This window comes from Chenopodium quinoa, unplaced genomic scaffold (assembly GCF_001683475.1).
Source record: "Chenopodium quinoa cultivar QQ74 unplaced genomic scaffold, ASM168347v1, whole genome shotgun sequence".
Lineage (NCBI taxonomy): Eukaryota > Viridiplantae > Streptophyta > Magnoliopsida > Caryophyllales > Amaranthaceae > Chenopodium > Chenopodium quinoa.
The window spans coordinates 618042-689366 of NW_018745403.1; the positions used below are offsets into that span (position 1 = coordinate 618042).

The 71325-nt window shown below is 32.9% G+C and overlaps 2 protein-coding genes across 3 annotated transcripts; one reads left to right on the forward strand and one right to left on the reverse strand.

The window, feature by feature from the left end:
- Positions 1 to 47840: 47840 nt before the first annotated feature.
- LOC110713034 lies at positions 47841 to 51223 on the forward strand. 2 transcript variants are annotated; one of them, XM_021891503.1, is made up of 4 exons: positions 47841 to 48115; positions 48656 to 48903; positions 50383 to 50770; positions 50882 to 51223. In XM_021891503.1, the coding sequence occupies exons 2-3, from the start codon at positions 48658 to 48660 to the stop codon at positions 50764 to 50766; spliced, it is 630 nt and encodes a 209-aa protein (XP_021747195.1). In that variant the 5' UTR covers positions 47841 to 48115; positions 48656 to 48657; the 3' UTR covers positions 50767 to 50770; positions 50882 to 51223. The 2 variants fall into 2 exon arrangements, with proteins under 2 accessions (XP_021747195.1, XP_021747193.1); XM_021891501.1 differs by having other exon boundaries at positions 50383 to 51223.
- A 7876-nt stretch (positions 51224 to 59099) lies between these two features.
- On the reverse strand, positions 59100 to 60595 carry LOC110713049 (protein JINGUBANG-like). The gene has a single exon (XM_021891515.1). It carries the CDS (start codon positions 60436 to 60438, stop codon positions 59185 to 59187), a length of 1254 nt encoding a protein of 417 aa, XP_021747207.1. The 5' UTR covers positions 60439 to 60595; the 3' UTR covers positions 59100 to 59184.
- Positions 60596 to 71325: the final 10730 nt, after the last annotated feature.

Below are 71325 nucleotides of genomic sequence, written 5' to 3' on the forward strand. Positions count from 1 at the left end.
ATTATCTTCCTCAATTCTATTATTTTTCTTAATTCTTATTTTCCATCTCCTAAATATTTGATCATCTTATTTCCCTACCTTAAATCGTTCTTGATTATTCCCCAATCAAAGCCATTTACCATTTAATATTCCATGACTACATACTTACCGTATTTCTTCATTACTTAATCACCATAACCTAGACTTTCCATAATTCTTTAGCTCTCTTCTCCAAGTAATTTTTCTTAAACCAATTTACCATAATTCTTCCTACATTCTCCTACCATAATTCTTGCATGAGCTTGTCTATAAATACCCCCTCATACCTATCATATTCTTCACACCAAAAACTCAATTCTCTTCTACTCTCTTACTCTTCTTTTCCCTCAACCTTTTCCTACTTTTCTTCTCCTCTTTTCTAAAAGAAAATCAGCCCGTATATCTTTGGATCCAATTTTCGGGCACTTTTGGTCAGTTTTGGGGTTTTTCTATTTCATAGAAAATTGTTCCTCTCAAAAAATCCTTGAGGTTAGGCTCAAGAATCACCCAATTCAGAGTTATGGCCTTTGCAAGTTCTGCCTATTCTTTCCAACGCAAATCCAATTCTCCTTAATCCTATTCCTTTATTTTCTTCATGGTTAGTTTTCTAAAATATAAATACCTATTTCAAAGCTATAATTTTATATTAAAAGTATTATTTTTAAAAAAGAGTTTTATAGTCCATGCACATTAGATTTGGGTTTATGTCAAAAGATGTTGTGATAACCTTATGGTTATGTTAATTGCAAGGTGTATTCGTGATTGAACTTTGAAAGTGTGAAGTGTTGATTGATATTCGGAACCAAGGTACGTTTAGGTGGCTAGATACCTTTAAAAGTGATTGGTTTGAATAACATATTTTATATGATTTTATTGGTGATTGAATTAAATTGATTTGAATTATGATTTATGAAATAAAGCATGGTTGGAGGAATTGATTTTAATATTTGCTTTAATAAGTGTCTTTTTGAAGGATTGATTTTAATATCATGTTTTGAATGGTTTGAAATTATTTATTATGTTTAAGGGAACTTGCTTATAAAAAGTATGTTGGATTGTTTTAAAGAGTTTTTGAAAGGGTTTGATTTTAAAAACTTATATAATTATTGAATTAAATACAAAAGGAGTTTTTGAGTTATTCTATTATAAAGGTTGATTTTATTCAAAGAGGAGTTTCATGAGAATGATTGAATTATTTATAAAAAATTTATAAGCATGATTATTATATTAATCCCACTATGCGGATTCATTGAAGACTATGGACTTTGTATGACCTAGTCTTTCTCCAAGAATAGCCTTGAAATAGTAGGAGACTAGCTTGGGGGGTGTGCACACTTAGACAGGAGGTTGAGTTTTCGAAAATAATTAATTTGACTAATCATTATTATTGAGTTATTGGAATTATTCTGAGAATATTTGAGAATTGGTTTTCAAGAGAGGAGTTGGTTTTCAAAAGAGGAAATTGGTTTTATAAATCATTTCATCGAATTATTGGGAATTGATTTGAAATCATGAGTTTTGGAGTTCATTGGATTAATTATTGGAATTGGTTTTAAAAGCATGTTTGCAAATAAATTGAATTTACTTATCTTACACTTATCGTACTTAGCATATTTTGCTAATCCGTATTTCTTATTTGTTTTGGTTCGCCCTGTTTACCATAATGGTAAGCAGTGTTGACTAATTTCAGGTGGAGTCAAGAATTGAGCATATAGGAGGCCTGGGAATGTTCTTCGCCTAGATTAGGATTGTTGGTCTTGGTTTAATTATGAGTACTCATGACGATGATTTCTATTTATAGTTATTGTTAATAAAGATAGAGGTTATATTTCCGCTGCAAAGTATTGATTTTGGTTAGTAGTTGAGTAGCCTTGCGCAATCACACGACGGTAATACGCCTAAGTCCTATCTCTACGGTATAATTATACGTATTATACTATTATTTCCGTAGAAGGAGATTTAGGGGTGTTACAGATACATGCAAAGTTAAGGGAAAAGGAACAATGATGGCTATTTTTTTTTATCATAATTGAGAATACTGAGATAAGAGATGTTGGATGTAGAAGGAGATGGGGATGGGGATGAAGATGAATAGATTACCAGTACAAGAAGGAGTAGTGAGAAGGAATGGGGGCTACAAGGAGAGTAATAAGGGCTTTTGATGTTTAAGAAGGCCCAACGTCAAGTTAACCTAGCTATTTCAGGAAAAAAAAAAAAGCTATCAAGCGGGTCAGCGGGTACCCGACCGTGACCTGAACATTTTTGCGGGTCGGGTACCCGACCCGAAAATTTCAAAAAAATTATCTAAATACCTGTCGGGTATTTTGCGGGTCATCAAGTAATCAGGTCGGGTTTTTTTTAACACCCCTACTCTTAAATGTAAAAATAGGGTTCCTAATAAAGTTGAAATTCTGAACAAAACTCATATGAACTTATTACCTCTAAAAAACATACTCCCTCCGTTTTGTAGTAATCGCAACAGTTTGACTTTTGCACTATTTATGACTATACTTTTTACAATATATAAATAACATATATTGTCATGTAAAATATTTTTGTATAAGTCTTTATGTAAATTTTCATTAGATCAAGCTTTTATAGTTCTTAATAATATATAAATACAAATATTAATGATCAAAATTGTACATTGGCATGTGTGTCGGTCAAAGTGTTGCGATTATTATGAAACGGAGGGAGTACGTAGTAATATATTTAGATGGACTTAATAACCCTGAATTTTGGTTTTATCTCTTTTTATGAAAAAATGATAAAATAAAGTAAAGAGAACATAATCTTATACTTCCTCGGCTTATTTATTATCGCACCATATAAAGGTTGGGCACAATTGGAAAAAAGAAGAGAGAGAAAAGTAAAAATACAAAATTGTCCATGTGATATAACTAAAAGATAAGGGTGAAAAAAGTAAGGGTATGTTGGATATTTGCAGTGTGAATACTGGTAATATTTGTCTTAAAATAGAAATGGTGCAATATTTGTGAAACTTGTTTAAAAGCCAAGTGGTGCAATATTAAAAGAACGGAGGAAGTAGTATCTTTTAATTAAGTAGCTACCTAAAAGTTGTCACCGAGCATGCACCTAACTGTGCACCACATCATATAAGTAGACTAGATTAGGTCATGTGCCATACACGGTAATTTTATTATAGTTAATCAGTAAAAAAATTAAAAATAACATAGATAAAATACAACTATAACATATTTATTATCTTCTTATTTTGATTGTGTATATAATGAAATGAAATATGAAATATAGCGAAAGAGTCTGTTAAACAAATAATTATATTAAAACTACATGTTAGACCATATGAGTGTTTTAAAAATTCAATGATAAAAATAGAATCAATTTTCTTTTTATTAACCAAATAAGTATTTAATATTATGTATTACACTTAATGGGCATGAATAATAATAACCCAAATTTAATGATATTTGGTCAATTTTTTTTATGAAATATGATAATATATGAAGTATTGGAGATACAAATAAAAAAAAAATCAAATTTTGATTAATCAAATTTTCTTACATGATTACATGCATAGATAAAGTGTTTATAATGTAATGTTCTGTTGTTAAACTCCTTTAATTTTGTTATATTATTTGTATTAAAATTAGGCGAGAAACCAATTAAAGTGTTAAAAAAACAAAATTCCCGTTTTATTATTGTTGTTGTTGATGTTGTTGTGGGAAACAAAGTAATAGCTATAAAGGAATACATTTAAAAGATACATATAAAAGATTTGGAATAATATTGTATTAGTTATATTATACTAAAATTCTCAAAGAAGATTTTAGCAAAAAGGAAAGGGGTGTTTTTGGAGGGAAAAAAACTACACTAAGAATTGACACGTATTATTCATGGTGGTTGTTTTAGTATTATGATATTACTAGTAAAGAATCCGTGCAATAACGGCTTTAAAAGTTCAAATATTAAATCTCACAATATTTAAGCTATAGTTTGCTTGATGCACAATAGTGAAAGACATAATCAACTTAATGTGTACCCATAATATGCAATTCAATGTTTGAAAAAGTAGATAGAAACAGGTTTATGCTATTTGTTGTAAATTTTACATTTTAGATCAAAATGATTTATGCCCATTCATATATCTCATGCAATATCTTTCATATGTAATTTTGTTTTAATCAAGCTAATAAAAATATCTCAGTCCCATAATCTTGTCATAGAACGTAAAAAATCGAGTTTATAATCGTCCAAATCGTATATCTTTATAGACTTCATCCTTCAATGATCAAAAGTTGTACTAATATAAATAAAAGTTACGAATATATATCTATTTAGGGGGCGTTTGGTTCATGAAATATATGAATAAGGTATATGTTTCAAATGGTCTAAACCCATACCATATGTTTGGTTGATGATTAAATAAATTATACGGAGTATAAATTTTAAACCCATACTTGAATCTTCTAAGGTATTGGGTTTGAAAATCCGAAAAAGGATAGATGGCTTTGACATTTGACCCATACCAATACTTCAAGTATCAAATAAATGAAGGAAAAACCCATTCTAGAATTGAACCAAACATACACTTGGTATTAAGAAAAATATAGTTAACATCTGAGGGTATTTAGGAACTAAATAGAGGTCTTTAGTTTCCAAACTTGCATTTGCCTTATATATAATTTAGAACTCAAATATGTTTCTCATCACTTGATATAGTAAGTAATTATTGATAATACCTACATTATCATGAGTTGGGGCTAGTAAAATTGCTCTTTTTAAAGTATTTTATATCCCATAATACAAATTCTGGAAAATAGAAGGATAAGTACTTTATACAATAGCTTCAGCTAAATTAGATGCTTTCAAAATTGTTCTTTCATCAGGTATTACCGAAACTCCTTCATCGACCGTCATTTGGCTCCCCTAACTTACCATCTCCAACTAAATATATTTTAAATATTCTATGGATTTTCTTCCAAGGGTAAAGCGGCGGTATGTAGCTGGCTACTATACGAATGAACTCCAAATAATGTCATTTTGTTTTTAAGATTCAAGTCTTGTCCATCCAGTTATGAAAAGTTAATTTATTATATCCATTAGTAATAATAATACTATTATCATAAATACATATACACTAAAACAAATTTATTGTATCTCAATTTATTATTAATAATATCATATTGTTATCATTTTTGTATATATTCTCTTGCCATAATCATCTAATCTCTAGCTTGACAAAACATTTTGGCAGTCATTTATAGCTAACGAAATTTCATTAGTTATTTAATTTATCATGATCCATTAATAATAGGAAAATTTGTCAAAAATAAAACGAGCTTTGGGCAGTCTTCCAAAAATAAAACGATCTTTTAATTATTCCATAATAAAACGATCTTTGACATATATTTGCTCAAAATAGAACAAAAATCTGGTAACCGGCTTAAAAAGTTATACCCAAACACGCATCGAACTACGATTGGCTAGGATTATTTTATCAATTTTCTTTTAAAAGAATTGATTTTTAATTAAAAAAAAAACAATTAAAAAAATTCTCTCTCATCCCCTCCCCCTCCCAGTCAGCTTACCGCCACCACCATAGCCCATCCCCCTTTGAACATTCCATCCTTTCTGGCCCTCCCTTTCCCCCCAACCACCGCTCAACCATCTACGACACTGAAAACCATCAATGCTCACCCATTCCACACACCCCGAAACCGACCCTTTAGCCACCCCTTAACCACCCAACCCCCTTGAAACCATCCTCAAAACCCCCTCACCCATCCCACACACCCCGAAACAACCCCACTAACCAACCCAAACCCCCAGTCGTTGAATCCCACGCAAACAAGTGTAGGGATTGGAGTGCGATTCGTTATTTATATAAGGGTTGGACTGGATTTTCGCTGATGGCGACAGGTATGGGGGGCTGGGTTAGGTTCGCGACGGCGGTAGGGTGGAGAGGCTGGGGCTAGGGCTGGGTTCACTAACCGTGGCAAGGTCTGGGGGTTTGGGTTCATGGTAGGGTGCGGGGACTTGGGTTCACGGCAGGGGTGGTGATTTTCTAAATTAAAATCATTTTTCTTAAAAATAGAAAATTGTATGAAAAAAAATAATAATAAACCAACCTATTGCAATGCGGCATGTGTCACATTAACCTATCCAATAGGTTGTCAACCGGTAGCATTCTATTTTTGGCAGATGGTTATCAAAGGTCTTTTTATTATGGAATAAATAAAAGGTCGTTTTATTTTTGGAAAACCGATGAAAGTTCATTTTATTCTTGACAATTTTTCCTTAATAACATGCTATTTTTAAAATAAAATCTTTTATTAAAGGTGGAAAAGAAGTGAAATTTTTTTAACGTTAAGGCAACAACTGTTAGTTTTGGTTTTAAATAATGCTTGTGTTTTTGTATATTTATAGGCTAATTATAATGCTCATGCAATTGCCCATGTTAAAAGGTTTAAACATAAACATATTTTTAATAAATCTGAACAAATATTTGTCAAAAAGAATTGTAAATTTATTGAAATAAAAAGATGTCTAGAATCTCAAGATCAAATATTATATTCAAGATTATAAAATTAATTTGATGTATAATTTTATAAGGAAGTATAATCAGAGATTTCATATGCATTATCATATTAAGGAAGTAGGTATATTATGGTAACTGGTAAATAATAAGGAGTATAATATATATATATATATATATACATATATATATATATATATATATATATATATGATTTAGTTGATATATTCAGGAATGGAAAATAAAGTAGGAAAATTTTTAACCGTATATTATTTTATCACATATAATATTTAATTTAGTTGATATATCTAGAGGTGGAAAATAAAGTGGGAATTTTTTTACAATAGAGCAACACGTGTCAAAGTATAGTTCGAGTGCCCTCTGTTTTAGTATATATATATACACTAGTTTTGTGCCCGGGCGATGCCCAGATTGATGATAAAATTTTAGGATAAACTTTTTACTTGAATGTGAAATATGGTCATCTAATCCCTTTTGATAATGCAAGATATTTAGATTTACAATATCATATAATAGTGTAATTTTTATAATTTTGTTTGTAAGTAGATATCTATGTTGATGTCCGAATTGTTGATAAAATTTTAGGATAAACTTTTTGGCTTGAATGTTCAATAATACGATCATGTAATCTCTTTTGATAATACAAGATATTTAGATATACGTATCATATCACTTATTTATAGAATAATGTACTTTTTGTAGTTTTGTTTGTAAATAGATATCTATGTTATTATGGACTTGAAATTGTTGTTATTGAATTTAAATTATTTTTACTGAACTGAAAGTATTTTTATCAAACCAAAATTATTTTTACTGATCAAAACTAATTTTACCGATTCTCTAATTTTTTTTAAATAAATTAAATAACAATGTATTTTGTATGCGGCTAACCACACCATCTAGCTGGACAAAGTAATCCCTATAAAACTGATCGAGTAACCCCTGTAAGACTAACTTAGTAACCTCTAACACTGACTAAGTAACCCTATCTATAACATGATTGAGTAACCACTATAACACTGACCAAGTAACCCTTATAGTACTAAAGAAGTAATTCGGATATTGTAATAGTAGGTGACACGGTTAGGCCAGCTATGTATAAAAGTTTGTGATTAAATATATTATAAATGGATCTTATTTAAAGAAAAATTTTAAAACGAATTTGATGATGAAAATAGAATTGAGTTATAGAATATTTATTAAAAGTTATTTAATTTTGTATATATAAAATATTAAAATTTTATCGATAATAAAACTCTAGTAATAATTTTATCTTAAAAAATTTATTCAAAAATCGCTTACTTAGCATCATAAGTGTCACAATAATACTTATTTATCTCCTACGTGGCGCGACACTTGGCGAAAAACTAAAATGTCAAGTGTCACTGTCTCGTGGACTGGCTACGAGACCGCTTTATTTATTAGTGATATGATATGATATAGATAGATAGATTGATTGATTGATAAAAGTTTAATATGTTCTAGACCTTCTAGTCAAAAACCATAAGGCAAGAATAAAAAAAATAGCCTAAACATACAAAAATAGGACTAAAAAAGTCAGCCCAAATCCTTGACAAAGGGCCCATCGTTAATAATGGCCCATTTGATCGACCATCTCTACAAAAACCCACTGTTGAGGCCTTAAGGGAAGTCATGGGACCATCGTCTACGTATTAGCAACTTTAGGGTTATTTAACCAATTTAGGATAGAGCTTACCTAATACCTTATACCTACATACTCCGTAACATTTTATAATCCCCCAACTGCTTGGAATAGAACACTAGATTAAGTGAACACGTACCATACGAGATCGACTTCAGTTGGTTCATTCATCTTTACTTTATCTAAAAATTAGATATCTTAGCTACCTAAGCCTAAAGGAAGAAAAAACTAAACATACTGTTATAAAAATTGGGAAAATTTGCCAATTGTAACCATTTAAAGTTTGTATTTTGTAAATTGCGACCATTTAAAAAAAAAAATAAATAAAATTGCATTGCAATCTAAAAGTACTAATAAATTGAAAATTGCAACCCAATTCATTTTTTTATCGATTTGCGCATCGAAAAATATTCTGTTAAGGTTTTACGGGTCATTTTAGTTTTTAAGGAATCAAATTGAGCTCAGAATTGACAAAAAAATAACGTAAGTGCCTCGTTTTGCGTATAAAAATGTATTGATTTGTGGTTTGCCATGAAAACGAGGCCCTTACATTAATTTTTTGTCAATTTCAAACTCAATTTGGCTCCTTAAGAGCCAAAATGGCCCCTATAACCTTGATGAAGCATTTTTCGACACGTAAATCGATGAAAAAATTAAATTGAGTTTCAATTTACAATTCATTAGTACTTTTGGGCTGCAATTTGCAATTTTTTCTTAAATAACTGCAATTTATAAAATACATATTTTAAATGGCTGTAATTGATAAATTTTCCTAAAAATTGGCATTTTGAATTTGTGATATATGCTTGATTTAATTTAGTTTAGTTTGTGAAGGAATTGTTTCAACTTACTCGTAACTTATAGTCTTGAGTAACGGGCTTGCAACAAGAAAATGGCTATACTGTGCATCCCAGGCTCCCATCATATGTAAAGTCCTATCGGCTCAAATCAAAGTAAGTGAAGTCTTATTAGTCTCATACTCCGGCTCAAATAGAAGTACATATTTTTTAAATTTATTTATTTTATTTTTGTTTTGGACCAAATGAGCCACAAATTCATAAATTATGCAATTATGGATATTGATTGCCGAGTACTCGGTATAGAGATCGAGTATTGTTCAAAGAGGCCGATCATCAAGAACTATCATATCTCGTTTCATCAAAAAAAAAAAAAAAGAGCATATTTATTGACGTGATTGCTAGCCATTTCATGATATACTTAATGTGAAAATTCTATAATGGTCGTTTGAAATATGACTAGCATAATATTTTAATAATTATGTAGAAAAAACTTATGTAAATGATTCACAATAATACGATGTAGACCTAAGGTCTATATGCGTTCACAATTGATATTATATTGAACAGAATGACCCTAATTTTAACATAGTAACCTTAATTTTAATGTAATAACTTTTATTAATATTTGTGTGATCATTAATATTATTGTAAACCTGAATTACAACGTTGTTATGTTAACATAGTGGCCCTAATTTTAACAGTGACTTTTATTATTCATATCAACTAGTATATTAAATTTTTTAATAAAAAACATAAAAAAATAGAGAAATAATAAAATTTAATAATAAAATAAAATAAAATAAAAATAACCTCCTATGACTATTATATGTAATAACACAATGACTTTTATTTTAACATAATAACATTTATTTTAACATAGTGACCTTTTTTTTATTAATAAAACGACCATAGCAACTCTAATATTAGTCCACAGTAAATTAATGTGAAGTAGGTCTATTTAAGAATTTGTATGATTATGTAGTTCATAATTAACGTATTTTCTCCAAGTAATTAATTATGTTTCTTTATTTTTGCCATAAAATATTATTATCAACATTTTATAATTTATCAATATTTTAGTTTCATTTATGTAATTTTTATTTTATAATTTCTCAAAAAATAAATCGCTCATATTATTTATCATTAAAATAATATATTAGTCAAATTTCAAAGGACCACTGTAGAAATATCAAAATTTAATGGCTACTCCGTGATAAATAGTACTGCGTACTTGTATTAACTTTTTGAATAGTAGAATTAGCACGTAGTCAAGCGTGAAGAAAGAAAGAAGGAAGAATAGAAAGCAAATAAGATACCGTAGTAGGGTGTGTTCGTACATGAATCGGTGGATGTGATGAGTGATGAGTGATGAGTGATGGACTAGTGGTAAAATTTTGGTCTCAGAAAAGGGTCATGGCTCATACATGCATGGACTCATGGTGCAAGAAATCAAGAATGCAGGATCAAACTTCACCATGGTCTCTTTAAAATGAGGAAGCTCTCATTTATCACTTTGAAAAATAAATCAATAAAAAAAATTCCAATTAACATACATCTTTGTAATTATGGAATATATCAACAATTATAGAACCTTTTTTAAAAAAAAATAAAAAAATTGTTGATTTATTTACATTTTTTCTTACAAGAATTTATTTACATTTTGTCATTTGATAAACACTATGGGGTATACTTTTTATTTATCAAGCTGATAAAGTTTCTCCATTTCCCCTTTAAAAATATATATATATTTTTTTTTATCTTTTTATTTTTTTTCTCCATTCCCAGTGAATTTGACTTATAAGACCATAACAAGATATTGATTACGACAGTATGTATCTTATACTTCCTTCGTTCTTTTTTACTTGACCCGCTTTGACTTTTATATTATTTAATTTACCACCCCTTCTTTGACTGTCTTTTGTGAATATGTAAGGAAAAATATATTCATGTGGGATTTTTTTGAATTCGTCTCAATAAGTACTATCATAATATATAACTTTTATAATTTTTACTTGTCTATCAACAATGTATTATACCTGTCATTTACATGCATTATACCTCTAGCATTTACGTGCATGCAATTTTCCTTAATGAAAATATGAGCTTTATTTATTGTGAAATTTACTGAGGTAATATAAGGTTTGTGAAATATTTTATACATACCCGGGTGTACTGTGCACCCAACTAACCCAAAGTTAGTTTATGCTCTTCATTTGATGATTAAATAAAGAACAATCATTAAGATGAGAACAAAATGCTCATGGGTATACCGTACACCCGGGTGTATATAACAATCTCTCTAAGGTTTGCATTTCTTTCCTATAGAAGATTTTCGTCCAATATTATTACGTATAATTTGCAACGGATATTGTGTTGGTAAAATGTGCTAGTGTAATTGGGTAACACGTCTTCTTGTTGTGTAACTATTGTTCTCTAACTAATTACTCCCTCCGTCCCACATTATAGGAGACTCAAAATATTGTTTCTGTTTTCATTTTTAGATAATATGTAAAGACTATTATACCCTCATTTTTTAAATTTATTCATTGAATTTCCTAAAGTACTCTTGAATTTTCCACTTACCTTGTAGTACTTTTTTTCATTTTCTCTCTAACTTTTGACTATTACGGTACTTTTCACTTTTTTTTTTTTTTTTTCCATCCACTTTCTCCTCCCAATTCTATAAACTAAGATGGAAGGAGTACGGAGTTGTACTTTTCAAGCTATTGGAACTATTAATTATTTTCAGATATTTTGGCTTTTTGATTAATTTTATTTCGTACTTTCAATTGATCAGTGCCATCATTTACTCAGGTGTTTATATTTTGGCTAATGTTACTGTAGCACGAAAAAACTTTGTACGAACTAAAATCGAGAAATTGGGGTGGTGTACTAGAGAACATACATGTAACAGATCAGATAATCTGATTTTCCAATTTCCATGCTTGTACACTGGTAATATATGTACTTGTAGTCTGTGACATGACACAATGAATTTTCAATAATGTCTAGTTCCCTGATGTCCCAGTGCCCTCTATCCTGGTCTTCCTCGCAATTACAATGACAATTTTTTCCACCAGACCAAATATTTCTTATACAATTAAGTATATGTTTTTACCGTACATCCCAAGAACGAGATAAAGATAATAATCCGTATTTCTTAGTTTTCATATCTTATATCTTTGTATCATATCTAGCTAGATGTATCATATCTTGTATCTTTATATCATATCCGTATTTCATTCGAAGACACTACACACACCTAGCTAGATGTAGAATGATTGAATGCTAAATCATTGACAAAATTGCACCCATCTTAGTTAGATAGTCTAAGCATCTATGAAAGAGGAGTGATCAATGCATCCTTTATAGCTACTTAGCTAGAGTCCAGCCCAGTTAGCTTCGGAAGGATTTCATGGTTATATTACTTATATAAATAGCTTAACTAGGGTTCGATGTGTTTAGTAGAATCAAAAACTCGAGAGTAGACTTTTGAATTCACTCTCAAAGATAAGGTGATCGATTTTTCTAATCGAATGAAAGAAAGAGACTACAAAATATACTTAGAAGTATTAACATGGCAAAAAGCTAAAGTTATAGTCATAAGCAATAGGCAACTTAAAGTGAATTAATTCATCTAGCTCGTTCTTCCAAAACTAAGATACCAATTACCTAGATATATAGAAGTTAAAATTTTACTATAGCCTACACTATATGATGCATGAAAAGACAAGTATTACTACTAAAAGTGATCTTTTGAAACTTCCCTGAAATGTCAGCCATTAAATTGAAAGATAAAAACTTTAACCACGAGCTTATCTATGATATAGTACTACAAACATGCTACATATACTTTTATGCAACAAAAAAGGCAAGTTGCTAGATTCATGTGAAAAAAATTTGTCCTTTTTTCAACCTTTATTTTTTTCCTTTAATTACTTTGATCGATGACAGCTTCAGGGGACAATATACATGATGCTATGAAAAGCAATTTTCATGGTATAAAATAAATCATATCAAATCAAACAATAGTCAAATTTATCATATGATATAAAATATGCAAAACCCTAGCTACCCAACTAATTACATGATATAAACTATAAAGTAATTCTGTATACGGAGTATAATATTTGGAGTGTTATTTAATTTGCTACTACTCCTTTTAATTCGATTTGTTTTCGTACGGAGTACTTGATTGAACAGATAGAGACAGATCGGAGGGAGTAATCAATTAAGCATAAATTAAAACTCACTATATATATCGTATCGAAATTTCACAAAAATAGAAATACCTTTCATACAAAAAGAATTTCCTTGTTTACGAGAATAATTATTTATTGTCCTTGTCAATATATTTCATATATATAGTAACAAAATTCAATCTGCATGCATCCTACAAACTTACACCCAATATAGTAAATACATTAATACACCAACGTACGTAGTACTATTATAACAAACAGCAATCCTGAAATTAAAGTAACTAATTGAAAAAATCAAATAGAAAATAAAATTTACTTTTTGTCATAAAATATGCTTTAATTCATACAACATCTCATGACATACACATTAATTAAAATCTTATAAAGTCCAAAGAAAACAAACCCAAAATTTTAAGCAAATACTGTAATAAAATTACATATACTTTATATTACTCACTATATCATATAACTACTAGATCTATAACAAGAAATTAAAATGAATCGGACCGTGATGCTTCAATTCCCCAAGAGATATGGATCTATCTGAAAGAAGAGTAAAGAAAACCAATCAAGCTAATAAGCGCACTGTTAGGGCTTACCAGGATTAGCTAGCTAACTAAGTTGGCTTAGCTATCTAGCTAGGGTTTCTTCGTCTTCGTCGTCTTCTTCAATGAGAAGGATGCATATTTAGTGAATCTTCTCATGTTCTACATGAACTTCTTACACAATGATTTTTTTTCTTTTTCCTTCTAGTTTTAAAGTAAGTGAAGAAAGAGGTAAAAGAAGAAGAGAGTTGACAAAAGTAAAAATAAGGAGGGTGTAATAATGATGAGGTGAGGAAGAAAGAAGAGGACATGATGATTGTTAGGTGCAGGAAGTTGTAGTGGTGTTTGATGATGATGATGATAATGAAGGGTTTTGAAAGAGAGTGAGAGAGAGAAAGAGAGAGTTGAATTAAATCTAGAGAGAGAAAGAAATTAAAGTCATGGAAGAGAATAATATGAAAAATATCACAAAGAATTGCGTGCCTATATAGGTACATAAATATATTTCTCTCACTTAGTTTTAGAGAGAGATTGGAAAAAAGAAGAGTTGAAAATCCTCATTAGATGGGGCAAATTGGACATAATTATCATCTTGGGGGTACACCCAACCTTATTTTTCATTCTGACTAATTGCTCGCTTTTCCATGCATCTCTTTTAATTTTTTTTTTTAGTTGTTTCGGTCAAGTTCAGACCGGGTTATTGTTGGTTGGATTTATGTGAGCCCTATTTTTTTGAGTTTTTGGGCAAACAGAGCAGAGTAGGTGTTAGCAGAACAGAGCATATTGAGTCAACGGAGCAGAGTAGAGTAGGGTTTAGCAGAGGAGAGCAGAGCAAAGCAAAGCAGTTGAAAAGAACAGGACCTAAAATTATCCAAATAGCTATTTTAGTTCAGTTTTTATCAAGTCTATACCAAAATTAAATTATTATTACTCCTTTCGTTCTATAATAATTGACATGGTTGACTATTTTTTGTTATTTATATACTAATTTTGACCATAGTTTTTTATTAGCTTGTTAAAAACTAATTTTATCATAAATATGTTGTTACATATATACTAATATAAAGTTTCATTATACCAAAATTATTAGATTTTTTTACTAATATATATATGATAAGTCGTATATTGTACGTGTTTTTAGGGTCTTTTTAGGTAGTTTTCGAGTCTAGATTTGTTGTTCATAGCTCATTTTAGCTTAATTTGGTTTGGTCGTGATCATATGATGCTTTTATGGGTAGATTCGTTGTTTTTGATGCATTTTAGGATTTAACGAAGTTATTTGAAGGTTTTACGAAGCTGCAGATCTTGATCATAGCTTGCAATTCACTTAGAAAGCCAATGTTTGAAATTGAAGTCATTTAAAGCTAATCTCTAGCCAGACATGCCCATGTCACTCAGAGACATGGGTGTGTCATTGTGTTTTGAAGAGGCAGAAAGTTGAATTTGAAGTTTTATTTGAGGCATGCCCATGTCGAGTCGAGTGCTTCGAGCTAGAAGCTACGTCCTAAGGGAAGCATGACCGTGCTGAATGCGGGCATGCCCATGCCTCGTCGAGTGAAGTTGGCCTAGTGAGACACTCCCATGTTAGAATTTGACATGCCCATGTCTTGCTGGAAGTTGAAGAAAGATCGATTTTGACTTTGGGCACGGGCATGTCTTGTGTGACACGCCCATGCCTGGTCGATTTTAGGTCAGTTTAGCACGATTTCTTTCCTTAATCAATCCTATCTTTTAGCCTTATTATAAATACTCTTTAGCATTATAATTTCATTATCAATCATCTTAGAACCCTAGTTTTCTCTCTAGACTTTATTTTCATTGTAATTTAAGATTATGCACTCAAGATTCTTCATTTATCTATCGTAATTCAAGATTCAGTACTTTCTTATTCTCTTTAATTCCTTTGATTGTTATTGTTTTCATTACTATGTGTGAGTAGTTTCTTTATTCTAAGATCTAGCGGAACCCGAATATGATTAATGCATGATTTAATTCTTTAAATTCTTTAATGATAATTGCAATTGATATGCTTAATTGATTGTGCTCATGCCAATACTAGATTAGGGATAATTAGTATTGTTATTAATCCATTGTTTTAGTCGCAACGGGAGTTGGGTTTTAACAGGTTTTAATATATCAATTAAGGGTTTCAAGTTCATCACGGGAGTAGTTGAAAGGATGATTAGGTTACATGATTCCACAGAAGTAGGCTTGATTGTGATTAAAGAAGCCATTGATAACTCGGGAGAGACCATTGGTATTATTTAGGATTTACTTTTCCTCGTTAATCAATTGAATAATATATTAGGGGTAGAACGACTATTGCGTTAATTGTATTCGTGGTAATGCTTGATCTTGGACGTTTTTAGCATTCGGTTTATTATATTTTTTAGATTTATTCGTTTTAATTAGTCCTTTAGTTATTAATTCTCACTGTTGTTTTGATTACTTGCTTAGTGATAATTTGAGTCTGTTTAATTAGTTAAACCATAGTCTATTGGGATTCGATCCTTACTTGTCTATCTACATAGTAGTGGTCTTGTTAGGTACGCGACACGCCTATCAATACACACACACACACACACTCCCTCCCTTCCTAAAAGTTCGACTCACTTTGCATTTGCGCAGTCTCCAATAAACATCTTTGACTATGAATATTTTCGGTTATATATAAGTGAAAATTATAAAAAGTTGATATTTGAAAAATTTGTAATAAGGGGATTCTAATAAGATCCCATATGCTGATTTATATATATTGTATAAGTCATTAAATATGGTCAAAGTTATTTTATTGTGACCCCACGAATAGTAAGTGAATCGAACTTTCAAAAACGGAGCTAGCACGCACACACGCACACACGCGCGCGCACACACACTGACTGTGCATGTGTGTCAAAGTACATATTGCATTACATGTGTGTCAAAGTTTAACTGTGTCAAATTGTCAATTTTTTTGAGATGAATAAGAATACTCCATATGCATGGGAATTAAAAGAGTGTAGTCAACAACTAGTCATATATTTTTTTTTTTTTTTTTTTTGATGAACTAGTTATATATTTCGGCATATCATCATTGTATGTATATATGGAGGTTTTTTTTGTTTTTTGAAACAAATATATATGGAGGTTTAATTTGAATTCATAGTTTCATATATATATGTATTTCATTGTGTTTATAATTGACAGTTGAGGCAGTAAGGTATATAGTCAGTGCATACTGTATATAGGTTTTGAATTATTTAATTTATACGTTCATGGTTCATCAATCATGTACGAAGTACTTCGTATGTTTTTCTCTTCCTAAGAAAAGTATAAAAGGTATTGTAATTCATTCAAGCAATAATACTTTGAGTAATATTTTTAATCCTTCGTCTGTATTTGACTATTCAAGCTAAGTGACTTAAGTGAAGAACACAAAACTAAAAAGGAACTTGTTAAAGACAGTACATTACTAGCCAGATTTAAATCTGTTGTTATTTATAAATTTTTTTTATTAAGGAATGTTTTCTACTTCAACGTTTTAACCACTTTTTTAAAATTTTTTTGAATTTTATTTTGGTTCTCTTTAAAACTCCCTTAATTTTTTTCTTAAATGATCTTTCATTTACTCATTTTACTCACCTTTTTTCAAACTCTTTTAAATGATGATTTTGTTATATTTTTTCTTTATATCGTACAATTACTTATGACGATTCATGTTAGCCGACTCCAAATCATTTTGGGACTAAGACTTTATTATTATTGTTGTTGTTAAGGAATACATGGTAGAATTTTTTGAGAATAATCCTACAAGATTTATTCGTTTCTCTCTGGCTCTTGGACTAAGGGAAGAAGGTATCAAATCATTGTAATCTAGATAGAGTATTGTTTACTGTTATATTAATCCTTTTATTTCAAGGGTTGTTATATGGATATAAATAATATGTGTACACCCGAGATTACTTTTTGTTCATTGTGATAAATATTGTTTATTTATTTATCAAACGAGTAAGAAACACCTTTGGGTGTACTTGCATCCAAGTGAATACAATAATATTCATAAAACTAAAATTAGTAATATAATATGTTTTGTTAAATATTGTCAAATTGATTGAGAATAACTTTAACAATAACTGTGTATGGTATGGGATTTAAATTACTTAAATACGATGCATGTAACACTAGAGAACTACTAGGAGTACTATATACTCCTTCAGTCTCTATTATTAGCCCAATTTGTCTTTTTACGGTCTCGAAAAACGCGTCTTAAAACATACATGTTTTCATTTTCATATACGTAAAAATTATAAAGCATGATATTTTAAAACTATATACAATGAGACGAATCTAATAAGATCACACATGAATATATTATCTCTTATAGATTAGCAATAATTTATATTGTCAAAATTTTTAAAGTTTGACCCAAATATTAGCAATGGGGCAAAAATAAAGGAATGAAGGGAGTAATTTTTAGGGAGTGTTTGGTTCATTAATTGGAATGGATTGGTATGAAATCTCATACTAGAGAGGTATGGATTCTAAAACTCATCCTACGTACTCTAAAGTTGTTTGGTTTTATTGTTGGAATGGATTTTATACTTCACTTATAGATCAATGGATTGTGAATCTTAGGAGGAGAGGTGGGTATGGAATTCATTCTAGGGGTGTGAGGTAGAGTTAGAGTCCCTTGGGTATGAGATTACTTTGTACATTACTAAAAAGCTCAACCAAACAAAAAAATAGATGGAATAAATTCTAATTCCATTCCAACCCATTCCAAATAATCCAACCAAACGACCCCTAAACTTTTTGCAGGATTGAATATATATGGTTTGTGATCAAGGCTTTTTGTAGGATCGAATGAATAGGGAAAAGGCAAGGAAACTTTCATCCACCAAGCTTCTAGACTTCTAGAGGACTTAATCCCATAATTGTATGAATGTGAAACGTAAATTTTTTCACTAGGCAAAGGCCTTAGCTTGTTCAGTAACAGCCGAACGCTGGTGGAATGGACGGGATTTAATCGTGAGCCTTGATTTCTAGTTCAAGGAAACCTTATTCTCTTCATCTTATTTTTGTTGAATCTAAATTTTTTTTAGTAAATTAAAATTATATTGTTAAACTTGAACTATTAAATTGAATTGAAATTAATTTTATTGAATTGAAATTAATTTTTTTTTAAATCGAAATTACTTTTACTAATTGTCTATTATATTTCTTATTTAAAGTTACTCATTTTTACGCAAATTAAATTATATTTTCTAAACTGAAATTATTTTTACAAAATTGAACTTATTTTTACTAAACTAAATTATATATACTGATTTTTTTTAAGGTGATATATAATACGAATTACTAAGCCCTTGTTCACTTCAGTTAAAAAAAATTAGTAAAAATAATATCAATTTAGTAAAAATAAGTTTAGTTTAGTACAAATCAATTATATTCAGTACAAATAATTTAAACTCAGTAAAAATAATTTTAGTTCAATAAAAATCAGTAATTTAAAAGAAGAAAATTTAATAGAGAATCAGTGAAAATTATTTCATTTCAGCAAAAATAATTTCAGTTCAGTAAAATTAATTTTAATTTAGCAAAAACAAAATAAAATTAGTTTAGTAAAAAAAATTCTATTTCAACAAAAATAAAATAAAGTGAACAAGACTTGATTTGTAAGCTCTCACAAGTCACAATAATTTTGTATCCTCATCGTAACAATTATGGATGTCAACGTTCCTCCATTAAAGATTATTTGTTTTATGAATTTCATTCATTAGTCTTAGATAAAAAAAATAAAAAAATTCTCTGTCTTTCTAATAAAAAAAATAGTGCCGACAAAGCTAAAAGTTCACTAAAATTTACCAGTCAAAGTTAATTAGGAAATTGTTAGCTTTATTGATTGTTTTGTCTCTCCCTAACACACAGATCAGATTTATTTCTCATCGTACATAATAGTTATTGCAATCATTTCTAAGCAAAGTTTAACTTAAGGCTTTTATTTTCGTTACTATAATACCCCTCTTATATGTTACAATTTCTACCCAATTTGAGGCGCAAATTAGATAGTGTAGGCAAGTGATGAGTGTATTATATTCAACATGCACATACAGTTTAAAACAACAACCCAATAAACAAAACATGGGCGCCTCCCTCTTCATGCAAGGATAGCATGAAAAGAACATAACTTAATATAAATGAACACAACTTATTTCTCCCTTTGTTACATATTATGTGCAACTTTTGGGTATTATTTGTGAGAGATAAAAAAATTCTAAAGTTGTACATAGTATGTAATAAAGGTAGTATGAAAAAAATGATACTGTTAGAAAATTGAGGATAAAAAAAAAAAAAAAAAAAACATTACTCAATTTTCCTGGTTTCGTATTGTTTTGAATTAGCCATTTGTTGTGTTCTAATCTTTAAGAAAACTGGACGCTAGATGCTCGTTTCATGTTTTAAAAGTTGTTTATTTTAATTCAGGTGCATAGTGGTCACATCTAGGTGCAACATCTAACTATGGAAAAACTTTGAATATATTGATACATGATTACATAGTGAATTAAGGAAATATGTATTTGCACCTAATGCTACAAATGACAGTTGTTTAATAATTGAGATGTGCTACGGAGTATTTATTAGTGCACAATATTGCTTGAATTGGTCGTCGATGTCAACTCTTAGCACTGTCAAACGGTTTGACAGTTCGGGTTTGGTTCGGTTTGAAATCGGTTCGGTATTAAATCGGGTCGGTATTAAATCGGTTTAAGTGTCTCGCGGGTCGGTTTTAGTTCGGTTTAAATATTTATCGGTTCGATTCGGTTTCGGTTTAATCTTGATCGGTTTTAATTCGGTTCGGGTTGTAAACAGTCCGGGTAGTAAACGGTTCGATGCAAACGGGTTGCGGTTTGTTAATGGTTTAGTGTAAACAGTTTTTATCCCGGTTCAAACAGTTTCGGGTTGGAAGCGGTTTCGGGTTGGAAACAGTTCGGTTCTTTTATGGTTCGGTTTATAACTGGTTCGGTTTTTTTCGGTTCAGTTTATAATTGATCCGGTTCTTTTTTGGTTCAATTTATAACTAGTTCGGTTCTTCTGCGGTTTAACGTTATTCGGATCGGTTCCATTCCGAGTTTACTAAATTACGATTCGGGTCGGTTTTCGGTTTCAAAAAATCAATTGTTTATCGAGTCGTTTGGATTTGGGCAGTTAAATGGTTTTGGTTTGAAATTTGATAGTATTTGCTGGTTAACAAGTTTTATATAAAGTAAAGACTTCATCATTTCATATTTAGGCATCATATTATAAACAAATTCACATTGATTTTATAAATATATATCATGTTCTGTTTCAAGTTTAGTCATATTGATCTTACTAGTGTATTACGAAGTAGATTATAAAAGTTAGTGAATTAATGTATTATTGTTTTACAACTAGGTTGTTATATGTTTCTTATTTAATCATTTAAATACTAGTGTCAAAGTCATGATTTGATGAGTTCTTATTAAATGGAAATTTGCAATTTGGTAATTCGATACTTGATTAATCAACAAGACTGGTAATTATGGCTCGTTTATCTTTATATATTTTCATGAAATTATGAAGATATTACAAAGTAGTTTGATTTGTGTAATGAAAGAAAACATTAATGATTTATTAACAAGGTAATATTGATTAGTTCAATCGATCGTATGTACACATTAACGCATAGCATCTAACCATCTCATAGTTAAATACTTCGTATGTATTAGTACAAAGTTATAAATTAGTGAACATTATTTTGATTGGATCAATAACTTGAGCTGTTGTTTTAAATTAAATTAGGATCATTGTTCGTGTAGTTTAAGTATAATGATCTACACCATCTCTAACTATTATTTTAATACTCCACCCGTCCCTTTATTTTGTCCCTTTGTCATTTTTGGGGTCAAACTTTGAAAATATTGACCATAAATTACCACTAATCTATAAAACAGTAAAACTTAATTTTGTCACGAGACTCATGAGTCATGACTCATGACTTCATGAGTGATATTTTTAAATTTGTATCATTATATATTTTATTAATATAACGTTTTTATAATTTTTACTTGTATGAAAATAAAGATATACTACGTAGATGTTTTAATACGCGTCTTGGAGACTGATCCCGATCAAATGAATACACAACACACAAAACATCATCTAATCAGTCTCAACCATAGATCAAAAACAATCTACGGTTAATTTTTTTCTCCCACAACACACACGGATCACCACTCTCAACCATAGATTAAAAACAATCTACGGTTAGATTTTTTTCCCCACAACACACACGGAAAACCATTCTCAACCATAGATTAAAAAATCAATGGTTAGATTTACATCTCAACCATTTTGATACCCTAATTCCACTTTCACTTTCACGCCTCCTAGTTCTTTCTCTCCTCATCTCCTCTCAGATCTCACTCATTCATTCACGGCGCCTCTTCGTTTGTCGTCTCTCTCATTCATTTTCAATTCTCCCTAATTCATTCACGGCGCCTTTCGTTCGTTGTTGCTGCTCATCGGTGTTGTTGCTGCTCTAATCCTCGCTTATCAGTGTTGTTGCTGCTCTAAACCTCTCTTTTTTTGTCCAGGTATGATATCTCTCTTCCTCGTACTTCTTGCAACTGATTTAATCTGATTTATGAAGTAGAAGAATTAAAGTTGTAGTTATAATTCCCCTTAATGAGTATATAATTGTATAATTGTATAATTCCTTCACTGGTAATCAATCTTACTCTATTTCAGTGTTGTTTGATTCAAAGTTCCTTGCTTTCTGTGTACTTGTTATTGTGATTTCATTTTAACTGAAATTAGTTTTTTTGAGGGAAAATTGATCAATGAATTGCTTTTTCATTGATGTGCTAATTTTTTGTAACAAAAATCATGATAATCTGTGATTTTTTATTTATATCATGTATAGATAGTATCATTCATGGCATTGATTAATTTAATTTCAAAATAGTATGGATTCATAATTTCGCTATGATTTCCTTCTGTTCAATTCTGAGTTAAAATTTTATCTGGTTTTCATTTTATCATGCCAAATATGAAAACCCTTTTGAATATTGGTTTAATTGAGTTAATTTTGTGTTAAAAATTGGAATTGCATGTATATGTTTTTTTGGGCTAGAAATAGTAAATTAGGTTAAGCTTATACTATAATGTAGGTTTTAATAGAAAGGGGTTTTTTCTAATTTGTGAAATTAATTGTTTTTTTCTCACTTAAATCAGGAAAAATGAGAATGAAAAGAAAATCTCTAATTGAGGAAAGGTATTATGGGATCAAAAAGAGGCAGATGAATTTTATAAAGATGGTACAAGAAAGAGCTGTTAAAATGAAAACTTCTTGGGTGCCTTTTTTACCTAATGAGTATATAATTGTATAATTGTAAGTTAGGTTAAGCTTAATGAGTATTTAATTTTCTAGTAGTTAAAAATTAATGGGTTGCTACTGAAATTTGATTATATGAGTTTATTAGCGTTTATAGAAAAATAATATGGGATTAATGACTTTTCACTCTCTATTCTATTTGTTGGTTTCACTATTAAGTGTACATCTCAATGTAATGGGTTTTCGACTCTTAACTAGAGTGTAAAAAGTACCTAAATGTGTTAGCATTGATAGGGACAATTATTTGTTATAAGGCTGAAATGTGTTGTTTTGATCCTGTTTTTTCAGCAATGGATCAAGGGTATGAAAATTATGATGAGGACAGACAAGATTATTTAGAAACTTCAGATTCTCAAAACACTATTCAGAATCAAGATTCTTCTCAGCAACAAGTCACTACCACTAGTGGTAGTAAGCGTGGACGAACATCAGATGTGTGGAGGCATTACACCTTTTTTGATAAGATTGTTGGTCTTGCTCCGATAAGATATGCGCGATGCAATGTTTGCGGTAATGAATATAAAGCACCAGGTAAGGCTGGTACTTCCACTTGTAAAGCTCATACTAAGGCATGCATGGGTAAAAATATACATCATCCTGCAAATCTTGAAAGTGTTGTTGATCCTACGTTTAATCAAACTCGTCATTTACAATTGCTTGCTAGAGCTATAATTTTGCATTCCTATCCTTTAAATATTGTGGAGCATCATGGCCTTAGGGAAGTTTTTACGAATCTGAATCCTAATGTGAAGCATGTGTGTAGAAACACTATGTTGAAATATTGTATTGCTGAGCATGATAAGTTTAAGTCCTTGTTGTTGCAATCTTTTTCTGGAATTGAAGGTAGAGTTAGCTTCACTTGTGACTTGTGGACAGCATGCACTAATCGAGGTTATCTCACTTTAACTGCACATTATGTTGATAAAAATTGGTGTCTAAGGTCTAAAATTCTGAATTTTAGATATTGTGGTCCTCCTCATACTGGTGTTGAGATAGAAAAATTTGTGTTTAAACTTATTGGGGAGTGGAACCTTCAGGGTAAAGCTTTTGCAATTACTGTTGATAATGCTCGATCTATGGATGTTATGGTTAAACTTTTGAAGAAAGATTTAATGTTGACTTCTCCTCTTCCTTGTAATGGTAAATTTTTTCATATTCGATGTTCAGCTCATGTCTTGAACATTATTGTTCAAAGAGGTTTGAAAGAAGTTGATAGTAGTGTTCAAAAATTGCGTGAGGTTTGTAAATATATTGATTCTTCGGACTCTAGACTTACTCAATTTGAGCATGCTCTTTCTGAGGTTAACTGTCTATTTAACGGTAAGTTACGTCTTGATGTTGTGACTCGTTGGAATGCCACCTATACGATGCTCCGAAAAGCTTTAGAAGCAAAGGAAGCCTTGAAAGTGGTTATCGATAAGTATATGGGTTATGAATTCAAACTTTCGGATGATGAATGGGATACCCTTGCAAAAATATGTCATTTCCTAAAGCCATTTTATGAAATCACTATGTTATTTTCTGGTTCTGAATATCCTACCGCAAATTTGTATTTTGCTAGTGTTTTGAAAATTGAGCACACAATAACTAAAGCCCATATAGACCCTAAACTTGCACCCATGGCAAAAGTTATGCTTGAAAAGTTTGAGGGCTATTGGGATGACTATAGTTTGATCCTTTCAATAGCTATTGTTCTTGATCCTCGCTATAAGCTATTTCGATTGACGAATATGTTGAAAGTGCTTTATGTTGAGGAGGCATGTGTTGAAAAGGCGAAGGTGATTAAAGATGCTCTTTTGGAGTTGTATAACTTTTATTCTTCTATGTGTTCCGGTTTTAAGTCAAGTACAATTGTTTCCCCCTCCATCCCTATTGGGGTTGATAAATCAAATAGTCTCTTGGATGATGATGATATATTCAAGGTAATTATTTTCTGTTTATTGTGGTTTACTAAAATAATAATTATATGTCTTAATTTTTATTATTTAATAAAAGCATATTTTTTGCACTTTTCTAGGATGTTGATGTTGATGATAGCCTAAATCGACCATCGATGGAGATTGATAATTATTTGAATACTCCTCGTCAACCATCAATTGAAGGGCAGAATTATGATGTTCTCAAGTATTGGGAATCTCAAATTAATGTGTACCCCATATTAGCTATTATGGCTAGGGATGTTTTGGCCATTCCTATTACATCGGTAGCCTCTGAGTCTTCTTTTAGCATGGGTGGTCGTATTTTAAACAAGTATAGGAGTGCACTTTTGCCTAAGAATGTTGAGGCGTTGGTTACCACACAAAATTGGTTACGTGGTTATGATTGTGATATTGAAGAAGACGTCCTTGAAATTGGTAAAGAGGTGATAGATGAAAGTTTTGCATCTAATTAGAAAGGTATGGATGTTGCTATTTTACTGATGCTTAATTTATATTGTGTTGCTTAATTCAAGCTTTCTTGTTTTTTTTTTTTTTTGTGAGAAAAGTGTAGCTTCATTTCTTACACTAATGATAAGTATAGGGTGCTGCTACTGCTGACTGCTTCTTCTCCTTACTGTTGTTCTGCTGACTTGCTGTGCTGCTGACTTGCTGTTCTGCTGTTGTTCTTCCATTCTGCTGCTGCTCTTCTTCCATTTTGATGTTCTGCTGCTCTTCTTCCATCGCTGCAGTTCTGCCATTCTGCTGCTGCAGTCTGCAGTGCTGCTGATCTGCCATTCTGCTGTAGACTGTGGTGCTGGTGTTAATCTTGTTATGCTAAAAACTTGTACAATTCTGTTGTTAAAACTTGTTTGTATGGATTGGTTGGTTTGATTTTGTTACTTTGTTGTTAAAAATTGTTTAATTATGTGTATGGATTGGATTAGTTTGTTTTGGTTTTGAAAAGTTGAAACTTGTTGAATTAGAAGTTTTATAACTTGTTAATGCTATTAATCCTATTATGCTACTGGAATACTGCTATGTTGATGAATAAGGCCCAAAAGGCCAAAAAATTGTAGGTTATTGCCCAAAAAACCAAAATTGCAGATTATTCCCCAAAAACCAAATTAAAGTCAATACTCACGGATTAGCTAACGAAGTGCTATTTCTAAGGGAATTTAGTATTAACTAAGTTACTAAGATATATACAATTAATATGATAAGTATATGGTCTCAAGAAAAACTGATAAGTATGGAATATATGCTAAATATATATTCTAAGATTTCTAATACTTAATCCAAATAATTACATAAAAAAGTGCACCAAAAAAAATATTATTATTACATACAAAAAAAGCTTGTAAACGGTTCGATTTATAAGCGGTTTGGTTCATAAACGGTTCGGTTTATAAGCAGTTCGGTTCATAAACGGTTCGGTTTATAAGTAGTTCGGTTTACAATCAGTTCGGTTTTTAAATGGTTCGGTGCAAACGAGTAGCAGTTTGCTAACAGTTCGGTGTAAGCGGTTTTTATGCCAGTTTAAATGGTTTCGGGTTAGAAACGGTTCGGTTCATTTTCGGTTCGGTTTCCTTTTCAGTTCGGTTTAGATTTGGTTCGGTTCTTAATCGGTTTAACGTTTTCTCGGATCGGTTCGGTGTCGGTTTTACTAACATGCGGTTCGGGTTGGTTTTCGGTTTCAAAAAAATCGGTTTTTAATCGGTTCGGTTCTCATTCGGATCGGTTGAAACAGTTCGGTTTCACCGGTTCGGTTCGGTTTTTGAAACTATGCAACATAATATAATAAATTGATAAGTATAAGAAAAAGGCAAATCTGCTAACATCATTTCATGTTTGATTCGATTTAACGGAAATCATAGCTTTTATTTTGCAACAAAGTTAATTTGACATTGTCTTTTACGTCGAAATTTATTCCCTGAGAATCTCAATTTCTGTCAACTGGATGGCTAGATACATTACACTATTACAATAACAGCATTTTATACATTCATTGCTCTAATCAAATCATATTCATATATACTGTTCTTAGTCTAAGACTCGATCAATAACAGTACTCTCTGAATTTAAGCAAGTTCCTTATAATTGATTATTATTGTTTAATTTCGTAGTTATATTAATGTACAACGTACTAGTGTATTACTAAGTTTTACACTTTTTACAGGTTTGTACTTGATAAGTTGATATATATATATGCGTAATTCTTCAAAATCCTCGCAACTCCATTGTTAGATAAGGGTTTAGCAAAATCAAAATTCAAATAGGTGGCAAATGAAAATTCTCACCACGTCTTGCTAATCAATGTTAATTAGTAACTAACGTAAGTGCTATTTTTTAATAAAAATTAAAAAGAGCTGGTTGTAACTTGTTTACTTTTGTTTTGTATATAAGGTATAAAAAGAACTATCATATTTAGCTAGAGCCCATATATATGGGTCAAACTGGTTTGATATATATAGCGAGCTGAGAGATTTTTAATAGTTGGGGACAAAGGAGAAAGGTAAGAGATTTTCATCCTCAAGTAGCACTAAAGGGAATTAAATATGTAATTAAACGATGGAAGTACAATTGTTACCATTAGGTTAAATTTACCTCCACAATTCATATCTCGTCCAGCAAAGAGATAACCTATTAAAATTATAAGATATACTTATACGTGTGAACACGCATTATAGTCTTAATGGTGTACTATATAGTAGACGTTTAATTTGGTTGGGTATATTGTTCAAGGGAAAAATTAAAAGCATATGAAGGTATAAAACCATTGTTAACATGCATGGATAAATAAAACAGAACTTTAATTTTTTGAACAGAGACTATGTTAACTAGCTTGACTTTCTTTACTCGTCAAAAAAGCATCAAACATCCACTAATGCACGTGCTATAATAACGTCTCAAAACAGGCCAGGGTAAACAATCTTAATTGGTGAAACGTAACTTTTTAATTTATGGTTTATTTAATAATACAACAAAAAGCAATATAATTTAATTTAATTGGCCTGGTCCTCATGATGTAGCTAGGCCAACAACGTCTCACATAACCTTTACATTTTAATAATTACTACCCATAATTATTCGTACGTGCTAAAAGAAAAAATAGAGCCAATAAATCCAAATAAATGTGGTAATTTCATTACTGTTCAACCATAGTGTATGTAACTTCATTTACTAATTAACTTCATTTCTTAATAATTACGTAGTGTAATAAACAAATTTTTATGTGTCACGTACCCGTTGTTATAATTAACAAAAAACAAAAGTAGTAAAATAATCGTAAAATAAAAAATTATTGAACATTTTCACGATAAAGTGTATTTTCAGAAAACTATTTTGATGGCTAGAACTTAGAATGGCGAGTGTGCACCAAATGAATAAATGATATGCTCAAGGAGTCCAGGTACACAGCCGGGAGGCGGAATGCTTCAAGATGGGAACACACATGGTCGTGACTTGAAGGGCTAATATTGATGCATGGCCGTGTTCTTCTTTGTGAACAAAATGCACAAGCTAAGCTTAATTGCTCTAATTCATAGGTGTCTTATTATTATTATTATTATTGTTATTATTGTTGTTATTATTACCTTGACTTGACTACGTACAGAGATATTGACTCTATATTGAGATAATATTATAAATATATTTTAAGAGAATACTTCGTATTATTGTTGAGTTTATTACTCAATTAATAAGCTAAGAAGTTGATCATTAAATTAGCTCATGCAATGCCTCAAATAAGATATTGTGTTGTACTAATTTAAAAACGCATCTTCACATTCAAACTTACATATCTTAAAAAATTGGGATATGTGTAATGCACATAGTGTTGTTGAAACAACCACTCATCTTATGACAAACTTCATGCTTATATTACAATCTCACTTGTTTTATGCGGATGCTAGCTAGTTTAGTCTGTTAACGTCTTGGGATTAATGACCAAAATTTATTAGAGCAACTCTAATGGCAAGCTAGTTGTCAAATCAGCTTGTCATGCCACATAATTAGGCTTTTAGGCTAATTGTCATTTTTGCTACTTTGAGCTCTAATGGCTAGCTATTAGCTTACTATTTAATTGAAACCCACCTCCCTAATTAACTTTGTTAGGAAATAGACGAGAATCGATTGATTTAGGTTATGTGTTTGATATGCGCGGAACATAGACAACAATATATAAAACGTAAATTTGAGAAATAAAGTAGAAAATAGATAAGATAAACACACAGATTTACGTGGTTTAGTCAACATGACCTACATCCATAGGGTAAGGGATAATATTTTCTTATTAGCTTTCATGGAGGATAAACAAGAGAGATAACAAAGGAGATATAAGACTCTCCTTCTCACAAAATCTCTCAAGTGAAGTTATATATTTGCTTGAATTGGCTAGGCTAATCAATATGAGCACTTCTAATTGTCCGCCCAACGACTCCTTATACAACATAAAAAAACCCTAAATTATTCCCCAAGGAATATCATTAGTAGCCGTCATAACGTACCCAAAAAAGGAAGCAAAATCGCCTTCACTCGACTAGGCAAGGGCGTGCTATGTAGGGCACGTCCGTGTCCCTTCCCCGGCTTCAACAGTCCTTCGTAAAATGGCCATACTTTCTCGTTTCTTATTGGAATTGGGCATATGACCTATCGTTGTAAACCTCTTGAAACGAGCTATCACCTCCAATTTGAATCATCTTAAAATCAATTATGGATTGAGAGATATGTGCATTTGAAGTCGACCCTTTGCCATTGCACTAGATTTCAAGTCACAATTAACAATAAACTTTTAAATATTTTATTTTATTTATTCTATTATTTTTATTTTGGCAAGGTTTTTTCCCAGCTAGTAAATTAGGGTTAGCAAAGCAAATTTGCTGCTAAGCTAATTTGCTTGGTCAAGCTAATTTCATTTTCTAGCTCCAATGGTCAAGCTTTGTTGAGTCCCTTAGGTTTTGAATGATGGTTTTGAATGATGACAAACAGCTATGGGAAACAGGTTTTAATAAGTGTTGAAAACAGTTGGTTGGAACCAGCTATAATAGAACACTGTTTCCCTAGATAAGTTATTGACTATATGAGTTATCTATTGAACTAACTTATCTATATACAGGAAACAGTTAGATGATAAATGTGCTATGTACTGGTGGGGAACCAGTATGAACCGTTTCCTCGACTGCTATGCGGAAAAGCAGTCACTTACTTTATATTGTGCATTAACCTTGTTGAATGTGCAGTATATAAGTTGATTCCAAGTCTTGAAGCAGATAGGACTTTCGAAGAGATTGAAGAAAGATCCATTGGTTACAATTGAGGTTATTCAAAGAAGATTCAAGTCTTGAAGATTACATGAAGAAAAGACGATTTATGCTTTAATATGTTATCTAGGTTTTCATGTAATATGCTCCGTAGTATGCTTGCATGTTTGGGTTATATAAGTGCTTAAAATTATATTGAAGTATGATATGAAATCTGGTACAAAGTTGGAACAGGTTTCATAACATGTTTCAATTCAGGGAACCAGGTCGGGGAACCAGGTTCACTGTACGAAATATTCGAGCTGCCGTTTTGGAAAAAGATTTTACAAAAAGATTTTTTCGAAAAGATTATTTTGAAAATATTTTGTGCAGCTGGAAATAAGATGAAATATTCTTGGTTACCTAAAAACTAGGAGTATTTATCTTAATTGATTCTATCTTTGTGATTAAATCAAATAAGATAAATACTTTCCTAAAATTACAATATATCTTATTCTCTAAGATTGTGTGATTTAAGGAAACTAGGTTTTAGGAATCTAAGCTTATATAAACTCATCTTATTTCACATATTTCGTGTGCCTCTCCAGAAATTAAAAGAGCAATTATTTGAGAGCATATACTTAAGCACTAATCCCATTCATCAAGTTATATACAAGAGCATTCTAGTACTTAAACTTTTTCTCTTAATTAGCTTCGTAGAAGTGAGATCAAAGGAGAGTTCTTGATTCTTGTATTGAGTCTTTAACAAAGGGGTTAAAGGCTGGGTGAGTGTTTGTGAGTTCAAACACATTGGGCTTACGAGTGTAAGTCGAGAGCACACTCGGAGTAGAGTGTGGGGTTTGCTGGTTCCCGGAGTAGGGAAACAGCAGAGTGTTCTTTGTCTTTGTTTTTCGGAGTAGATTAATAAAGAACTTAGGATAGGAGGACGTAGGCCTGAGTTGGCTGAACCTCGTTAAATTTGTTGTCTTCTTTATTGCTTATTTATATTCCGCTGCGTACGGGAACCAGCACAACTGGTTCCTCACACATAATCCGAAAAGAAGCAAAATTAGCCAACGATTACTTAACACTCAATTCACCCCCCCTCTTGAGTGCCCATTGAACCTTCAATTGGTATCAGAGCCTAAGCTTCTCGAAAGAGTAACATCTAGAGGAGTTAAGAATGAGTACTCAAGAATTAAGTGCAATCGGTTATGACAACAAGTCACCCAAGTTTAATGGAAATAATTATGCTTGGTGGAAGAACAGGATCCAGAATGTTATCATGGGTATTGATTATGAATGCTGGCTCGTAGTTAAAAATGGTCCTAGTATCATTCTCAAGACAGATGTTGAGGGGAACCAGGTTCCCAAGAAAGATAGCGAATTGGTCACTGCTGATCACAAGTTGCTGGAGAAGAATGCTAAGGCAATGTCAATACTACAACAAGAAATAGGTGAGACCGAAACAAATCGTATATCTGGCTGCAGTAGTGCTAAGGAGATATGGGACACCCTTGAACTTGCGTTTGAGGGAACCAGTGAGGTAAAACGGTCTAAAATTGATTTAATCATGTCTAAATATGAATTGTTTGCCATGAATAAAAATGAAAAAATCAATGATTGCTTTCGTAGGTTTATGACTATTGTAAATGATCTTAGATCTCTTGGTAAAAATTTATCTGACGAGGATCTTGTGAGAAAACTATTGCGTAGTTTAACAGATGCATGGACAGCCAAGGTAACAGCAGTATACGAAGCAAAGGATCTGTCTACCTTGTCTCTGGAACAGCTGATTGGTTCCCTTATGACTCATGAGATGCTGATTGACTCTAAGTCTGAGAAGGAACCAGCAAGAGGCATGGCGCTTAAGGGAACAGTAGAAGATGATGAAGATGAAATTAGCATGATTGCAAAAAGATTTGAGAGATCTCTTCGAGATCAAAGAAAGAATTTCAAAGGTAAGCATTTTAAAAACTATAAAAAATCTAACTCTAATTCTTCTTCTACAGGATGTTTCAAGTGTGGAGAAAAAGGACATCTTATTCGAGATTGTCCTAAGTGGAATGACAAACAGTCTAGATCCGGAGATAAACAAGCATACAAGAATGCCATGATAGCTTCCATGTGGGGAGACTCTAACTCAGGGTCAGATGAAGAAGAAGGATCACCCAACTCAGATGTTTGCCTAACTGCCTTTACAAACATCAAGGAAAACAACACTGGTCCAGGAACCAGAGGGGGAACCAGTACATTCAACAAATGCTTTATGGCAAAGAAGGATGTACTACATGAACGCAAGGTAAGCTTAGAGCAAATTAGAGAAGATATGCATGAATATGATAGAGAAAATATGCTTGCTTGTATTGATTCCTTACTAGATGAATGCTATAAATTAAGTGAAACATACATAATTTGCAAAAGAGAATTAAAAGAAAAAAGTGGTGAATGTAATATTGCTATTGCTAGCTGTGATCATCTAGAAGGAGTCTGTTATGAACTAAAAAATCAAGTAGCAGAACTAGAGGTTGAATTGGACAAGTGTAAAGTGGAACTAGAAAAGGAAAGATCGTTTGAACCAATTGATGGTGAAGAGGATCTGACCTCCTGGTTCCCTAGAGACTTATCAACCACTAATGATACTCTTGATTTTTCAGTAGCTATAAGTAAAGCAAATTCATGTACTAGAACTTCCTTGTTGAAGGCCTTTGAAACATTGGCTTACAACCTGGAAAATTCTCACAAGGAAATTGCTTCACTTAAAGCTGCACAGTTCACTGTTTCCCCTACAGGTACCAGTGTAGATGTCAGTAATATGATTGATAAGTATGAAAGTAATATTTGTGATTTGCATGCGGAAATCAATCAACTGAAAAAGGACAAGCAACCAGTGGTTGTTGACATGTCTATTGACCGTATGGTTTCAAAGCTTAATCTACAATTCGAAGCTTTAAAAAGTAACTTTGATTTTCTTAAAGAGAAAAACGAATTGTTGACTAAGACACTTGAAACCAGAGAAAAAGAACTTAATGATAGTCATAGACATGTGGACAAATTATTGAATGCTCAAAAATCCTTAAATTACCTGACTTCATCAAGAGGAAACAGAGGAAAAGTTGGTCTCGGTTATACTAGACAGAGAACCAGGACTAACTGGTCTCCCAGAGAAACCACCTGGATCAAAGAATATCAACGAGGCAAGTATGTCATGACTAAAGAGATGCATGTGTGTTTTCATTGTGGTAAAAATGGACATAAGATACATGAATGTCCAGCTAAGAAAATTAGTGCTAATAAGAACAGCAAGGGTGCAAAGTGTGTTTGGAGAAGAAAGGATCAACAAGTTGTTAATATTGTTGAAAAGGGACCCAAGTATGTTTGGGTTCCTAAATCTAATGTTTGATTTGCTCTTGCAGGCTAGAGTGAAGGGAGACACCTATTGGTATTTGGACAGTGGTTGCTCAAGACACATGTCCGGGGATAAAGATCAATTCCTTTCACTAGTGGCCTTTGATGGAGGAAGTGTCACCTTTGGGGATAACAGCAAGGGAACCATCACTGGTTTAGGTAAGGTTGGTAAGACACTTTCTAACGCAATAGATGATGTTTATTATGTTGAAGGCTTGCAACATAATCTCTTGAGTATTTCTCAATTATGTGACAAAGGTAATAGAGTTGAGTTTCAAGCCAACCTATGTCACATAGTTAACTCACAAACAGGAGAACTTGTATGTGAGGGAACCAGGAAGCATGATGTTTACATCACCTTCTTAGATAAAATCCCTCAAGACAAGTCCATCTGTTTGAGAGCTGTTTCTGACAATAATCAATGGATTTGGCATAAGAGGTTTGGACATGCTAGCCTAACACTTCTAAACAAACTTAAAATACGTGACTTAGTTGTAGGTCTTCCTAACATTAAGTATGAAGCTGATAAAGTTTGTTCTGAATGTGTAAGGGGGAAACAGGTCAAAATTTCTTTTAAGCCTAAAACTATTATGAGTACCAGCAGACCCTTCGAACTTGTACATATTGACTTGTGTGGTCCCATGAGAGTACAAAGTCGAAGAGGTCATAGATATGTCTGTGTTATGGTTGATGATTATTCTAGGTACACTTGGGTAATGATGTTACACACAAAGGATGAAACGTTTGAAGAATGGGTAACATTGGTGAAACAAGTGGAGAACCAGCTCACCCACAAGCTGGTCTCGGTAAGATCAGACCATGGTACTGAATTTGATAATGCTAACTTTATTGATTATTGTAGGGAACATGGAGTTAATCACAACTTCTCAGCCCCTAGAACACCTCAACAAAATGGTGTTGTAGAAAGGAAGAATAAAACTCTTGAGGAGATGGCGAGGACGATGCTCATTGAGAGTGGTCTCCCAAAGAGTTTTTGGGGAGAAGCTGTTGACACTGCTTGCTATATATTGAATAGAGGTCTCATTAGACCAAAGTTGAATAAGACTCCCTATGAACTTCTTAAAGGTCGAAAGCCCAACATCACATACTTTCGTGTCTTTGGATGTAAATGTTATGTGCATAATAATGGGAAGAATCAACTTGATAAGTTTGATCCTAGAAGTGATGAGGGAATCTTTCTTGGATACTCTTCTCACAGCAAAGCATATAGAGTCTTCAATAAAAGGACTCTTTGTGTTGAGGAGAGTGTCCATGTCATTTTTGATGAATTTAACATGTCTTCTGAGATTGCGCAGGTACAACCTGATGAAGTGATTGGATTGATAGATTTCACGGGGAACCAGTATACTGGTCCCACGGATGAAGTGCAAGCAGATCTAGGCCTACCAAATACTCCATCAGATGATAATGATGAAGTGCCTAGAGAAGAAAATGAAGATAATGAGGACTCTGAAGGGGAACCAAGTCCTGATGGTTCCTCAATAATAGACAGGTAATGAGTTCAGGGGGAACAGAAGAAGGTACCACCCCTGAACCTGAGGTAAGTAATGATAGAGGAAACAGCATGAATGTGAATCCTCCTGGCTCCTCAGAAGAAGGAGAGATCCATGAACATGCTGGTTTCCAACTTAATGAGAAAGCACAAAACAGTCTTAATTTTAAAAGTTATAGATATCAATCTTCTCATCCCACTGATCAAATAATTAGTGATATAAATAAGGGGATTCAAACGAGAACAAATGTTTTTCAAAACTTTTGTGCTTTCTATTCTTTCCTGTCTAATGTAGAGCCTACTGACTATAAAATGGCATTGACTGATCCTGATTGGGTACTAGCTATGCAAGATGAGTTAAATCAGTTTCAGAGGAACCAGGTTTGGCACCTGGTTCCCCGTCCCAAGGAAAGATCAGTCATTGGCACTAGATGGGTCTTTAGAAACAAGTTAGATGACCTTGGTACTATAGTCAGAAACAAAGCAAGGCTAGTGGTGCAAGGGTACAATCAACAAGAAGGAATTGACTATGATGAGACGTTTGCACCAGTAGCTAGGCTAGAGACTATTAGGATTTTAATTGCTTATGCTGCTCACATGAATTTTAAGCTGTTTCAGATGGATGTAAAGACTGCCTTCCTCAATGGATATTTAAAGGAAGAAGTATATGTGGAGCAGCCACCTGGTTTTGAAGATGCACTGTTCCCCCAACATGTGTACAAGTTGGACAAAGCATTATATGGGTTGAAACAAGCTCCGAGGGCTTGGTATGAAAGATTGTCCAATTTCTTGATGGCAAATGATTACAAGAGGGGAACAGTAGACAAGACCTTGTTCATAAGAACCAGGGGGAAACACTTGATTGTAGTACAAATTTATGTTGATGATATTTTATTTGGTGCTACTAATCAGGTTTTATGTGATGAATTTGCTAATCTTATGCAGAGTGAATTTGAAATGAGCATGATGGGAGAACTAGGATTCTTCCTAGGGCTGCAGATTAAGCAAATGGATGATGGAATAATGATCCATCAACAAAAGTACTTAAAAGAGTTGCTGAAAAAATTCGGCATGGAGAACAGCAAAGCTTATGATACACCTGTTCCCCCATCTACAAAATTAGATGCTGATCTTAAGGGAAAAGATGTTGAAGCTTCTCTTTATAGAGGAATGATAGGTTCTCTACTTTACCTAACAGCTAGTAGACCTGACATTGTGTTTTCTGTTGGTTTGTGTGCTAGGTTTCAAAGCAATCCAAAGGAATCTCACTTGAAGGCTGTTAGAAGGATACTTAGGTATCTTGTAGGAACAGCAAATCTGGGATTGTGGTACCCCAAAGGCAGTACCATTGATCTTATTGGATACACAGATGCAGATTATGCTGGTTTCTTAGTTGATAGAAAGAGCACATCAGGTATGGCACACTTTCTTGGCTCTTGTCTAATTTCATGGGGTTCTAAAAAGCAAAATTCAGTGGCCCTATCCACAGCAGAGTCTGAATATATAGCTGCAGCTTCATGCTGTTCCCAGCTACTGTGGATAAGGAACCAGCTGAAAGATTTTGGTGTTATTTATAAAAGTGTTCCTATTTTTTGTGATAACACTAGTGCAATCAATATTTCAAAGAATCCTGTGCAACACTCCAAGACAAAACACATTGAAATAAGACACCATTTTTTAAGAGACAATGTGGAAAAAGGATTGGTGGAGATGTTGTTTTGTAAAAGTGAAGATCAAATTGCTGATATCTTCACAAAGCCTGTGTGTAGAGAGTCTTTTTGTAGGTTAAGAGTCCTTTTAGGTCTAGTTAAATTTTAGGTATTGGCTTCAATTACTTCCTTCAATGATTGGTTAGAATGGTATTCTCTTGTATAGTGTGTGTACATACTTATGTTGATATCTTTCAAGTGTTGTGTAGATGGTTCAAAATCTCAAAAGGATTGAGAATCATTGTTGTAAGAAACAGGTGAAATCAGGCTGAATTGCCAGAAACAGCGTGACGTGGTTCTATACAGGTACCAGCAAAGGGAAACAGCAGACCAGCTCTGATATGTCATCCGATAATATCTTTTATTTTCAGAAGATTACTATAAGATATTTCCTTTTGGAAGGAATTTATCTTATTTCAGTTATTTAATCCCATATAAAAGGCAAACATATCATATGCCTTATTTATAGTTGGTTGAGATAATTATGGTAAAAGATAATTACCAAATTTTTGATTTCAATTTAAAAATATCCTTTACAGTTGCTTTTTATTGGCTCAACTAACTCTTTTCTTTCCTTCTTCTCTCTTTGTGCTTCATTGTTAAAAATATACACTAACCCTTTGTGCAGATCATCAATCATCATCACTCGAAATTCTCTTTCTCTCTCTCGTATGCTTTAAATTCATCATTGTTCATTCGGTTACTGTTCACTCAAGGAACCAGCTCAGTCTCAGGGGGAACATCAGAAGGAAGCTCAAATGTCCTTAAGCCCGAAGTTGGAGGAAATTCGGAAAAGTCAGAGTGAAGAGGATGAAATAGAGATTGTTGGTTACAATGAGGAGACACTCATTGTTAAGACCATGGTACGAAGTAGAGTAACTCAATCTTCATTAAAGAAGTTCACTGAGAAGGTGTAGGAGGAACAGTCCATTAATTCTCTTCCGGAAACCAAGAGAAAAAGGGTACCAGCAAGAACCTTTCACACCACAAAAGGGTGGAGGTCTTTGCTTGATTGATGTGATGCTAGTCTTGTACTCGTTATGCAACAAGGAGAACTTTATGAATAAGTGCGGATCTCTCATGATTTATAAAAAAAAAAAAAAAAAAAAAAAAAAAAATAGAGGAACCAGCAGATCAGGAAGTGGTTTTGAAACAGATTGGGGAATCACAAGAATATGCTTAGTAATATAATGATTTTGGTTTAAGCAGAGCATGGTGACAAGGATGAAGAGGAATCAGATGATAATACAGAAGATGTTGCAAAGTTCGAGGAGGAGGAAGGGAACGAGAATGATGATGAGGAGTGATGTTGTTTCTGTTCTTGTTTCCTCACCCTCATGTTTATTCTAAAATAACTGATTTTGTTGGTCTGTCTACTTCTCTCCATTCCATGAACTTTCTTTTTGGATGGATTTGGGCTTCTTTGGTTGAACTTTGTTGGCTTGTATGCACTACTAACTCTGCTATGGTATGAACTGTTTGACTAATCTCTTTTTGCAGCATAATGCTTGAATGGTGGTTGATGCCATTGTATGGATAAGCACATTAACTTGTGCACATTGCTTTTACTTGTGGATACTTTTTAATGATGCCAAAAGGGGGAAGTAGTTTGAAGTTGAAGCCTAAGGTTTAGCTAGTTTAGATTGAGTCAGTTTGAGGTTTAGCTAGTTTAGATTGAGTCAGTTTGAGTCTTTTTATTTCGTATTTTCTATTTTCTGTTTAGGGGACCAGTTAGCCTAACTGACTTGTTCCAAAGAGTTTTGAGTCCTTGAAGTTTTTGACGGTTTTCTTTTTGAGCATGTCCACAGGTTCAAGAACTTCAAGAGTTTGTCATCATCAAAAAGGGGGAATTTGTTGAGTCCCTTAGGTTTTGAATGATGGTTTTGAATGATGACAAACAGCTATGGGAAACAGGTTTTAATAAGTGTTGAAAACAGTTGGTTGGAACCAGCTATAATAGAACACTGTTTCCCTAGATAAGTTATTGACTATATGAGTTATCTATTGAACTAACTTATCTATATACAGGAAACAGTTAGATGATAAATGTGCTATGTACTGGTGGGGAACCAGTATGAACCGTTTCCTCGACTGCTATGCGGAAAAGCAGTCACTTACTTTATATTGTGCATTAACCTTGTTGAATGTGCAGTATATAAGTTGATTCCAAGTCTTGAAGCAGATAGGACTTTCGAAGAGATTGAAGAAAGATCCATTGGTTACAATTGAGGTTATTCAAAGAAGATTCAAGTCTTGAAGATTACATGAAGAAAAGACGATTTATGCTTTAATATGTTATCTAGGTTTTCATGTAATATGCTCCGTAGTATGCTTGCATGTTTGGGTTATATAAGTGCTTAAAAGTATATTGAAGTATGATATGAAATCTGGTACAAAGTTGGAACAGGTTTCATAACATGTTTCAATTCAGGGAACCAGGTCGGGGAACCAGGTTCACTGTACGAAATATTCGAGCTGCCGTTTTGGAAAAAGATTTTACAAAAAGATTTTTTCGAAAAGATTATTTTGAAAATATTTTGTGCAGTTGGAAATAAGATGAAATATTCTTGGTTACCTAAAAACTAGGAGTATTTATCTTAATTGATTCTATCTTTGTGATTAAATCAAATAAGATAAATACTTTCCTAAAATTACAATATATCTTATTCTCTAAGATTGTGTGATTTAAGGAAACTAGGTTTTAGGAATCTAAGCTTATATAAACTCATCTTATTTCACATATTTCGTGTGCCTCTCCAGAAATTAAAAGAGCAATTATTTGAGAGCATATACTTAAGCACTAATCCCATTCATCAAGTTATATACAAGAGCATTCTAGTACTTAAACTTTTTCTCTTAATTAGCTTCGTAGAAGTGAGATCAAAGGAGAGTTCTTGATTCTTGTATTGAGTCTTTAACAAAGGGGTTAAAGGCTGGGTGAGTGTTTGTGAGTTCAAACACATTGGGCTTACGAGTGTAAGTCGAGAGCACACTCGGAGTAGAGTGTGGGGTTTGCTGGTTCCCGGAGTAGGGAAACAGCAGAGTGTTCTTTGTCTTTGTTTTTCGGAGTAGATTAATAAAGAACTTAGGATAGGAGGACGTAGGCCTGAGTTGGCTGAACCTCGTTAAATTTGTTGTCTTCTTTATTGCTTATTTATATTCCGCTGCGTACGGGAACCAACACAACTGGTTCCTCACACATAATCCGAAAAGAAGCAAAATTAGCCAACGATTACTTAACACTCAATTCACCCCCCCCCTCTTGAGTGCCCATTGAACCTTCAAGCTTGTAGCTAGGGATTATTAAACATTAATTACAAGCAAGTTTATAGCTACAACCATTAAAGTTGCTCTTCTATCTTACAAAGTAGTATACACCACATGCACCATTTGGAGGGGTTCAATTTTCCACTTGAAAATGACAAAAAAATTAAAGTTTCTTTCAAATAATGAACTACTTTTTTCTCATAGCAAGTTTCTTGTTCAAATAGGACGATCCACTAACATATTAACAAACCTTATTTCCAAAATATTATCTTTAATTTACGATTCGTACTCCAAATTTGTTTTGTTTCTTTGTTATTATCAGAGATGAGAATATTCAACTATTGAGGTAAATATTAGACCTGTTCTTTATGTCAAATTATATGCTATAAAAGGTAATGACTCGTTAATTAATTAACAGTTTAATCATATTTGTAAATTGTAATGTGAATAGATGAAAAATGATGGTACTCTTAACACTTTTTTTTGTTGATAATGCGTTTGGAAATGACTAAAAAATGCTAGTAATTGGCGGGAAAGTATGAAATAAAAACGGCCAATATGTCAATTTCTTTATCTTTCATGTGCTTACTTTTAGATGTATTGAGAGTATCAAATGGCTTTTTGCTGCTTTGTGCATGAATGCTACAATTTGAAAAGTTGATTGCTCTATTTGTTTTTCTTCATCTTTTTGTACGGTACAAGAATCATACTTCATCCATTTCGAAATAAATATACGACGCGGTATGTGTACACCCTATCTATTTATTACATGGATCAGTTTGAGATATTAACTTTTTATTTAAGGCAACTTTAAACCTGATTTGATTTTGATGTAAATAAGAAATGAGATATGTTTTATAAGGGTAATATAGTTACCTTCATTCACTGAGATTTGATTTTATTCATTTAAAGAGAGTAACTTTATAATTAGACCACTCTCAATGGTGAGCAAAAAAAATGCCCACCCACTATTTCTCTACCCACTTTCTCTCTCAACAAATCTATTTTGCCCATGGGCAATTTTTTTTCAAAATTTATCTTCCAATGCTAAGCAAAAAAAATGCTTGCCCACTACTCTCTCTCTCTTACCTTTTCAATATCCCACCATTACTTTCTCTCTCCTACATAATACTTCTTTATTATTAATTTCATTTATATTTTAACAATATTACTCCAAATAAATAAAAACTAGTCTAAATTTGTGTAACTTTTTTTTTTATTTGTGTCGTTTTTATCGTTAAAATAAAGAATATGGAGGATTTATGGTATTTCTGAAATTATACCAAAATATACCAAAATGCATGTCTATTTATAGAGAATTAAATTTTATGACCGTTGGTAATTTTAATTTTTTTTTAATAAATATTTATTTCAGAATTTGCATTACAAAAAATATAACCATTGCAAATTGTGGGGCCCACCAGAGCACTATTCATCCTTTATTTTGCTCATCTCATGGGCAAAATAACAAATGCCCATGGGCATTTTCACTTTTGCTCACCATTGCAAGACTACTTCTACCAAAATGCCCACAAAAATGCCCTTAAGCATTTTATTTTGCCCATCATTATAAGTGCTCTTATAGCATTGATAATACGTTAATTTATATCGGAGTAACTTTTATCTATTTATGAGTAACTTTGATCATTTCATGACAACTTTATAACGAATTTATAATATTTGTTGTACACCCGTTTTTTTTTATAAAATTTTGTGTTTACTTGAATGCTTTATACACCATTTTTTTTACTGTGTGGTTAATATTCAAGGGGGTACTATTTTAGTATGTTCAAAACGGGTATAATGACTCCAACCCTTCAAGACAGTTATTGTTGTGAAAACATAAGGACAACACCTATCCCTATGTTCCTAAATAATTGACACGTTTGATTTTTTGCACTATTCGTACACTAACTTTGATGTTTGTTTTTTTATTAGCATATGAAAAACAAATTTTATCAAAACATGTATATACATAGATGTTAATATCTAATATCAACTTTTTATTTTTATTTTTTTACTAATATCTAATCATAGACAAATATATATCTAAGGTCAAACTAATAATGCATTGACATGTGTGTCAAATTTAGTTATGCCAATTATTCAGGAACGAAGGAGTATATTACAAATATGCTTAATTAAATCTCTACGGTACGTGATGTATTACACATGATTGACATGAATAACAAAATTTTATTACTGCTCTATATGTATGACCATATTTTTTATATATATATATATATATATACAAATATATATCTAAGGTCAAACTAATAATGCATTGACATGTGTGTCAAATTTAGTTATGCCAACTATTCAGGAACGAAGGAGTATATTGCAAATATGCTTAATTAAATCTCTACGGTACGTGATGTATTACACATGATTGACATGAATAACAAAATTTTATTACTGCTCTATATGTATGACCATATTTTAGGAAATATATATATATAATTTATTTATTTATTTATTTATTATTGTTATTATTATTATTATTATTATTATTATTATTATTATTCCACAGAAAATAAAAGAAATTATTTATTTTATTGTAACTATATTAAAGATAGTGAGAATAATGTGACTATTAATTCCAAGTGGACAAAAACTTTTATTAGAGGAAAATTTGTTAGAAAAGTCCTTTTATGTTTACCATTATGCTTTTAAAAAAAAAATGTTTACCATTATGTGAGAAATGAAATTTTTTGAAATAAATAAATAAATAAATTTGGCAACAAATTAAAAGTCCTTATTAGTGATTGTGGTTGTGTGTTAGGACCTTTACTACATACTCCATTTTCCGAGAGTTGACCAATACATGATATTACTCTAGGCCTTTCTTTTCGACAAATTTTCCTTTAGTAAAATGAATATTATTACGGTATTCTTTTTCCTTGTGTTTACAGGTGCTCTCAAAATTGACCGTAGATGCTTTACTATAAACTAGAAAAAAGGGAGGAAAGTTGGGGTAAATAGGCTACAAAATTTATAAATGGAAATCATCCGATCAACTGAAAGTGAAATGAAAGTTATGAAACTAGGCATCTTTAATATAGTTAGATTTAGAATAAGATAGATATTAGAAAGAGGAGAAAAACCTACAATTCTATGAAAATCTATAAATTAAAAGATCAAAGATGAATCATGATTATTAGCAAAAAAAGCTAGCAAAGTTATAATCTAAAGCATAAATCTATTGGGAATACAAAGATCCTTATTGGGAAAATTTAAAGAGTCAAATACTATTTACCTTTTTATTGATTTTTTACAAGTTCAAAAGTCATAGGCCTTATCAGTACAATTTTTACTCAATTTTAACAAAGATTTTACTCCTAACTTTAGCTTTAGATTTGAGTAATTTTACATGACAAATAAAAAGTTACTAACTAGGAAAGCTGCTTTGTTTTTATGTTAATTTAAGTTATTGGTCTTCTTTTTTACTTTCTTCCGGATCAAAACCGTGCAGTAATCATTTCCATCTTAAAAGGATAGTTTTACTAGAAGAAATTGTAAGAACATAATCTTCTTTTAGCAAAATCAAAAAAGTTTTTGAGGATAGCTTTACCTTCACTTATACTCTTCTTAACTAGAAGCCCGAAGAAAGGTATATTGAAGTAAAAAGATAAAAAGAAAGACGGTTGATTTGATTTTAGCTTTTCAAACGAGTCAGGCCGAGCAAAATTTTAATCTATTCGTTCGATCTAAACTTGATAAAACTTGTCGGTCATCTGAGTTGATTTGAGCTCGAAAGAGCTTTGAAAATTCTTGTTTGAGCCTGGCTTGTTAATAATTTGGCTGCTTGATCATTGTTTACAAGCTAATTTATTTGCATTTCGAGTTTTAGTTCAAGTTTGAACGAGCTTATATCGACTTTTTATATAAACGAGTATTAACTTTTAAAACAGTTTAAAGTTTTTAATTATAACACGATTTAATTATATTATAAGGTTTTTTTTTTTTCAATCTTTCTATAAAGGAAAAAAAAGTGCTCTATGCTATGGCCAAATTTTCATGGTGTAATGAAAATTTTGAATCCTTATAAAAAGTTATATACAAAGACAGTAAAGTAGTTTTAAGTTTCATATATTTTTATGGTTTTAAATGAGTTATATATATTCATTCAAAAGTAAACAAGTTTACAAACAAAGATATTAATGAGTTGTTCAGAATATTAACGAGAGTGGAAAATGAACTTTTTTGACCTTGACTCATTTAAATCGGTTTTTTTTTATTTTATTTATTTATTTATTTATTTTTATTTTATTTTCCCATAAACATTGAAATCAGGTTTAAATTGTTTGTTTATGTTTTTTTTTATTACTTAAGGGTTGACCAATGATATTTAGCCGATGCTTGACCTAGTTTGTTTGCAAGAAGTTCATAACTTATGTGAGAAGTGCTAGTATTTCAGCATATGTAAATTCAGCATGTACGTACATAGTATTTCGAATTTCTTTTGCATAAATACGAGTACAATTCTGGCTTAATTTTTTTCTTTTCAAAAAGGTTTTATGTTTAGGAGCCTAAAGGAAGAACTAACTGAGGAAAGGGTAAAATAAAGCACTATAGATTATTAAAGGCATGCATTACCCTTGCATAAAATAAAAGTGTTATGGAGTGTGATGACAAAAATAAAGAGAGTAGTTTGGCAATCAAATTGTATCAAAGATAAGTGCAATGATTATGGACACTAAGTAGGGGGCAATAATATGCAATATCAACTGCACCCTACTCTTGATGAATTTTCAGTGATATTTTATCAATATGTTGCGCGTAAAAGCTTTTCTTTTCAATCAGCTCCCACTCGGTATGAATTACGTACAGTATTATCAAACTTGAACGAGCTAGTCTGTTCAATCTAACTTGAACGAGCTAGTTTCAGCAATCTAACTTGAACGAGCTAGTTTGAGCTTTAGAAATACTCCGTACTTATTTGGCCAATTTGGGCTTGGCTCTTAAAGAGTTTTGTTTGTTCGAGTTTATTTCAAGGGAATTGTCCATGTTTCATTTCGAATTTGAACTTTTTATTTTTATTTTTATTTTTATTTATTTATTTATTTATTTTTAAAAGGGTTTCATTAATGAAAGATAGTCAAATGACACTTACAAACAACAAAACATAAGTACATAACTCCTTATAATTAGTTATTTCGCAGCTTCGATCAATCATAGCCTTAATGAATAAAAAAAAAGCTTCCACTAAGGTAATACGATTTATGAGTTAGCACTAATTCGGCTTGAAATCCATGGATGCATATAGTTGTTTGGATGAAAATATTGTCCTCTAGATACTTACGGAGATTATAAAACCCTAAATCTTCAATCATTGTTAGACGAACAAACAAAAAAATTAAACACACCAGAACAACCACCATCTTAAGGATGGATCTATTTATTGAAAGCAATAAAAAATGTTTTTGGGGCTTATGACTGGTAAAAATACCAACAGAAGCCCCTACAAAGATTCACAACAAAGACCGAGAAAAAAAGAGAATGAAAGAACAGGGATAAATGTGAAGGAAAACCTTTAAACATCAGAAAAGGCCTAATAATGTAGGTTAGAAAAACCTTCGCAACGTAGAAACCCTAGAGGAAACCAAAAAACCCTTTCCAAGGGAGAAACCCTAGAGGGAACATAAATTATTTGTAAAGAGAGTAGTAATTTGGAAATCTTTGTGTGTTAGGGTTTAAAAAAAAGTAATCATACCATCTTTGGCCCTATTATCTGTTCGTTGGCAAAGATTTGTGCGAAATTGCAACGGTTGTCAAAATTTCAAATGCATTCATGTGAACCGGATGAAAATAATCTTCACGGCTACAACAAATTGTTAGACCGGCAACAAAGATTTGAACCCCTAACATGTAGTACTTTGTATTACATTTACAAACCACAAGACCTCTATTTAAAACTCGGTACGATGTTGCAAAAATTATTTCTTATTATATGTATAGAATTTAATTTGGAGGCCCCATTTTATTTGGGCCCTATTTCGTGTCCCATGCTAGACTTGCTTAGAGACGGGTTTCAAAACGGCTTGATAGTTCGGTTTCGGTTCGGTTTGAAATTGTGTCGGTTTCAGTTTGGTTTAAATAATTATCGGTTTGATTTGGTTTCGGTTTATTCTTGAGTGGTTTAAATTCGGTTCAGGTTGTAAACGATTCGGTGTAGACGGGTGCGGTTTGTTAACGGTTCGGTGTAAATTGTTTTTATCCCGGTTCAAACGGTTTCGGGTTAGAAACGGTTCGGTTCTTTTTTGGTTCAGTTTTATTTTAGTTTGGTTTATAACTGGTTCGGTTCGTTAACGGGTTCGGTTCTTCTACGATTTAACATTATTCGGATCGGTTTTATTTCAGGTTTACTAAATTACAGTTCGGGTCTGTTTTTGATTTCAAAAAATCGGTTTTTTATCGAGTCGTTTGGATTCGAGCAATTAAACGGTTTTGGTTTGAAATTTGATAGTACTTTCTAACTTTTGGCTAGTTAACAATTAAGTTTTATATCAAGCCGAGACTTCATCACTTCATATTTAGGCATCATATTATATAAAAATTCTCATTAATTTTATAAATACATATCATGTTATGTTTCAAGTTTAGCCATACTGATCTTACTAGTTTATTACGAAGTAGATTATAAAAGTTTAGTGCATTAATGTATTATTGTTTTACTATTAGATTATTATCTGCTTCTTATTTGATCAATTAATTGATAGTGTCATAATCATGATTTGATGAGTTGTTGTGACATCGAAATTTGCAATTTGGTATTCAGTACTTAATTAGTCAACAAGACTGATAATTAAGACTCGTTTATCATTATATATTTGCATAAAGTTATATATGAAGATATTACAAAGTATTTGATTTGTGTAATGAAAGAAAACATTAATGATTAAGAAGGTAATATTGATTCTTTCAATCGATTATACATACACATAATATCTAACCATCTCATATTCTTATAGTTAAATATATATTAGTAAAGTTTTGGATTAGTAACATTATTTTGACTGGATCAATAATTTGAGTTGAAGTCTTAAGATTAGCTAAATATCATTGTTCGTGTAGTTCAAAGTATAATGATCTACACCGTCACCAGCTTTTATTTTAATACTCCCTTTGTTCCTTTATTTTTGCCCCATTATCATTTTGGGGTCAAAGTTTGAAAACGTTGACTATAAATTACTGTTAATCTATAATATATCATTTAGTCATGAGTGGTCTTGTTAAATTTGTCTCATTATATATTTTATTAATATTATGTTTTTATATTTTTACATGTACTGTATGAAAATAAAGATATATACATTTTAATATACGTCTTGGAGACCGTGCTCGATCAAATGGGGCAAAAAAATAGGAATAGAGGGAGTATTTTTTTGTAGATATGAATATACAACACACAAAACATCATCTACTCCCAACCATAGATTAAAAACAATCTACGGTTAACTTCTTCCTCCACAACACACACGGATCACCATCTTCATCTGTCCAATAAAAAAAAATGAGACAATTATAATCTAAAGGCTGACATTTAAAGAATAAAATAAATAAATAAATCAATGGTTAGATTTAAAGCACATATCTTTTGAAAACCCCAATTCTCCACTTTACCACTTTCACTTCCTATCCCTCACGAGTCACGGAGCCTTGTCCTTCATTCTCTCTCTTATCTCATTATTAGATCCCCCTCTCATGCTCATATTTTCATTTACCCTTATCTTCATTCTCATTTCTCTGTTATCTTCTCATTATCGATTCGTTGGTTGCAATTGTTTGAACTTTGAAGTACTATTGTTGCCCGAATCTCATCCGTTGTTGCGTGCCCAGAAACTCAAACGTTGCTGCCCAAAAACATAATTTTTCTCTCCAAATCTTCCCTCAAGCTGCCTGGTTTGCATTCATTTATTTTTGAAATATGTATTTCTGAAATATTGTACTTTTGAAGTTTTCTTCTTATTTGTTGCTGTATCATTAAAATTTGATTCAATTTTTAAAAATTTATTTCATTTTTTATGTTTATTTCGCTAATGACATTGACATTCATTAATCCTAATCCTAAGGTTTCGAGTTAGCAAGATAATTGTCGTGCTTTTATTTAATGATTAAACAAGTTAAAATTATAAAATAAGACTAAGAAAAATTAAATTAGCTAGCTATCCTACTCGTATGTCAATTGGTTCTTTTCTGGGTAATTGGTACTTTGTTAATTGTATTTTGACGAATTTGTTTGTGGCGGGAGTTTGTTTGTAAAATATGATTTTTGAGTATTAGTGGGCATTTGAGTCCAGTGGGTTTTGAATTAGTCGATGACATACCCTCAAATTAGAATGATTCTAATGGTTGATTTCTTTCAAAGTTAGAAAGGTGATTTATACTGTTGTAGCTATTAGAGTGAGCACTTACATCTACTTTGTGTTTCTGTTTTTTCAGCAATGGAGCAAGAGTTTGATGAATATGATGAGGACAACCAAGATCATTTTGAAACTATAGATTCTCAATACACTGTTCAGAATCAAGATTCTACTCAACAGCAAGTTACTACCACTAGTGGTAGTAAGCGTGGACGAACATCAGATGTTTGGAGGCATTATACCTTTTTTGATAAGATGGTTGGTCTTGCTCCGATAAAATATGCTCGATGCAATATTTGCGGTAATGAATATAAAACACCAAGTAAGGTAGGTACTTCAACTTGTAAAGCTCATACTAAGACATGCATGAGTAAAAATCCACACCATCCTGGAAATCATGAAAGTGGTGTTGAGCCCCCGTTTAATTAAACTCGTCATTTACAATTGCTTGCTAGAGCTATAATTTTGTATTCCTATCCTTTAAGTATGGTGGAGCATTATGGTCTTAGGGAAGTTTTTACGAATCTGAATCCCAACGTGAAGCATGTGTGTAGAAACACTATTTTGAAATATTGTATTGCTGAGCATGATAAGTTTAAGTCCTTGTTGTTGCAATCTTTTTCTGAAATTGAAGGTAGAGTTAGCTTCACTTGTGACTTGTGGATAGCATGCACTAATCGAGGTTATCTCACTTTAACTGCACATTATGTTGATAAAAATTGGTGTCTTAGGTCTAAAATTCTGAATTTTAGATATTGTGGTCCTCCTCATATTGGTGCTAAGATAAAAAAAATATGTGTTTAAACTTATTGGCGAGTGGAGCCTTCAGGGTAAAGATTTTGCAATGACTTTTGATAATGCTCGATCCATGGATGTTATGGTTAAACTTTTAAAGAAAGATTTAATGTTGACTTTTCCTCTTCCTTATAATGGTAATTTTTTTCATATTCGATGTTCAGATCATGTCTTGAACATTATTGTTCAAAGAGGTTTAAAAGAAGTTGATAGTAATGTTCAAAAATTGCGTGAGGTTTGTAAATATATTGATTCTTCAGACTCTAGACTTGCTCAATTTGAGCATGCTCTTTATGAGGTTAATTGTGTGTTTAATGGAAAGTTACGTCTTGATGTTGAGACTCGTTGGAATGCCGCCTATATGATGCTCCGAAAAGTTTTAGAAGCAAATGAAGCCTTGAAAGTGGTTATCGATAAGTTTATGGGTTATGAATTCAAACTTTCGGATGATGAATGAGATACCCTTACTAAAATATGTAATTTCCTAAAGCCATCTTATGAAATCACTGTGTTATTTTCTGGTTCAGAATATCCTACTGCAAATTTGTATTTTGCTAGTGTTTTAAAACTTGAGCACACAATAAGTAAAACCCATATAGACCCTAAACTTGCACCAATGGCAAAAGTTATGCTTGAAAAGTTTGAGGGCTATTAGGATGATATAGTTTGATCCTTTCAATTGCTATTGTTCTTAATCCTCGCTATAAGCTTGTTCGAGTGACGAATATAATAAAAGTGCTTTATGTTGATGAGGCATGTGTTGAAAAGGCGAAGGTGATTAAAGATGCTCCTTTGGAGTTGTATAACTTTTATTCTTCTATGTCTTCCGGTTTTAAGTCAAGTACAATTGTTTCCCCCTCTATCCCAACTGTTATCGATAAATCAAATAGTCACTTGGATTATGATATATTCAAGGTAATCAATTTATGTTTATTGTGGTTTTTAAAAAAAATAATTGTATGTTTTAATTTTTATTATTTAATAAAAACATTTTTGTTTGAACTTTTCTAGTATGCTGATGATTATGAGGATAGCCCATCAAATCGGCTATCGATGGAGATTGATTCTTATTTGTGTACTCCTCGTCAACCGACTTATGAAGGGCAGAATTATGATGTTCTCAAGTATTGGGAATCTAAAATTAGTGTGTACCCCATATTAGCTGTTATGGTTAAGGATGTTTTGGCCATTCCTATTACATCGGTAGCCTATGAGTCTTCTTTTAGCATGGGTGGTCGTATTTTAAACAAGTATAGGCCAGGATTGTGCTTTTGCCTAAGAATGTTGAGGTTGGTTACCACACAAAATTGGTTAAGTGGTTATGATTGTGATATTGAAGAAGACATCCTTGAAATTGGTAAAGAGGTGATAGATGAAAGTTTTGCATCTAATTAGAAAGGTATGGATGTTGTATTGTAGTGATGCTTAATTTATATTGTGTTGCTTCATTTTTTTTTTGAGAAAAGTGTTGCTTCATTTCTTACACTGATGCCTAATTAATATACTTCAGGTATTATTATTAATGTTGTTTAGCGTTGCTACTGCATTTTGGTTGTTCTATGCTATTGCATTTTTGTTGGAGCTGAAGCACTCACTCCACGAATGATCTCCTTGCCGTGTTCAACCTCAAGCCTATTGCCTAATTTTTTAAAACTGATTATATATGGTTTAGTTTCTTTAGTCAATTATGGAGCGATTAACTCGTGCTTATACATAAAAAAAAAGAACGAACATAATTTTGCTTTACTGTAATGAGAAGTCAGAGTTGAGTTGTGTTGAGCTTAGTTGTAATTGTAATGAGAATCATAAATTTTGATGTGAATTACAGAAAGTATAATTATTATTATATGCTTCAAAAATTATTATATGCTAGAGAGGAGTCCGGTTGTCGTATCAGGGATACCGTACTCCAAAAGAGACTTCGTGGCATCTTCCATGTTTCTGTTGGCTTGGTTTCTCCTTCTTCTTCTACCTGCTCGTCTTCTTGCGGTCGCTTCGATCTCAGAATCAAAAGGAATTAAATCGTCTGATCCTGAACCTCGAGTTTGCATGCAACAAGGAACTAAAGAAGAGTATCAAAAACACAAGAAACAATAGCCGAAGCAACGAATGAGGCTTAGTAAAAACGAATCACAAATAATCAAATGAAACTGTTAGTCCCCGGCAACGGCGCCAAAATTTGGTAGGCGTGTCGCGTACCTAACAAAATATAACCTAACTGACCACTACTATGTAGCAGGGCAAGCAAGGGTCGAATCCCAAGAGACTAAGGTTCAAAAATAATTAAATAGACTCAAATTCCTACTCAGCAAGAATCAATAATGATCGATTAACTAAGGAACTAATGTATGGAAAATTCGAAAATAAACTAAAGAATATGAAGAAATCAAGTAATTAAAACATCCAAGATCTAGTATCACCACAATTACGCTTGATGCAATTATATTCCTACCCCTAACATACGATTCCAATTGAACGGGGAAAAGTAAACCCTAATAAATACCAAGGACCTCTCTCGAGTATCAATGGCTTCCCTAACATACAATCAACCCTATTCTCATGGTATCATGCATATTAGAGACATTGAACACATTACTCTAACTTCCCAATTATCAAACCCAACTACTCTCGTGTTGAATATCAAACCCTAAATTGATCTACTCAAATCCGTTTAAACCCAACTCTCGTTGTGATAGAAACAATGGAATAATCACAATACTAAGATTACGTCTAATCTAGAATTGGCATAATCACAATCAATTTAGCATAGCAATTGCAAAAGTCATTAGAGAATTTAAAGATTTAATTCATGCATCAATCATAATTGGGCTACCCTAGATCTTGGAATAGGAAATCTACTCACTCATAATGGAATAAACAATGACAATAATAATTGAAGAAAACATAATTAAGAAACAATAGATTAAAAGAAAATACCGAATCTTGAATTGAATTGAAGGCGCAAAGTGTAAATCTTGAATTACAAAAGTAAAGAAAATAAAATAGAGAGAACTAGTTCTTAATAACGTAAAATAAAAGGCTAGAATAAAACTTAATGAAATAATAAAACACCACTTAGTGTAAATATAAGCCTAGAAAAGATATGAAAATCGGCAAAAGGCTTGGCGCACAAGAATCCCAGGAGGCACGGACGTGCCTCCTCATAGGCACGGATGTGCCTACCTGCGTGCATAAACTTGGGTAGCTTCTGACTTCCAGGCATGGACGTGCCTAGGTGAGGCACGGACGTGCCTCCTGACGAGTGCTAACTGCAGTCCTGGGCACGGACGTGCCTAGTGTCGAAACTCAAAGCTGTGTATACTGACTTGGAGGCACGGACGTGCCTCAGCTAGGTACGGACGTGCCTCCCCTTCTGCGCGTATCACTCATCTTAAATCAGTCATAACTTCATATTCGGAGCTCCGTTTAAGGCGTGTAATATATTGTTGGAAAGGTATTAAAGTATACTTTCCAATGCAATTTTAATCACTCCATTATCATTTGTATATCAAAAGTTATGAGCATAATAGTGAACAGGTGTCATATTTGTCAAGTATTTCATCAACGTTTTGCTTCATTTTCACTCAATTAGCTCCGTTAATCCTGAAATACATCAAAAACAACGAAACTACCCATAAAAGCATCGAATCATCGAAACTAAACCAAATTACACCAAAATAGACTAAAACACTCGACTAAGCTAATAAAACCAACCAAAAATAAGCTAACAAATATGCACAAAACACGACTTATCATAAATGTATTCTAACACTTAATCCATATAATTACATAAAAAAAGTGTACCAAAAATAATTACATATAAAAAAAGTTGGGAAAAATAATTAATAAACATGTGTGCATAATAATTATGTTTCAAAAAAAAATAAAAAAAATAAAAAAACACGTGTGCATAATTAAATTTTATTTAAAATACCTTTTAACTTGGTTTTAATCTTTTCTTTATAGTAAGCGGTTTGTAAACGGATCGATTTATAAGCGATTCAGTTCATAAACGGTTCGGTTTATAATCAGTTTGGTTTATAAACGGTTCGGTGCAAACGGGTTACAGTTTGTTAACAGTTCGGTGTAAACAGTTTTTATGCCAGTTTAAACGGTTTCTGGTTAGAAACGGTTCGATTCATTTTCGGTTCGGCTTTCTTTCAGTTCGGTTTAGATTTGGTTCGGTTTGTTAACATGTTCGGTTCTTAAACGGTTTAACGTTACTTGGATCGGTTCGGTTTCGGGTTTACTAAAATGTGGTTCAGGTCGATTTTCTGTTTCAAAAAAATCAGTTTTTAATCAGTTCGGTTCTTATTTGGGTCGATTGGATTCGGGTAGTTAAACGGTTTTGGTTTGAAATTTGACAGTGCTAGCCCCGCCTGTAGTTAAAACAGTAGCTAGAAAAACAAGAGTACTCCCTTTGTCTCATAATACTTGACACGATTATCATTTTCTTCCGTTACAAAATACTTGACACATTACTAAATATGGAATGGGACCACTAAAAATATTTTTCTATACTCACTTTGGGACCACAATCCTCAAAACCCAATTTAAATTCTACATTTTCTCTCTCCTCACTACCCCCACCTCCCCTACGTTTTGTTTTCTTACAATATAAAAAATTAAAAATACAAAATATAATCCTTTATATAATAAACAAATGTTTTAAATGGACCCACTTGTAGTTTTCTTAAATTACGTGTCCTCCCCCAACGTCTCAAGTATTATGGGACGGAGGGAGTAATTTGTACGGTAGTGGTTAACGGTAGACGTAGTTTTTTTTTTTTTTTTTTTTTAACGTTAGATATATTAGCATTTCAAAGTTAGCGGGTAACGTTTGACAAATTATAATTACTTATTTACAACTATAGTATATGATTTTATTGTAATTTAAAATTCAAATAACTATTTACCAAACAATTATACTATCAACAACATTTAGTAATTTTTATCCACTACTAATTGACAACTACAAGCTACTCTAAAAAGTTCGACAACTACCCATGGCTCAGCATCTAAAAATTACCCGCTATCGTTAGTTTTTCCAAACAAGGCCATAACAATACCCCAAGTCCCAACGAGATGTCCTTTAGCCCGTCACCACATTTTGGGCCAGTCTTAACTCTTCCGTTCCCAACTTCCTTTATATCATACTATATGGTCCAGTCCAACTTCTACCCCTCTGTTTCGCGCCAATGGAGACACTCGCAGTTTCTCTCTCTCTGCTTCACTGCCTGGGCAACTTCGGCTGCAAAAATTCTTGATCAAATCATGAAAATCATTCTGTAAGTTGAATTTTTTTCAATTCTGAGCTCAATTTCATACTTAATTTCTGGTAATTATTCGCCTGATTTCAATTTTCCTTTTCGCATTCTTTGAATTACGGTTTTTTTTTGCATAATTTTTTGCTTAATGTTGCTGGTTACAGTTCGCAATTTGTTGTTCTAAACCTAATTTTTCGTAATTTTATTCGTTATTCAATTGTGATTTAGAGTTTTTCTGATTTTAATCTTCTTTTAAGCTTGAATTAAAGCACCGAGGGTTTATAATTTGAAATTTTTAAATTTTAAAAAAAATTCCTTTACCATAATTCTCTCTATTTCTTCAAGGTTTATTAATTACCCTCAATTTCATCGTCATCTTGCAGCCGTAGAATTGTATCATTGCTTGTGTATGAAATTTTAGCAGTTAATTACCGAATTATTATGCACATTAGTTACGAAGTATTATCTTATGAAAGAAGGAATCAATTACTAGATCGTATATGTGTAACTTCAGTTGCTTCCCACTGAATCATCGATGTAGTTTCAATAAATATTGTACCTTATCTGTTCGCAATTTATAGTCACGTATACTATATTTTGAGGGAAGAAAGAAACAACTATTTCTTAGGACTTTCTAGTGAGGGATGGTGAAACATTAATTATGGAGGGTTGAGGCAATGTGACTATTAATTCTGACGGAGAGTTTTGTACTCTTATAATATTTCTTAAAGATAGGCATAAATTTCTTAACATGCTCTTTGATTATTGTATTGATTAGCTTATCTGTGGTTGATTTTCAGGCATCCTGTAATTGTTGCTTGGAGGCATGATTGTGAAGATTGTTCAATGAGGTGTCCAATTCAGCACATTTGATTTGGTATGTTTTTCTTTGTATAAATTCTCCAAGCTTACTTAATGAATGTCTATTGTATTTAAGATTTTATCAAATAGAAATGCAATAAAAAGATGGCAGCAGACTTATAGCAAACATCTATATGTTCACCCAGCAGCATGTTACCTTCAACTTTATTAATTAGCAGTCTGGTGAGAAATTTTAGGCTTTACTTTGTTGTACTACTTAACTTATTACTTTCTTAGATCTAGCTATGAAATGTGAACTCACAACGTGTTCAGCACTGTTCTTTGTGTTTTCACTTCCTTTGTTCTCATCACAAGTTTTTTATTTGTTTATTTTTTTGAATTCTATGTCCAGCTTACTGTAGATAAATACAATCCTAGTAACCTGCGGATGATCTCATGATTTTCTATAAAAAAATGAATACAATTCTGTAATGTTTTGTTCTGTTAAATATTTTAGGAATTGTGACTGCCACCCTATGGGACTTCGTAAGCCAAGATTTTTCATCATTCAGGAGATTGATAGTCAAACATTCTTGGGTACTATAGAAAAAGAAAAGGCTACATGTATGCATTGATCATATGTTTATCGATCCATTTTAGTTGTGCAATATATGAATTGACTGACTATATTTTTGCATGCTACGGAGTATTCATCAACTTTTTCTAGCTAAGAAAACACCCTTAACATTCTGTTTGCATATTAGATCAGATAGGAGTTCCTCGATTAATATCTACTTTTATTAAGCCTTCGGTGCTCTTGATTTTTCTTATGATGAGATCATTGATGTTGAGAGTGCTATGTTTACTAACTGAAATCATACTACCAGTGCTAAGGTATATGTTGTGTAGCACTGAGTTTGTACTTATTCTAGTTGCAAATGGTCCAACCTTTTTTAATGCTATTGATAGTAAGCAGGCAATCTAGCGGATTTACCTGTGCTCGTGTTAACTTGGTTGCTGCACTTTGGCTGCTATAAGGCCTTTTTCCTTGTAGAAATAATAAAGGCAGATTAGTAATTTATAAAGATACATTATTGGTAGTGGGTATTATTAAAGTTAATGCCAATTATTGGCCAGTTTTAAGCTGGATGCTTTTTTAGCTTTTGGAATTGCCAATATAAGTCAGTTGTGCTTACATAACATAACATAATACAGAATTTAAAATGTCACCTTGTCTGGGTGTAATTCACAAAGCTATAATAGTTTTGTTATGTTTGATTGAGCTAGGAACTACACTACGTATATGATATTCAATGTAGCACTCTGACCTTACATTTCACTTCAAGATTAATAAACTATTAAAAGCAAACTACATTTTTTGGTGGCAGTATGCTTCATGTCGGTAAAGTTGTTGGGGATGACTGATTTTGTGCATTTTTTCCTTCTGTCATGTTCAAGAATAATACTTTCCAGTTTTAATATGTCAAGTAAATGCTAGTAGTGATTAGTGCAATCCAAGCTTCACCTCCTATTTCTCTCTTTAGATCTTTTTTTTTTTTTTTTTTTTTTTTTGGACGAGCTCTCTTTATATCTTTTGGGTATTGTTTTATGTCATTATAATCTTACAATGTTTCTCTAAGAATTTACTTATCTGGTTATTCCAAGTTCACCATTTTTGTTTATTTAATTAGAACATTGTAATCTAGATTCGGAGAATTCTGGAGTCAAAAGGGTGATTGCAGCACTTTCTTCTGTTTTTCTTAATTACCTTCCTTCTCGCTGTCACTTTTTAACGTGGCAGGGTTTTGCATGAATATAAATTTTTTTAAAGATTAATTATTGGCCATCTAAAATCTGCTAAGAAGCTTCTTGTCATTCTTTATTCACCATTAAGAAGAATCTAGGATAATCCACGTCTTAGTGCTCTTCCTGTTGCTGTCTCCTTAATCCGCGTCTTAGTGCTCTTCCTGTTTCTGAAAAGATATTACCTTAAACAATGAGAGAAAATCAGAAACAGGATCACCTTTAATTTTGTGTTTTCTTAGATCATGTTTTTGTTACCTCCCTGAAAGGAATGAATTAAATATTATGGGTTACAAGACTAAGAAATGACTTTTACCTACTTTCTAGTTCAAGAGCAGTGATTAATTTTAGTATAGTTTTCTGAAGTTAAAAGTATTAATTTAGTATAGTAAACTTAGCTGTTTGCTCTCCTTTAATAAATGGATATTTTAGAAGAGCCATTCGTTTATATATTACTGTCTTATTGTATAGTTTTACATTATATTGTATATATATATCAAATACTTAGAAAAGAAAATGACTTAAATATTGATAAATAGCCTTCAGTTGCAAATTAAGTTGAATATGCTAAAACTTTCGAGTTCTGCATTTAAATAGCTCTGAAGGGCATATAACTAACCATTAATGTTGCTTTTCTTCGATCAGAAAATTTTTGTATATAGCAAAAAGAATTAACTAAACTTCCAGCAAATCAATATGTCTCTAAGAGATTAAATTCATTGTATAGTATTCTTTGCATATCTTCCTTTTTGGTTATATGTAAGAAAATATTATTCCTCTGTGTGGTGCTTGTTACTTGTTTATTCAATGATCAAAGAACTAAATTCATTTACGAAATCATGCTGTCATTCCGTGTTTGCTTAATATTGAATCCTGGAAAAAGTATACTGACATCATTTACAGGGGGATATGGGATTTTGTGTGTAGCTTCTCAATCTGTAAGACTGTAATCAACTAAATTGCCATGTTACAAAAAGAATAAAAACAAAGCCTTTTATAGTTTTATCTAGCTGCAATTCTTGAGCTGAAATAAGGGTTTGCTATAGAGGGTAGATTTCATAGCCTATCTAAAAGTCAATTGTAGTGCTCACTTTGTAGCAGGGAATAGTTTCTTTTGAAAAAAAAAAAAAAATCCAGTAGAAGAGCTTGTTCATCAACACAAGAGCATAACATACCGTTGACTGATCGAAAATTGACATTTAAATTAGGTTTTCTTTTAAAGTATATGTAAAGGGGATCTGGGAGTTATATTTTTTTTCAACTTCCTCAGTAGATTCCTCCTATGTATTTCATATGTAGCAATTTCTATTATATATGTACTACATAAAATCTGTGCATATATGTTAAATTTGTTTTGATTTCTCATTAACTTGAATTTTAGTCTATTTACAGATTTGATCTTGCTTTGCTTGTTTGACGTGGTAACAACAATATAGTTTATTTGAGTCTGTCAATGCGCTTAAGAGTAATAGTCATGTATTGATGCATATGTAGGTAGACTATGACTATTAGCTTCTTAACTTGTTAGTAACAGTAGTGTGATCAAATTGTAATCCTATATTGGCATAGGAGCTGGAAATTTCTTAGAAGTGTTTTAAGGAAATGGCCGTCCACTCTCAAGGAACTTCGTTGAATCATCCGTAAACCTTTTATTCTGGCTTTTGACTGATTTTTTTGATTTCTGAAAGCTAGAAAGGAAAGAATAGGGAAAAAAAGATGGAAAAAATTAAAAGAAAGATTAAGGCTATTCTTCCCCAAGCTGTTTCCCTGAAAATCCTTGGATGATTTGAAAGCAAATAAGGGGTTTAGAGCTAGGAATGTTCAACAAAGGCCACTCCAAAGGACAAAATCTGTAAATAGTCTAAATACTCAAATCATATTCTATGTACATTTGAAACAATATGTAACAAAATTTCAATAAACTACATAAAACATGGAAAATTCAGTGAAAAGGAACCCAAATTTTCCATAATTTAATATCACAATCTAAACTACCACTATAAACTAAATAAGAAGTACCAGAACGAGAACTACTGTTTGGATCAACAGCTGCAGTTAAGCACTTAATTGGTTTCATATGTCCCTCTAAGACTGCTAAACAAGTATAATTCTTGTCAACACCTGACCTCTTCCATATCCTGATAGTCTTATCAGCTGAACCACTGATCAATAGATCAGACACCACAGCCAAGCACAAAATGGCCTTGCTGTGGCCTCTAAGTGCTCCCACCACCACCATGTTGCCACTATCACCAGATTCTCTTTCCCACACTATGATTGAACGATCACATGCTCCAGAATAGAGCACAGACCCGTCATTGCTAATAGCCAATGCATTGACTGCAGACTTATGCTTCTGTAGTGTTTCCACCAAGGAGTGTTTTCGTTCTCCTTGGTGTTTCTTCCATACTTTGATGGTTTTGTCAGCTGATCCGGTGTAGACATACCCATCTTTAGATACTACGAGAGCATTGATGGCATCATCATGAGCCTTGGCCACTGATTCTAGGCACTTAAAGTCGGAGGTCCTCCATACCTTGAAGGTTCGATCCCATGAAGCGGAGTATAGGAGGGATCCATCACTTGACAAGGCAAGTGCTGAGACAGTGTCAACATGATGGACCCAGGTACAGGACTTGTTCCTCCGTACCTGTATGTAGTTTTTTGCTGATAAGAGCCTTAGGAAACGATCGTTCATTGTGGGAAGAGTGGCTATACATTGGTACCTCTTATTATGGCTGTCGTTATTGCTATCAATCTTCCAGACACGAATTTTATGATCTTGATGTGCACTGAAAAGCTTGTCTCCCAAAGCCACCAAGGACTTAACTGCACCGTTTGTAGTAGCAACAATATTGCTATTATTTTCAGCTGAATTCTGGTGGTGGTTGGTAAGTTCTCTAGGCCAAACTCTGATTTCATCATTGGAGGAACCACTATAGAGATATTTTCCGTTGAGAACAAGGGAGAAAACGTAGGAGGTGTGGCCTTTGAGGGTGGAAATACACTGGTAGTGTATGGTATTGGTTTTTTGATCAAGTTGGGATAAAGAGAGAGAAGGGAGGGATTGAAGACTTCGCTGTGAAGTAAGAGAGGATGAGGATGATGAGGAAGAGTACCCGGATCGAAGGCCATGAGAGTTAGATTGATTTTCATCTTCTAAATGGCAAGGTAGTGGACATTGAAGAAGTCTCATCTTTGGTTTTCTTCTTCAAAGTTTTAGAGGGAAAGGATGTGTTTGATGGGTGGGTAAGGCTTACAACAAAACGTGTATTTAAAGATGGGAATGGAAGTTACTTAAGGTTCAGGGCTAATTGCAATTAGGTAAAGAGTAAAGGAGAAAGTTCATAAAAAAATTTTAAAATTTGTGGGGGCCCCACAAGATACTGTTGAGAATTTAAGCAATACAACAATGTACGAGAACTGAGTCCAACTTAGCTAGGCGCACATTGCACTCACCAAGTCTTTTATGGGTCCATCAATTTTCACCTTTTATTGTTGTTTTTTAGTGCCTGAATAATACTTGTATCAAACTGTCATTACATTCTTTTTCTTCTTTTTTTTGCAAGGTTTGAAAGAAATAATCTTAGTCTTTACAATGGAAAAGTCCAGCCAATGGTTACAATTGCTTGCAAAAGATAAGGTGTAAACTGGTATCTTTATGGTAAGTTTTGTTTTGTTAGCTTCTTCGCTTTAGTCAGGAATAATTTTCCTATGATGAGTGGTTTGGTTTGGTGCAGATGTGAAGACTACTTAAACCTAAGAATGAGGTCATATTGAATGAAACGTGTATAAACCGTAGAACTATAAAACAACTTGTGACGCCTTCAATTAGACCATCTATCAATTTAATAAAATGATTAAATCTTGCTGGGAATAGTGATCTGTATGAATCTTAAATCACTCCTTTACTATGCATACATTTGAAGTGGAATATTGCTTTTAGACTCACTTTTTTAAGAAATAATTTGTTGCATTGGCTAGTCTTGCTAACAATGGTAAAACACTCATAGGGATCGGACGTTTTTAATCCTATGCCGGGGTAGGTTTTACGAGTAACATTATGGTGTATCTTGGTGCATGTTAGGTTTTCCTGACTAACGCAGTTTTACAATTTTGGAATAAAACAACTTCAGTTAGAATTTAAATATTTTTAGGGATCATATATGTGCTCCTTTTAAACATACTTGCCTTTTCTGTTAGCATCCATGTTTTTTAGTTTTAGCTTAGATATTTCCGCACTAGGTGGACATCTTTGCGTAGACTGAACTGGGAAGGGGTTTGAATAAGTATGCATCTATACAAGTATAACAATTGGCGGTTGAGATTTTATGACAAGTCATTAATCTGACTAAATAAACCATATAACAAGGATGCTTTTTTTAGGTTAGATTTGATTTTGTAATTTTTAAAATATTTGATTAGCTTTTTAAAGTATGCCAATTTTAAAGCAGACCATAGTCATGTCAGTATGTCACCATAGAGCAATGTCACCACAGAGCATAAGATGCTTTGCCATACTAACAATCTAATAAAAAAATCCTTCTTTCTGGTAAAACCAGATCAGCATAATCCTATAAGAAAATATCAGGATCACAATCCTTAGGGACCGAAATTACTTAATATATAATTATGTCCTAAAGAATTTATTACATCATTAACCTCTTATTTTGGCTAATTTAAGAATAATGTTGAACGCTCTAGATTGTTTTGATCAATTCTAAAAGTGATATAAGTGTGAGCGAAGGGTTGAGATTAACCGTAATTATGCTGACTAACGCCACGTAAGCCATTCTAGCCGTCTTGTGGTGGAGTTTATAATATTGCTCCTTGTTTCCTAAGCACTAATTAATATATTTCTAAAGCAACCTATTTCAGAATATTAAATTACTAAAGGAACAATAGTTTACACCAAGTTGCAATGAGATTCAATGGTAGGGTGGGGAAGAAAGGGGATAGGGAGTTGATTTTGTGGATAAGAGAGATTTTCTTCTAGACACATGAGGTCATTGGCATCAAAATAACTTTTTTCAGATTGACCTTTTAATCTCAGAATGGTTAATTTGACCTGTCCTGTTCAAGATTATGGTGCTTTTGTTGTTCCTTGCAGTTGTTTCACGTTGTTTTAATTTTATATTTTTATTATTATCTTTGATCAGGCTAGGAAAGGGATGTATACAACATATTACAGAAGTCTAAAGAATGTTACAGAAAAGTTTAGTTAAAACTGTAAAAGTGGCAAAGATTAGTAAATATTTAATCTTGTACGGTACAAGTGCGTACAGTTTATTGCAGACTAAATATCTGGTTGTCTTACTACTTTTTTTTATGTTGAAACCATACCGTTTGTTTGTTAACCTTGAATATGAATGTTTTTCTGTTTCATCTGCATGTGCATGGGCTTATTGCCTAAATACGTACGAAGTATTAAATTTCTATTTATAATTTTTTTTCTTAAAATGATTGAAATTAACTGTACTTGTACTATTTGTGTGATAACAACGCATTTAGCCATTTCCTAACTTTTTTTGGGTTCCTGTACATTTCTCACAGCTTGTGGTAAAACCATGAGAAGATCTGCCATGATCAAGTGATTTTTTCTATTAAAACTTTAAACTCATCTAATAGATCAAATCTATCCTCTGTCGCAGAAGCTAGTTCTTGGATGTTGCAACTGTTACAATATCGCTCATTCCAAGTGCCAGAAATCTAATCTGTCGTATGCAAGGTGAGAAGCTTCTTACTTAACGCCATGTATTCCTTTCAATTTTTGTTTGAATAAATTGTAAGCTGGATAATAGGGGGTGGTATTTTTTGATAAAGACCCTAGAAATACTAGTAACATAGTAACACACAATTTAAATATAGGATATACTTCGTAAATTTGGTTGATCAAGTGATAAACAGGGGAGGAAACTTATGAAATTATTGTAATATATCCTCTTTGGTTGGTATAATCGTATCACACTTTCTGGCCCCCATATTTTGCTAATCCACATGCTCTCCCCATGATTGGAAATTTTGGAACTACGTGTGTGGCTCATTTTACTTAGGAGCAAGTAATATAAACTGGTAGAATGGTTACACTCCACAAATAAAATATCAATATAAAATCTAATTTCTGATAATATTTCTTAAGAGCTGTAAGCTAAATTGTTAACACAGTATTGGAGTATGGGCTATCACTTTTTTTGAGTCCTGCCATTGATCTTTTTATTATATTTGTGATATTTAAGATGAATATGTCCTAATGTCCGCAAGTAGCTGCATTAGAGTAAAGGCAGCATGCAATGAATAAGACATTTTAATTATAATTACCTTCCCCTAAGGTCTAACCGATAAGGCATTCGTGACATGATGCACCCTAAGGGCTAAGGCTAATACACCTACTTCTATCTAATCCTATTGCAAATGGGTTAATTTTAGATTTGCTAAAGTCATAGGAGTCGGTACGTGTTTCCATTATTAAATCATTATGTCACACCAATTGTGATTTTCTCATGTTCTTTCTGAATCAGATTTCTTCTGGTGTGTCTTACTCAATAACCTTCTAGTCCCAACCTTATCCAAAGCAACGGTGGTTGTTCTTCTTAGCTTTGAAGTCTTTGGTTGAATGCAACAAGAATAGTGCCTAGTGGTCCTAGTATATTAAAGAAAAAAAGGCAAAAGCAAGAAGTACATTAGTATAAGGATATACTCACCTATGTTCTGAAATTCATTATTAAAGCTGATTCACCATGATTTCATTAATTTATCATCCTTTAACTCGTTGATTAGGAGTATATATGTTTGGAAATCTATAGATATGCATGCATACATGTATGCATTCTTAGATAGAGGAGAGTTTATGAAATAGAAAATAGATGTACATACATAAGGATTAGGTTGAATTAAAAAATATTAATATTTTGTAAAAATTTAGGCAACTAGTAGGGATGTCAATGGGGCGGGGCGGGGCGGAATGGGGCGGATGTTGCCCTTCCCATCCCCATTCCCACCTAAAATTTTCATACCCATCCCCATCCTCATCCCCGCGGCGGGTCTAAAAGTCATTCCTATTCCCGCCTCGGTGGGTACAATTCCAAAACCATCCCCGCCTCACCCCACACTTGGATATCCAACCCCACCTAATCCCTACCAAAGACCCGCCAATAGAAAAAATTATTGTTAATATTACACACTTTTTTGTTTATAATATAAGTGTATTACAAAGTTTTATATTTACTATTTTATTTTACATTTTTTTTTTAATTTTTTTGTAAAATAGTATAAAAGTATATATTTTTGTTTTTAAAAATATAAGGATGTGGGGATGGGGCGGATACGAAATGGGGTGGATACAACCTAAAATCCACCCCCGCTCCATCACCCATGGCGGGTATGATTTTTATCCCCATCCCCGCCCCATCACCCGCCAAAACAAGACCCATCCCCGCCCCATTTGGGCGGGTCTCCTACTTGACCCGCCCCACTAACATCCCTAGCAACTAGGTTGCCAAAGCATTAAAATTCCTATGATATCTGAATTGGTGTAACCCAGACTTGAATACATTGTTGGCCAATGCACTAGGGAAAGTTGGATAAAATTCAAGGGAAAAGCTTGAAAACACCCAATTTAAGGGTAAAGTTTTAAACTTGGAAAAGTCCACTTTGTTGCAAAGATGGCACGATTCTACTCTCTTAAGAGAATTTACTTGCTACAGAGTACTTGCTAGTTCTATCCAAAGGGGATTCATCTTGCCGCGTTCTTATCTCTGGACAATCTGGATTATTTCTTGACTAGTTAGACATTAGTCATTGTCTTGTGTATAGTTGTAACTCGTTAGACTCATAATAGTTAAATTACGAGCCTCCTAAATGAAATCTGTGCTATAATTCTTGTAGTTTATCACGATTGTTTTGTCTTTTGTTTTGAAGACCATTGATCTTTTTTGCTTCTACGGCCCTATGTCAACTTCTTCAATATGAGATCTTATTATTATTAGCAGTGTTGGTAGTAACTTTTGGTAGGGGACTCTTAATTTGTGAGGAAGTCGTGTTTCTGTCTTACATGAAACTGAATACAAGTATCATACATCACTGCATGATTCAGTATTTCAGTAAATATTCAAGCTTGGTTTGTAGAATGCTTATTGAACTGCTAGGTAGCAGTGTTACATACTCGTAGACTCGTAGTATGCTAACGCCAGTAGAGCATTGTTTAGAATGTACAAAATAGGTATGCAAAACATGATACATACTCCGTACATTTTATGACTAATCTAGCAAAATTAGTAGTGATTTATGTTCCCGTACTCGTTCCACGTACCAAATGTTTCGCTGGCAGGCAGCTCACCTTTTTTCTAACAGTCCTCTACGGCTCTACCTCCCTATAATGAGTCTGCTCCCTAGTCTTAGTATAGTTAGTATCAAAAGTATGATAGATCCTGATTTCTTTTTTAAAAAACAAAAAAGGAAAAGTGGGAAAAGAAAAAGAATAATGTACGGACTACGGAAGTTGGTTACAACTCAGAAATAGGTGGTAATCGATCCTTACGGATTTGGATGTTTCTTAGATCGTGGCACTAGTTTCTCTTAAAGTGTGCAAACTTGACTTTCACTTTTTAAAAAAGTCTCTGTACAACGGGTGTATTCTATACAATAGAATAAATGACTCAATTTTTAATTTAAGTCAAAAGAGTGACTAAGCCTCTTGTATAGTATACACCTGTTGTATAAGATTTAGCGTTATTGCATGTTGTATCTTGCTGTTTGTCGTCTTTGAAAAGGAGAAATTTCATTGCACAAATATCTTCAGGTTACTCTGGTAAGTAATACGGAGTACGTTGACAGTTATTGCATAACATATGAATAGCTAATCAACCAAAGCTTAAGATGTGATGTGTTTTGCATTCCTTGTCGCATGCATCAATTATCATCCTTTTTTTGGACCTACAAAAAAAGGAAGAAATGGTTGATGCTAGCTCTTCATCTAATGGCACAAAATTATGATGGGCCCTTTCTAGAAAGTGCTCTTCATTTTGGTGGAAATCACACATTTTTAGCAGTAGTTATCTTACCAGTCGATTTTCAGCTTCATTATCAAATGAAATTCGTCTGTCAGATTTATTAGGCTGTTTTTTTTCATTTAGTAATATGAGGTGATTAGTAAGACACGATATTTATATCTGGTTAACATATATGAAGACTTGTATGTATCATACATTTAATTTCTATTTCGATATGTTATTTTCTATTTGACCCACGCCTCAGAAAATCATTAAAATAAATTGAACTTACTTCATCTTGTCTTATTGTATTTATGGCTTTAAGTATAGAGATGTGGTTAGGGGAAGTCACTTGAGATGACATAAACTTGGTTATCACTATAAGCCTCGTGTACTTGTGAGCCACCTCTAGAGAACTTTGATTTGCTCACCTTAGTATGAAATGTTAGTTTGTGTCAACTATCAATATCAGCTACCTTAATTGATAAAGTCTTTGGAGTGAGTGAGTGATATCATTAGATTGAATATATTATACATTTTGTTTACTTAGAGTCGGGTATTCATGTTTAACATGAGTTTATAGTGTCCAAGCGTCTGATTTGGCTATTTTGAAATATATTCTTTGATTTTGGTCAAAATAGAAGTGATCAATTGTCCTCCCCATGTTAAAATGTCGGGAATTCAATACGAGTTATTTATTTTATTATTGGCCTACGTGATTCATATGCACAAATAGTTGTTTTTCGATTGATTCTAGTATTTTTTTGCATAACACTACCCTCGAACGTGATTTTATTTAATAGTATTTGCTAACCACGCACCACCCTAGTCCGTACAAGTCAGTCCTCACGAGTCTACTTTGTTAGAGAATAGTTCCTCCATAATCTTACTTGAGGTTATGCTTTCACACAAAGAATTAGGTTGTCGACTTGTATCAAACACCCATCTTCATCAATAGCATGTGCCCCTGCATCCTGTATGGCCTTATTATTAAAATTCGTCACCTTCTACTACAAGTTAGTGGTTGAGGATTACGGATCAAATATGCAAAGTATCATTTGTTAATATCTCAGGTGATTGATAATATCACTAATATGTGGATGTCGTTAGAGTTTTAAGGGGTAATATCTAAGACATAAGATCAATTTTCGTCTAAATTATTTGTTTTTTGTAGTTCTCTCCACACTAAACAAAATAGCACGGAGTAATATCGTATTATACCTCACATCAACATGACTATTGAATACTATAGACACTTATCATCACTTTTAATTTATTTTGGATTTTTTTAATATCTAAGAGTACGATTACTCATAATCTCTGATTTTCTCTTTTATTTATAAAAAAAAGAAATTATAACTCCACAACCTATAAGAAAGTCTAGTTCCTATCAATGAAACCCCATGAAGAAAATAATTGGACATAGATGTTAACAATTCATAAGCCTTATCTGTATTATTCTCTACCACGTACTTTAAATCTAATTAGAATCTCAAAAATTTGAATAAACATGATTAGAGGGCCTTTTAATTAAGTGGATTTCTCTTTTCCCCCATATTGGATAAAATGTTGCTTTTATGAAATGATGAGTATTTGAGGAAGCAGTAACCTTTTGTTGTGTGGTACGGTACATAATATAGTACAACGTACTAACTGTACAAGGTTCTCAATTGCCTTATCCGAACGTTTCTCTCGCCAGCTAATTTGTGATCTTACTGGTGCTTTTTATAGCTTACTTTCCCTAGCAAAAGGAGTATGTCTTTAGCAAATAGGGTGAATGACCTAAAAAGGAAGGGATAGGGCCTTCTGATTGTAAAGAACTGTGCTAGGAGAGAGACTAATTATTTGGATAGAGTTGCAACTGGCTAATTTAATCTACTTATGGAGTACATTCATAAGCTAAGTTTTATGTACTTTTGAATGTTGTTGCACATTATTAGTGGTAAAGTATACCTTACAATCTTATATTTTAATGTGACATGCCTATAATTGGGGGTGTGTAGTTGTGCATGTAAAACAACTAATTTTTTTTTTTTTTTTTTTTTTTTTTTTTTTTTTTTTTAAAACCAATTTTGTGTCTTTCTCCTAAGGGTGCAATTGAATAATTGGTGAAAGGATTACTAGCAAGGAAATACAAATGTGAGAAGATGACTAAGTACTAGAATTTAAAGTTGGTAATTTGGTATCACTCTCGTAAAGCCAGGAGAGTAAACCATTTCAATTTTCCGATGGGTTTATAGTGGCATCAGGAAAGGTTATTTTGGGACTTTATCTTCATTCGAAATCATGATATGTATAAAATTTGTGATTATAATTGTATAATATTTTAAATTGCCCTTGAATCTAGAACTTAATACTACCTAAATTTAGGTAACTAGAATATGATTAGAAATACATTTAAGTCACTATTATCATCCTTAATATCTTAGATTATTCATAACAACTACTCAAAACTACCAATATTTAATTATTTTCTTACTCTGAAAATTCTAAAAAAAAAAAAAAAATGTGGGAAGCGAAATAAGTATTAGGTGTCACGCCTACATGTTAGATTTCGGGAAAACTCCTCAAATTGGAGTGTGTACCATTGATCAATATATATAGAGGTTTACAAAGTATGGTTATCCTCATATGATAAGGATACCGAATATACACAAAATATGTACAATAAATATCCTAATCCGTGACAAATATTATCCTAAATATAATATCTATCACCCCCCCGCAGTCGTAGCGGGAGGAGGTTGTACACTAAGACTGGATCTAAATTCCAAGAACAGCTCCCGTGGTAATCCTTTGGTGAAAATGTCTGCAAACTGATATCTAGAAGAAACATGGAGAACCCGAACCTCACCCAAAGCAACCTTTTCACGAACAAAATGAATATCTAACTCCACATGTTTGGTGCGTTGGTGTTGTACCGGGTTGCCAGAGAGATAGATAGCACTGACATTATCACAATATACAATAGTAGCCTGACGAAGAGGACGATGTAGCTCAAATAAGAGATTACGGAGCCAACAAGCCTCAGAGACAACATTAGCGACGCCTCCACACTAGATCTAGACAAGGTATGTTGACGCTTAGACGACCAAGACACGAGGTTGTCCCCAAGAAAACAGTAATAACCCGATGTAGAACGACGGGTATCGGGACAACCTCCCCAGTCGGCGTCAGTATAGGTAATCAAGCGAGTAGAAGCAAATGGATATAAATGTAAACCATGATCAATGGTACCCTGAATATAACGCAAAATGCGTTTCAATGCATCATAATGAGATTCTCGGGGATCATGCATAAAAAGACACACCTGTTGTACCGCATAAGCAATATCTGGCCTAGTGAAAGTGAGATATTGAAGAACACCTGGTAAACTGCGATACAAAGTGGGATCCCGAAAAGGCGGTCCTGCATCTGCACTAAGTTTGGACTTAGTGTCAACTGGAGTGGCGGCAGGTTTACAAGAGCCCATACCTGCACGCTCCAAGATCTCCTGTGCATACTTTTCCTGCGAAAGTAGCAAATAAGAGGGAGTACGGGTGACCGAAATCCTTAAAAAGTAGCTCAATGGACCCAGGTCGGTCATAGGGAACTCAGTTTGCAACTGAGATATGATTCCTGCACGCAACCTGTCAGATGAGGTAGCTAAAATAATATCATCAGCATATAGTAGCAAGTATGCCATGTCATCACCCTACCGAAAAGTAAAAAGGGATGTGTTACTTTTAGTAATGATAAAACCCAATTTGATCAGAAAATTCGTGAATCGCTGGTACCAAGCTCTGGGAGCCTGTTTCAAACCATAGAGAGCTTTCCGAAGCCGGCAAACATGAGTAGGGGCACGTCGATCGACGAACCCTGGGGGTTGATGCATATAGACTGTTTCCTGTAAGTCACCATGTAAGAAGGCGTTCTTGACATCTAATTGATGAATCGACCACTTTTTAGCCATGACCTGCCATCACATACAAGAAGAGCTTTGTGCCTTTCAAGGTCACCATTAGACTTGTATTTATGCTTAAAGAGCCACATACAATTAACAATATTCACCCCCGCAGGCTTAGGCACCAACTCCCATGTCCCTGTTTTAATTAAAGCATTATACTCATCATTCATCACCGCATTCCAATTTTGGTCATTCAAAGCTTGTTTGTAAGATTTTGGAAGAGGCGATTTAAGGTGAGGTGGACCCGAAGGTTGAACAGTGAGGTTATAGTATTTCGGGTTTGGCTGAAAGAACCCTCGTTGACTACGAGTGACGCGGGGAGAAGGGGGAGGCGGCCTAGTGGGTTGGATGGGGGGAAATCCCCTAAGTGGTGGCGGGGTGTATGTGGGCTGTGGTGAGGTTGGGCTGGCGGGCTGCAGGGAGGAGGGCAGTGTAGGCCGCAGGGGGGTTGCGGTTGGGGAAGTGCTGCCGCAGCCTGGCTGCGGTGTGGACTGTGTGTGTGGGGGCTGCAGGGAGATGGGTAGTGAGGACCGCAGGGGGGCTGCGTTTGAGGAGTTGTTGCCGCAGGCATGTTGCGGAGTAGACTGTACATGAACATGCCTAGAGTAACGCATGATTGCGTGAGTAAGGAGTGGGGAAACATCATCACTAACCAAAAACGTAATCCTCCAACTTATACTTATGCAAATTCAAGTATGGGAAAGTGTTTTCCTCAAAAGTCACATGACGTGAAATAAAAATTTTATTTGACGAAATATCAAGACACCTATACCCTCTATGGTTAGGGGGGTACCCTAAAAACACACAGGGAGTGGTACGAGGAGCTAGTTTATGAGGAGCGGTAGACGAGAGATTTGGGAAGCAAAGACAACCGAACACCCTTAAATGATCATAAGTAGGTTGTTTTCGAAACAACGCATGAGTAGGGGTTATGCCATTGAGAGCTTTAGTAGGTAAAATGTTCAAAAGGTAAGTAGCGGTCTCAAGAGCATAGACCCAAAAATTGGGTGGAAGTGATGCATGAAAATGAAGTGTGCGTTTGATATTATTAATAATGCGGATCATGCGCTCCGCCTTTCAGTTTTGAGATGAGGTGTGAGGACATGAAAACCTGAAAACCATGCCATTCTCTAAGCATTACTCTTTAAAT

Bases quoted from the DNA above. Each gene is read 5' to 3' on its own strand.
- LOC110713034 (XM_021891501.1), top strand. From the start codon at position 48,658: ATGGAGCAAGAGTTTGATGAATATGATGAGGACAACCAAGATCATTTT. The intron at 48,904-50,382 runs GTAGGTACTTCA...GAACTTTTCTAG, and splicing joins AATATAAAACACCAAGTAAG to TATGCTGATGATTATGAGGA.
- LOC110713049 (XM_021891515.1), bottom strand. From the start codon at position 60,438: ATGAGACTTCTTCAATGTCCACTACCTTGCCATTTAGAAGATGAAAAT.